The sequence below is a fragment of the Haliotis rubra genome, unplaced genomic scaffold (genome assembly GCF_003918875.1).
Source record: "Haliotis rubra isolate DU_JTF1 unplaced genomic scaffold, ASM391887v1 Scf1800, whole genome shotgun sequence".
Taxonomy (NCBI): domain Eukaryota; kingdom Metazoa; phylum Mollusca; class Gastropoda; order Lepetellida; family Haliotidae; genus Haliotis; species Haliotis rubra.
The window spans coordinates 14,443-86,531 of record NW_025765782.1 but is presented as its reverse complement, the minus strand read 5'-3'; the positions used below and the strand labels follow the sequence as shown (position 1 = coordinate 86,531).

The following is a 72,089-nucleotide window of genomic DNA, read 5'->3' as shown; positions in this document are numbered from 1 at the left end:
AACCCATGCTTGTAGTAAGAGGCGACTAATGAGATCGGGTGGTTAGGCTCGCTGACTTGGTGGACACATGTCATTGTATATCCCAATTGCATAGATCAATGCTCATGATGTTGATCACTTGATTGTCTGGTCCAGGCTCGCTTATTTACACACAGCAGACTGGCATGTTGCCGAGTGTGGCTTCAAACAACAAAGAAAAAAACCCAAAGTATTTCTGCTCCGGAATATTATATCACAACCAACTCATAGATACTTTACACGATGGTTTATTTCCGACTGTATACATGAGTTACATACAGACTGATTGGGATGAAACAACGGCGCTATCTAAGAAACTAACTATTAGAATTAAACAGCAAGACGCCTGGATGACATAATAATTTACAGAGCAATGTCTAGCACAGTCTACAAACTCGTCTAATTTTAAACATACATTGTAATGAGTGAAATGTTGTAACACCACTGTCAGCAATACATGGGTTTACTAAGATGATTTTAAACTAGCGTAATCTGGAAGAGGCACAAAGGGCATTGAAATCATCAGCACACCCAAATTCCATACGATCGTTCCCGGACTCTGCAACTCTTACTGCACTGGTTTACAGGTGGTAAATTTGAATCCGGAATCACCAGGACACATCAACAAAGATAATACATCAAACATCAGCAAAGATAATACATCACACATCAGCAAATATAATACATCACACAGCAGCAAAGATAATACATCACACATCAACAAAGATAATACATCACACAGCAGCAAAGATAATACATCACACAGCAATAATACATCACACAGCAGCAAAGATAATACATCACACAGCAGCAAAGTCTAGTGTTCCTCATAGCTAACGTAACCAAACTGCCCACTGGCTGGGCCCAAACGTCGATTATATATGAGTACAATGTGTGAAAATCACTGGCCTTTGTAATATAGCTGAGCTACTTCGAAAAGATCAAATGTTTGTCTTTGATTCGAGTCCACTTCCAACAAACAGGACAGGGGGGACTATGGGACAAGCCTACTTTATCACACACTCTTCAGTTTGGTTGCGGAGCGGGCGAGTGGTGTGCTTCTTACGTCATTAGCCATCCTCTCAATGTTCTTCATCTCTTGTTCCTGTATCGGTGAGTATTCTTTGTGTACCTCGTTCCCAGCCTTTGCGTATTTTGGAAACATATTTATCTACACACGGTAGAAGGAGTATCAGTTTCATAATGACAACGGAAATTGGAAGTATTAAACACAGGAAGCTGATGATTGTGAAGGATTCTGGAAATCCTGTCTCTATCCAACGGGGAAGACCCATGATCAGCACGTGCCCTGCTGAAACAAACAACAGTGTGAACCCCAGCGAGGACTGGACGAACCGCCACTCCCGCCAGTTCAAAGAATCGCTGACTGATGGCAACGTGGTGGTTGCTAGGAGACAGAGCAGGACGAAGGCTACGATACCGGCAAGACAAGCGGCCTCTCCCTTCCATATCATCACCGTCTTCATCGGAAGGTGAAGGTCGTTGGTATGATTCGCGGGTATTGTAATGGCGGTTGAATGAAACCACGAGCTGAAGTTTGCCGGTGTAATCAGTACCACTGACATGAGGACATGGGGTAATATCAAGATGAAACAAAGGACGCCAAGCTGTTTTCTTGACTTCAACCAAGCATCCAGCCATCTTGGAAACGGTTTGTGTTTTGTTCCATACCGTATCTGCATGAAAGCGGCGAAACATCCGGGCATGTAGGTCAAGGCCATTACTGTAATGGCCGTCGCACTAACGGGCTTGTTGAGAACTTTCAAGAACAGTTGATGATAACTGTATGTGTGTCTTATAAAACACAGATATATTGCGTAGAGAAACCAAATACCGAATATGATACACGTGAACAGCACTGGTATTTTCCATTGAGGGAATAGACGTGTGGCGTACGCCTCAATTCTCTGTGATGACGTCAACCTGCCAAGGTCAACCGGCACAAAGCCCATCTCACGTGCAAGGTTACTCACTCTGTCTCGTGCACTGACATCATTGCTGGCAACGAATATATTTCTACTTCCACCGGCAATGTCGTTTTCCATGATATAGGCTGAAGTGGTGTTGAATGCCTTGACCACGGTTGCTGTTGGTAGCAAAGACTGAAGGAACTCGGCGTTAGATGTCTTGTTTGAAGGGCTATCTCTGTTTGACACATCGATTACTATTATGTCGGTAAAGATGTCTGTCAGAGGTGCCAGTGTTTCCTGGAAGTGCTCTGCGTGAACAGCCACAAAGACCACCTCACACAGTCTCACACATTCTGTAACTGTGGTGAGCTGAATGTCACGGAGACATTCGTCATATTCTGACAATTTCCGCCTCGCTGGTTTTCTACTGCCGATGATGACGTCATAGCCAGAGAGGACCAACCGTTTAGCTAGAGATCTGCCGAAGGTGCCTGTTCCGACGATGCCAATTCTCCTGAAAGTTCGTGGTTCCATCTCAATCCTTTTGTCTTTGACGCTGTCGTTATCTGGGATGCTCTGGAAAAGGAAATTAAAGATATCAATTGTTTTACATGGCCATGTAATCCGTGTATTGTTTGTGCAGTCACAAGAAGTTTGATTACAGAGTTGTTTGGTTCATTTGTTGTCGTTTGTCAGGATAGAATAGAGGGATTGAATGTTACGGAACCTGTTACCATCGTTACTGGTTTGTTTGTTTGGTATTTATCGCCGCCCATAGCAATTATATTGTCCAGCCATTGGTGGAGGTCCGTAAATAATCTGAGTCTGAACCAGACAATGTAGTGAACAATATCATGAGCATCGGTCTGCAAATTTGGAAGTGGTTGAGAATTTAAGCGCCATTGATATATGTTGAATATTTGTTTGGAGCATTTGATTGTTGTCATAGTAGTGGTTTCATTATTCGACTGTGTGTGGTTGTTGTTGACTATTTGTTATTGAAGTTGTAGTGATGTTACAGTAATGGGGCCGTATTTATCAAACAACTTAAAAAAACTTGAGTCATTATATAAGTTTTCTCGTTTTTTTACTTAAGCTTTGTGGTTAAACTTAAGTCATATTATCAACAGACTTAGACTTAAGTTTTGTCTCATTTTTTGACTTAACTAATAAGACTCACCTTGCTAGGCTTAAATCAACCTGTTTTGACTGAAGTTATGTGAGACAAAATGGCTGCTACACGTATTCCAAGAGTATTTAATGAAAGAAGAGAAGCCCCTTTGTGAATACCAGCTACAGTTTTTGACTTGGCTAAGTCAGTCTTTTTTAGAAACTTAAGTTTTATCTTAAGTCAAAACTTAGTTGTTTGATAAATACGGCCCCTGGAGTGTGTGTTGTGATATAGTGTCGTCGTTCCATGACTAATCGTGTTTGGACAAGACATTCAGTGAATGGCACCATGAACATAGTTTTTCTTGTATTTTTGCTGTTTATATAGCAATATCCCAGCTATATGGCGGCGGTCTGTAAGTAATCGATTTTGGACCAGACAATCCAGTGATCAATAAAATCGACCAACGCAATCGGATACATAACATGTACTTTTATCAAGCAAGGAATCCAACCTAAATCAATCTCGTCGATCGCCCTTACCTAAAGCATTCTTTGCTGAAGAACGATAAGCTACATCTCCCCGGGGACTTGATTGTTCTTATTTTGGAATAGGCTCTTCCGTACTGTGTGTATGTATTTGGCTTTGGGCATTTGGCAGATTAAGTACTTAGCATGGTGTAATTTGTGCTAACTAGTCGAATATTGAATACGTGAACCGTGAATTTTCAGGTGCTGCTTCATGCCCATCACCCCCACCACCCCATCTCATCCGCCCCCTCCCTTTCACTTCCATCACCATAACTTGCTTGATAACCGTTTTAGCATGTACACCGCAGCGTGCTTGTCAAAAAAGAGTTTGGTTGATCCATAGAGAATCTCACCCAAGTGTCTTCTGATATCAATTATATCAACACGAGTTGATAAAGTTACAAAGTTGCCGAGGATATTTTTACTTTTATCAACGAGTGTTGATATATTTGATATCAGAAGACACGAGGGTGAGATTCTATTTATCATCCAAAATCACTCTTCATTAATTTTCAATTAAAAATGTACATCTCTGAACATGGTACTGCCATTAGACTTGCAGTGCAGCGATGTCATAGCATTGTGACGTCATCAAGTACATGACGTCATAGCATTGTCAGGGCATTGTACAAAATCTACTGTCAAAACGATATCTCCTAGGAGATATCGTTTGATCTCACACAAGCGATATCTCCTGTGGAACACAATTTTGGATGATAAACATATATCATCCACTGGATAAATTGCTAGTGTGAGGAGGTATCGTTTTGACAGTAGATTGTGTACAATGCCCTGACGTCATCAATTACATGACTTACAATGTTATGATAAATAGTACATAGGCAAGCCTCGGATATTTGTAACTTTATCAACTCGTGTTGATATAATTGATATCAGTACACTCTCTATATATCTTCCTCACTCCTCATGTTGTAGTGTTCAAATCGTCCTAACTCCTCATGTTGTAGTGTTCAATGCTTGGACGTAAGCTTACTTTGTTGATGTAGGGTTATCTTCAACCTGTCAAGTAAAGTTATCAGATGCTCAATTATCTTCACCAACCTTCGCAAGACCGCTTGTCATAACACATTAGCTGTTTATCAATAACAAGCTACTCTTATCAGTCTCACGCAGGATCTGAAAATCTGTTTGCTGGCAGTCTGTCCCTGATAGCAATGTTCGTTGGGGCAACATTGGCCAACGTAGGCCCAATGATGGCCAATGTTGGTCCACCATTGGCCCAACGGACATTGCTATCTGGGGTTAAGATACAGGAGGGTAGGATCTTGTTCTAGATAGTGTACTGTCACACACAGAAGTGGTTTGTTCAAACCTGAACGCTGGGTGTGCTTTACACTGAAGTAAATGTATAACATTCTCTGCAGACTATACTGAGAAATACGGTTTGGGTTGGAAGTCCATAATGTCCGTATTGACGATATGTTAATTACATAAATTGAAAATATTAAGGCCTCGCCCACTATTTGCTAAATGATGCCTGACTATTTTTTCCTGATTAACTGTCAATAAATCAGCCAGACTTTTGCATGCTACTATGTCCCAGATACCATGTTTTTAGGTTTTTTGGGTTTTTTTATTTTAAAGATTAAAAAAACATTCTAAGGTGTTGTTTCTAAGGTGTTGTCATACTTAATATATTGAAATGAATTGGCATTAATTCTTGAAAAATATGTTGCCATAGATGCATTATACAAAATAGTCTTCGCATGTGAGGAATTATGCTTATCGTGATATGTACACTGTTTCATATGCTTGTTTTCAACACATGCAAATAAAAGTCAATTCTTGATTGAGTTGTCAACGAACGCAATGATCGTTGTCCTGCTTTATAAAGTTACTTGTGGAGCCCATTTTAGGTGTTCCCCACCGAGATGTTGCTGCAATATTGCTAAAAGCAGCGTAAAGCTAAACCCAACCACCCTAAAGTTACCGTTAGCATGGCATTTGATGGAACTGAAATCCTACCTGGACACAGAAAGTCATTTCCGTTACAGCACAATCCCTCGTGGCGCGCGTGATATGAGCTGTGCAGCGCCTTTCCCTCGTGCAACACGTGTCACTTCGACTCCTCGTGCAGAATGAGGACGAATGTGTTCAAAACGATTCCCACGTGGAGCATGTGATGTCAGGTCCACCTCTGTTTTTTTCCTCGTGCACAACCTGATGTCAGTTTCAACACTAATCTCACGTGCAGTACGCTGTGAAATTCACCGCGGCCTCCTCGAACACAATAACGTGCGTGTTTCTTCGCGCTTGTCACGGTTGGAACTGCAACCAGTTGAGTCAACACGGAGAAGACCCCCGCCCCTGATTCAGATGCCTTATCTCTTATTTGCTGCTTATCTGATACAGGATGGGAAGTTTGAAATACAATACGCGACCACTATTAAGAAAGACCATCTTTGTGAGATTTGAGTGTCAGGAACTCTCATCCATCAACACAGAGGCCTCGTTTCTGATAAGCGGCATATTCTAGTCAGATAAAAATGGCAACTACTGAAATTGTCCGTTACCACACTGGTACCTTGTTTCAATCTGCAAACCTTCATGTGAAGGAGGTTACAACCACCTTCACATGTTTTTAGTTTGTTGATAAAGCATAATATTATGTTTCAAACATTTCTCAGGTCAATCAGTTCCTGCATGGTGCGGGCTTTTAAAAGCTGAAGAAGCAATGACCGTACTTCCTTCGTCCCGAAGTCTTTCTAGCAGTCCCCGAATCGCCCTAAGAGACCGTTCATAATTTATGGCTTTTGTGTGTGTGTGTGTGTGTGTGTACGTAAACATTATTAAAATATTATGCTTAAAAATTATGGGAAGGGGGGGTAATTGATTGTGTACATGCCATGCAGGGGGGTCACTTACTTACGTACATACATTTTAGGGGGGGGGGGGCGTCATTCACATTGTACATGCTTCTCCATAAAAATCATCATCAACCCCCTAGCAATAAATTATGAACGGTCCCTAAATAAGGCAAAATCTAGATTTCCTCCGTTTCAGAATCTCCAAGATCCCTGGGACCCGTGAAGAATTGGTCTTCAGCAACCCATGGTTGCCACAAAAGGAGACTATGCTTGTCGTAAGAGGCGACTAACGGGATCGGGTGGTCAGGCTCGCTGACTTGGTTATTCCACGCTTGTGTTGGCGCCTAATCATGCTTTGTCTTGGTTAGTCCACTCTTGTGTTGGCGCTTAATCATGCTTTGACTTGGTTAGTCCACTCTTGTGTTGGCGCTTAATCATGCTTTGACTTGGTTAGTCCATTCTTGTGTTGGCGCCTAATCATGCTTTGACTTGGTTAGTCCACTCTTGTGTTGGCGCCTAATCATGTTCTAACTTCTGTTGGCTTGTTGTCTACTTAACTAATCGCCTAACTGTTGGCAATGCTTTATCTTGGTTATTCCGCTCATGCTTCGGTGCCTAATCATGCTCTAACTTGTGTGGGTGTGTTGTCTAATTAACTAACCTCCTAATCATGCTTTAACTTGTGATGGTTTGTTGTCTAATTAACAAAACGCCTAATCATGCTGTAACTTGTGTTGGTTTGTTGTCTAATTAACAAAACGCCTAATCATGCTCTAACTTGTGTTGGTTTGTTGTCTAATTAACAAAACGCCTAATCATGCTCTAACTTGTGTTGGTTTGTTGTCTAATTAACAAAACGCCTAATCATGCTGTAACTTGTGTTGGTTTGTTGTCTAAGTAACAAAACGCCTAATCATACTTTAACTTTTGTTGGTTTGTTGTCTAATTAACAAAACGCCTAATCATGCTGTAACTTGTGATGGTTTGTTGTCTAATTAACTAATCGCCTAATCATGCTTTAACTTTTGTTGGTTTGTTGTCTTCAACTAAACTTTAATTAATTAAAATCAAGGGCATCGACCTGGGATACATTAACACGCTCGTAGTTACACATGTGCACACACTCATACACAGAGGGTGTATTAAATGTAACACATGTTATAGTCAACCCAACAAAAAGTACTAAATTTGTATTTTACTGAGAAAGTGTAATTCCTAATATAACGTGTTACATTTCACCAGGGCGGTGTGGTAGCCTTACCCCGAAAATTCGGGTTCGATTCCCCACATTGGTACAATGTGTGAAGCCTATTTCAGGTGTCACTCACCGTGATATTGCTGGAATATTGCCAAAAGCGGCGTACAACTGAACTCACTCACACAGTTTTCAGCTTGGCTCAGACTGTTACAACTCCTTCTCGAGTGAAGCCAAGCACAGCCAAATAAATCACAATTTAGTTCCCTGTTAAAAAAAATATCAAATTTTCTTCCACAATCTTCATGGTTTGATCTGAAATGATATAAAATATTTGAGCGTCAAATATCTGATAAACACAAGAAGCAGGCGTCACCTGACTGCATTGGAAGCAGTCATTTAGGTAAACTATACATAAGATTGGGAATTTCGTTGTATTCCCAAATGATTTAATAAGTAAGTGAGTGAGTCTGGTTTGGCGTCCCTTTTAGCAACATCACGCTTGAAAATACGCGGAAATAGGATTCAACCTTGCCTTGCTCCATGGCTGTACTAAGCCCATGGATGTATAGTAACTCTGTCCTTTAAAGAGGCAAGTCTAGATAAGCGGGCAGTACATCTGACGCCACTGTTTGGTATTGTTCATTTGAACTATTAATTATTACCTTAGAGACTTGTGGAAGTCTAGATTCACCCGTGCGGGGAGCCCAACCCGATGTGTCGAACGCTTTAATGGCAAGGCAACCTAACCTGGTTTGGATTTGGCGAGTTTTTAATAGCATGTTCGAGGCATTGTGTTGGCGGAATTTCCATAGATTTTGAACGTATTTTGCTGTTCCTGGTGACGGATGTTCGACTCATCTTGGATACATTGAGTGGCTTCTCATCTCTACAGTTTTTAAAGCACTGTGTGCTATTTGTAGATAGTGTAATGTCAGTAACTGTGTCAAGTGATTACTTCATGCTGGACTGTTAAACCACTACACGTCGTGTGATAATTTACTACCTTGATCAACCCGTGATATCCAAATGAGAATTGGCCATCAGCAACCAATCAGACCAACGGGATCAGGTGGTCAGCCAATTGGTGTGTCTGTTTGTTGTTCTATCCCATACTCAGCAAAGTTTGGGGACCTACACATACAGTTATTATAACTAGGGTTCTTTTAATATCGAGAACCAGGCAATGGAGTGAGCGATCGCGTGAGTGAGTTTACTTTACGCCACTCTCAGCAAGATTGTCTATGTATGGCGGCGGTCTTTAAATAATCGCGTCTGGCCAGACAATCCAGTGATCAATAGCATGAGCAATTAGGATACATGACGTGTGTACCAAGTCAGCGAGCCTGACCATCCGATGCCGTAAAGCATCTCTTACGACAAGCATGGGTTGTTGAAGACCAATTCTAAGCCGGATCTTCACGGGTTCAGGTGGTCAGACTCGGTTGATACATGTCATCGCATCCCAACTGCGTAGGTTGACGCTCATGATGTCAATCACTGGATGGTCTGATCCAGACTCGATTATTTACAGACCGCCGTCATATAGCTTGAGAATTGCATGCGGCGTAAAACTAAACTCAATCAATCAAGCAAGCAAGCATATAGATGAACAACAAGGGATCTATCTTGTCCAGTTACTGATCACGTGATGGACATGAGCAAGCAAACAGGCATGGAGTAGGTGAAGCCTTAAATTGTTACAACAGGAAGAAGATAACGTTATCAGGCGCGACTGAAGCGTAGTGAACAACTAGGCCTGACATGAATACTTTTAAACTATACAAAACGGCATAGCCGTTTGCTTATATTACATTATACATTTAATAACTTAAACTTGTCAGAAAAGCGACAAAACAATTGTTAATTCCATGAGACATCTCTGCCAAAAGCAGATTCTTTTGTACCATTATCATATGAGTGCTGTGAATCACTGCCAAGTACAGTCCGTTTGAGACAATATGATACCGATGAATTGTAATCTAACACAAAAACAGACATAAAAGAATCAAACCAACGCGGACTGCAATAAAAACAATTGCCTAATTTTTGTCACCAAAAAAGTTGTTTAAGAAACTGTCTTCATTTATTTGTGCGTTTTCCGAGTTTGTTACAAGGGAGCATTGGCAACTAAAGGAACAGCGCGAAAAGCGAGATGCACGTGCGTTAACGGGTTCTCAACAAAATTATATTTGAGCTGGCGAGATGACACGTACCCCAGCTGCATAGGCAGTGCGCTGTATGTACTTCGTAATTGCATACTTGTGTCATCCGCTGTCATTTTCATCCGTGAAGAAATCGTAGACTTTGTAAATTATAGACTTTCATTTTCTCTCCCTTTGTCAATCAGCAGTAATCACATGTCTCTGACGTCATCGCGGGGATTCGTGTGGTTTGGTTGTTTTGTTTAGGCTTATCGCATTTTGGTATATTTTGGAGTTCGAGTTCGGGCGCGTTTGTGACACGCGGTTGTGACTGTGAGCTTGTGCTTAGCCAGAGGTGAACTGTGATACTTTGGCTAGATATTTTGAGTGGTATTGTGTTTTGAAATGTCTGGAAGGGTTTTGTACTTATCTTTCACCGTTTTGACAGTGGTTGTTCTGTCAGCTTTGTGGTTTTGTAGAACTGAAATGTTGGTTTATGTGTGGACATCGTTGGTGTCTGGCATACGCATGGTTGTGGAGTTCAGATTGGTTTCGTTTGGGTTTTCATTCAGTTCTTGAGTGACTATTGGATGAGAGTTGTGGAACTGCTTTTATATGATTACCCGCTGACATTTTCGCCGTTTATATACTGGGCTGTGATTGGCATTTGAGAACTCCGCAGTTGCATAACAGCCATTTGACCCGGGTAACAATTGTGGTTAATAAGTGTGCTGTTTGTAGAACAGTACTGGTGTTTGTAGGTACATTAACCCTTGTACTTCATACCTGCGACATTTGAATTGACGATTATCATTACTGAATCACAATTTGTGCACTGTTTTTGTTTTGAGGAAGTGTCCTTATCGCAACCTCCATGATGCTGGTGTACATTAATGTCGCCACTTTAGAAGATTTGATTCCCCTTCAAGAGTTGACACAGAGTGCTGCAGTCAACATCCTTAAACTGAGAGATAGCAAAGGTGACCTGACGTTTGATGATGTAGCACGTAATTTGCCAGAACTTTGTGATATTGCCAAACAGTGCTTGTCATTTGAATCCAGGGATTCTTTATTGGGCAGTTTGAAATATGAACAAACTGCATACAGTGTTTCACCCCGTTCATCACTCAACCGTTTCAGCACAGCTGAACGTGAGAACATACCAGGACCTCGCTGAAAACCGCACTGTGAATCATTCCACCAGATACTTCAATGAGAGCAGAACACACTTTGACCGGACACCGTCGAAGCCTCCCACATTTGATGGATCTGGTGACTGGAGAACCTTTCTGTTAAAGTATGAATCATTTGGTGAATCATGTGGTTGGGACGATGAAAGGAAAAAGAGGGAATTTGTACACACACACCATGGTGGTGCTGCGTTGTACTACAGCTTGTTGGTTGGTGATAGACCCTTGTCAAGTATTCCTTGGAGTACTTTAGTATCAGATTTCCGGATCCGTTATGCCGCTGGTGAGAATCCTGCTGAAGAGTCAATAAAGTTTGACAATCTCATGCAAAGACGAGATGAAGATATTAGAGACTTTGCGGACCGTGTGAAATTACAAGCCAGCTACTCTTTTGCTACCTGCCCTGCGTTAGATCGTGAAACACAGGCAATTAACGAGTTTCAGAGACTTATTTTCAGGAGGACAATGAAAATGAGGATCTGCTTGCAAGGCAAACTCGTGGGTTTGACAAGTCAAGGCAAAGTTTGTCCTCAAGAGGACGTCCATATGTTCCACAGGAGCTGATGCGTGCTCCACGGGAGGCCCCACAATCTCTCTCTTTATCAGGAGGGAATGAGTATTGCATGTCTCCACAGTCTCCAAGGAGGGATCTACAGCAGTCTGACAGTACACTTTCTGCTCAGGTACAGACGCCAACACCAGTGACAACATCTACACCACGCGGTGTAACACCTCAGTCCACAGTAGCTCTTGACCAACAAGTTAAAGATCTCTCTGGTAAGGTAGATAATGTCATTGCCACATTGTCGCAAATCGCCACAAGGTTTGATCAGCTGAGTATTTCACCCGTACCGGAACAACAAGCAACTAGACAGCGCTCCTACTCGCTAACTCGTTCTGGGTGCTTTTACTGCAAAGACCCTAACCATCTCATTCAAACTTGCCCGAAAATACCAAAATCTGTGTCCTTTGATGAAAAGTCAGGGTCAGATCATTTGGCCTAAAGCCGACCCATACACAACCGGTGGGCCAACCACCGCCAATAGAATTTGCTGACTGTGACCCACATCTCGAGGGATGTAAGACGATGTCCGCTGGAGATTCTGTTTCCTCCTACACAGTTCCATACAATTGTGAAGAAGGTGTTCACTGGAAAAAATCCATCTTTCCAAGCTTGGAAATGTCTTGGAAAGATGATGTTTCAAAGACATTTCCAATTTTGGAAAGATGATGTTTCCAAGACTTTCCAATTTTGGAAAGATGATGTTTCAAAATTTCCAATCTTGGAAATATCCGCAAGGGGAGATAACTGGTGGGTGATGGTAAATTATTGTTCTGCATGGGCTAATTGCAATAGTGGCATGGGGCGGCATGAGTGTTTCATGGGGTCGTTAAGGCGACTGGCGGTAGTCTTTGATGTTTGGTGTTGTTTTAGTAATGATTGTTTAAGGGGTTAACGAAAGGATTATCGACTTGACTAGTCGAAATTGCAGTGAACACATTTTAAGTGTTCAATGTTGTGGGTGAAAGTGAATTTGTCACGTTGAGTTTAAATATGTATCATCATAAGCTTATATCTAGTCAGTGAGAGTTAATTTCGTACAAGGGCCACCGACCCGTTTTACAATTATAAAGATGAAAATACAATCCAGCGCCATATATAATATTAAGCTGTATGCTAACGTGTACAATGTCTCATTTAATCTTATACTCTATATTCAAAAACTTCGCTCTTTTTGTCAATGTTTCACATGGATTATTTATGTAGTATTGTGGGAGAAGGCTGTTTCTCAGATCACAGTAAAATGAACATTCAATAAAGAATTGGTACTCTGATTCAATGGTAAGTACAATACACAGAGGGTAGAATCACTCATGTTGTTTTATATTTACTTTTCGCCCTTATTCCAACATTAAAGGATGGTCTGAACAACGAAACTTACTCAAAGCAAAACGAATCGTTGCGTTGCCGTCCTGGGGGGTCGAGTGATGGTGTCACCATGCACTAATTTCCACCGGACCCCGCAGTTCGTGCTAAATCATTTAGTAAATGGGTTATGTTTGTGAGTGCGAAGCGAGCGTTGTGGAAGCTTGGAACGATATCTTAAATTTGTCCAGATCGCTTCGCGGAAGTTAAAGAATCAAACTACTTACTACTTGTAGTACAATATATATATGATTGATGACCAAAAATATTTTCCATGACACAACTTGAAGCATAAAGATTTCTTTCTCGGAAGCGAGGTCGTGGTGGAAGTGACAATAATATTGTAAGTAGTGTAATATTGACACCCACCTCGCTTCCTCGAGAGAAATTGTTATGATATAAGATATGTCACGCAAAATCCTATTGGACATCAATCAAATACATATTATACTACTACCAGTAGAAAGTAGTTTTGATTTTATAACTCAGTGAAAACAAACCTAAATAGCATTTATTCTCAGACTCGCGGATGTTCGCGACAGGGCGCTGCCATTTTTAATAATCGTAATATGACGGGCTAAAGTCTGTTAAAGAATTAATGAGATTATGGTTTGTTTTCATCAAGTTAGAAAAGCAAAACTACTTTCTACTCGTAGTTAAATATGTATTGGAATCATGGCCAACAGGATTTGGCATGACACAACTTATAACATAACGATTTCTTCCTCGGAAGCGAGGTGGGGTCGAAGTGACATACTGCGCAATAAATATCTTGCTACATTCCCATGGTTAATGTCCACTCACCAGTATGTAGATACTAGTCAACGTGCGTCTTTCTATTTGGTCTTATAATCCTAATTAGTTTATTATCATACTTATGTGCATTTTGAAACTAAATAAAAATCAGGCGATCTGCCTTTACTTATAACTTGAATATCTAGACATTGTAAATCATAATTCGCACACACGCCCTAGTGTATGTTGTCTGTCTCATTACTTCACGACGAAATCATGGATTCTGTGGAATGCTGCGACAAATGAATAAAAACAAAATGCAATTATTAAAACTAAAACAGGTAGTTATAATGATGTCAGGCTATTACTTTGTTCGAGGAATGTATCCATCAATATCCACAAAAACGAGCCGTATGCCATTCACCTGCAGCTGTTCCAAATGATGTGTCTTTTAACAGTCTAATACATGTTCACGAAAAGTGATATATCGTTTCAGGTATTTTACATAGGTATATAGTCTCATTGGTCACCCAAGATAGCACACCTGGCCACTAATTGCATAATGTCCGCCATTCTTTACAAAAAAAGTAATTTAGTTAGCCAATAATGAGCAATCAATCAATGTCTTGGCGGTTAATCCTTCGAAAGAAGGAAGTTGTTTTACGCAGACACAGACACGACAGAGTGTATTCAGTATTGATTAGTTAATCTACATACATAAACAATACCTTTTGACAAATCCGCTGTGTAAGATAAAAGTAATTAATCAATCAGCGTGTTATCCGTTAATCCTTTGATCGATGTATATTATATTGGGTATTTACTCCAGACACAAGAAATGCAAAATGGGAACCTTTGTCGGGTTATCTAAGTGGTGTTACCTGTTTTAAATTCATTAACTGACCATCAAGTGAATGATGACAAATAACATGTGTAGGTTTATACCACCTAACACGGGTTAAAACATGGGAGTATTAATTGCTGTATTGCATGTGTAAACCTATGGGCCGACACTATTTTGAGAATACGGACAGAACTTCATTGTTGCATAAGAAATACATATAAGCATTTGCTGTGTGCTATAACTGTATGTACCTATTTACCTAAGTAAATTTTCAGAGCCTTCTAGCAATGGCAAAGTGGGGTTGTTTAGTTTACGGATTCAAATGGATCAAATGTCATTTTTTTAATATTATACGTCATATTTTTACATGACGTGAATAAATATCGAGGTAAAAAACCCACAGAAATGGGATCAATTATGATGAGTCAATATGCCATCCACGCATTAGAAAACCCGCAAAAGCCCACACTGCTTTGATACTTTAATACAATCAGACAAGAACTACCGGGGAAATGTTCAAATAACGGCATCTGATGGGCATCCACCCTTCCTACTGTCGCACTGTTTAGGTTGAAAAAATTAACCGTAACCGAGATGAGCGAGGCTGATCATAGTTTTCACTATCACTAGCGACTGGTCTCGAACAAATAAGGCCCAGCGACACCAGGCAATTACGACAGAATCGTCTATGAAAACAAGTTGTAACTCGGAAAGGGAGCAGGACAAAAGCCACCCAGTTATTTTACCATTACAGAGAGGACAAGTACCACCCATATTGATTTTAATGTATACTTTGATGAATAATTTGGTTTCTTAAAAAATGTATTCACTTTGATAAACATACAGCTTTCATTTTCACAACAATTGTCACGATTTCTGTTCCTGCTGAGCTGTAGGCTCGTTCGATATCTCGCGATGTCATTATCGCGATAATGCACCGAGGAGATCATCAAAGGAGTGGATTGCTTAAGCGGTGCAACTTGTATTGTGTTGGATTTAGTTGATTGTGTGAATAAGGAAGTTATCATAATATAACACTGAAATCAAGTTGATGTTAGCTTGATAGTGTTCCATGGTCAACATAGCAATGTTGATGAAAATGGTATTGTATTATACGCAATTTACTTTAATACTCCCGACTTTCATGCAAATGAAAGGATCCAAAAAAACAAACGGATAGTGTCATACTTAAAATTGATGTTTATTTATATTCGGAAAAGAATTTTCAGATTGCACATATGTTGCCAAGAAGACAGAGAAAGATTAAATTTCATAAAAAACATACCATGTACAAATTTACAAAAATATGTTACACAAATTTACATTTTCTTCAAAGCATACCGAGGCGGTTGGGGTAGGGTACATGTATAATTGTCAATTACTATTTATGCTACAGACTCAATGTATTTACCAACAAAACAATTACTTGATAATTACCGGAGAAATTATCTCTAATCAAATGTCAGCAAGCTTTTATAAACATGACTGTAGTTCAAAGTTGAAACAAATGGTTTGGGTAGCCTAGTGGTTAAGGCGTTGGCTCGTTACTCCACAAATACAAATATATAAAACATAATATATACAAACTTATAAGAAGTTTATAGCACTAACACAAGCAAATTTGTTTTGAACGTTCTTGATAAATCATATTGTTAAAGGTCACATGCAACCAAAAAATCAAACATAATTAAAACACAATTATCACTTATTCATGACATAATATACATTGCTGATTATGAAAAAACATATAAACAAAATTATAAGCGTACAATCGCAAAATCAAAAGTGCAATATTTTGTACTTGGGTTTACTTCCCAAGAAACGAAGCAGCCGGGATACCGAACCCAGTCAGAGCGAGTGGGTGTGCACTCAAGTGTAACGGCTGGTTCATTTGCAGACGCCCCTCACGGTTCATTATGTGTGTATATACCGAGATGTTGGATTTTGTAAATACATCCTCATTTTTTGTGTATAACATTTTGCAATCAACAGACATCATAACATGTCATGTGTACAAGTATCACACCTGCCTGTCTGTGTAATTACATAATGTGACAGAGACCGAACGCCATTAATCAATACGTTTTGTTTATGGTGTATAGCCTGATAGGTGTTAAGTTCAAATTGCATGTGGTCAGTGATCGAAGCTGTGTATTGAACATTGTCATTAGCAGAAAGGCAGGCAGACACATAGGCGTCAATAAAACAGACACTTGTCTGCGACAACGACATATCTGTGTCACAGTTAGCTATTCTGTCAACGCTAAATAATGACATTGCTTTTAAGTATCGAACTGAGAAAGTGACTCGGTAAGAAGAACGTGGTGAAATAGACAAATGAAATTATATAAACAGTTAAATTGGTAATATACTGTCATAACATAAAAAGCTCGCGCCTGTGAAATATCAACGAAACATTTAAAAAAATAGCTCACACCAAAGCCTTCACCGAGTATTCACCGGACAACCCGCTGCGCGAACCTATCGTTTTTGTCATCGCATTATTTTTCAACTTTATAAGTTGAATTTGCATTTTTGATGATTTGTTTCGGTAAATCCATACCGAAAGGTATCAGAATCTGCAAAGTTGTGTTTTACGTTGCATGTGACCTTTAACATAACGCTAGGAACACTACTTACATTTAAAAAAAAAATTGTTATTTTTGTTACAATCTATTTGAGATTTGATTTTCCTTGACTTCGTTGTAGAGATTATGTCGTTCAATGTTGAGACTGTTGCTCTGCAGTCTTTCTGACTGCATCTCCATGAGATCCATTCTCTCCTTCCCTCTTGTTCAGAATGAACATATACCGGTAACCGTTTACACATAGATATCGTCAACCACGAAAAGTAGGAAGAAACTTCATCTAACTGTGCATTTAGCACAACTGAATTTAATGGAAATAATGGTGAAAACTGTCATTTCAAAGTTCTTATAGCAAGTTTCTGCAATAAAATGAATACCTCACAACTTGAGTGAACTAATTTATAAATCAAAGTGACTGTGTGAACTCACTAACATGGATTCAATCTCATACTGGTAGTCTGGTATACATGTCTTATTTCTTTTCTTGAGTGAACACGTTTTTTCATCTTGTAGAATCCCTTAAAACAACACCGTAGTCAAAACATCAAACGCTTTTTACCTTGACCCAAATGTCTAACGTACCATTAACCTCGATAATGATACAAGAATGAATATGGGAACCCTTACTCTATGCATCGACAAGAATACCTGTCAAACAAGCATGGAGTTGCTATTGGCATGGCGTCGTGTTCTCATTGCAGGTTTTAACATTTTCAAACGTATATAATTGTCACCACAGCGACAAACCTATTTTACAGTTGAGTAGAATGCATCCAACCTGACCTCACAATGAGCGGTGTGATAATTCAAGACATAGATAATCACAAGCATCTAGACCTGACCCTTCAAAATAACTGTAACTGGGATATTAACATAAATTCCATTGGCTGGCTTATTATGAAATTAATCTCTTGTATAAACTGGAATCTTTCAAATGTATATTTGTCTCTGGAATCATATCTGTGAGCTTGTGGGCTGATTACCTTGATCTAAAATGAATGTTTTATTAAAACATTCTGTAACGTTTTGCTTGTAAATGATCACATTAATCTATATAGACTTATGATTCAGTAAAAAGGGAATTCATTTGAGTATCTGCTTCAATCCGCACATGTTTGGACAACACAACCACTTTTCTATTGACAAGTTAATGAGATTTTCGTGAATACGCCCATTGCATAACACCGTTATTGAGCACAAACTCAAATGGCCTCTCCCTTGTGACAGGTGTTAATTGGAGAATGTATTCTACTACGATTAGTTCCCATGAAGTAGACTTGTAAATATATAGAGTGATTACCTCCAAGACCTGGTGATCTCGAACAAAGGCCAGTTAATGTTTTAACAGGCACAAGGTTGATACAAAAGTTGAAGGGGTAAAGAAATGAAATAAGCCTAAACTGAATTTGACATTTTCATGACATAATATATTTGGTGTTGCCACAATTAATCATCAGAAGATGAAACATATCATGTGAAATATATCTCAACTATCATTTGGAGGGCCTTTAGCGATCTTCTAAAATCTGCCATGCCAACACCCCAAGTAATAATAAGATACATAATTTTCAAATCATGTATGACCTATTTCAACTTATTACTGACCCTACGAAGGTCACCCAAAACTCTAGCACTTTGTTAGATATTAGTAGATTAATCAATAACTCTCGCGAGACGTAGACCGTATCATCCCCGTAGACGTTGAGTGAACACATGAATCAGTATCATTATAATCTCAGTGAGCTAAACTCAGTAAATTCGATCACATTTCAAAACAAGTTCAGATTTTTATAGCACCCAGTCTCTTATTCCCGTATAACAACACCGACGCAGCATGAACGAGATTATACTGTAATAACAAAATCCTACTTCACGGGAATACCCCATTACGCCATGGCACGGGTTCACTTTCATGGCATGTAATACACTCAGCCAGTCACTGTCATATAGTCCATATAGCTTAGGTGTATGGAATTTGTATTCATACGAACATTGAAAGGGCTGGTGTGGGAGAGTTGAAATTAAACACATTTGCGCGTTGGTGGATAACAACTAAAACATACACTTGAAACTGACTTTTGAAAATGCTCGCCATACTAGCGGTAAATAGAACAGTCATCATCAATTTTTGACACATAGAACAAGAAGAATGCAGATGAGTGAAGTTAAACTAATATATAGAATTGGTTCCTAGTTGGTTGCATAGGACGGCGAATAGTAAACACCTACTCTATATCCCAACTTTAAAAAATGTATCACTTCACGCGTGAAACACAGTTGCATTGATATCAAGCACAAAGGGATAATATGAATATATGGCGTATTCCTGCAGTTTTCATGAATAAATATGTCACATGCAAGATACATTATCAACAATAAGAACTCTAACAGATCAAAAGATTCGTCAAATAGTTCAGTCTATACACTCATGGAACATGTGTTATATTTGGGATTACACTTTCTTAGTAAAGTACAAATTCTAGTACTTTTTGAGTTGAACACCATCCGGGATACGAACTCACACCCTCAGTCAGGCACCCTATCGCCAGCACACAAAATCAGCCTCCTAACCAACTCAGCTACCGCGACTTCCACAAAAAATGGAAGTCGGACAACTGGTAATCTAGACTGCGGGCTTTGTGTACCCCTCTGATAAGTGTTAATTGGCACGGCTCCCACGGCCGAAAGCTTTGATTACACAATGCCATACACTCATGGGCTGGGGATCCTTGGAGAAATTGAAAGAAGTAGTGGTAAAATCCTTCCTAAATTTCCAAAAATTTCCAAGCCTTGGAAACATCATCTTTCCAATTTTGGAAATTTTTGGAAATACGATGTTTCCAAATTGGAAATTTTTGGAAATCACCATTTTTTTTCTTGTGTCAACCTACCTCTGTACCACTTACTACCTCCAACAATCGTAGGTGGATCTGCTTCCATTAATGGAAAACTGTCTTCCCCACATATCGAGGAAAGTGATTCACCACCAATGGCCCAGAATGTTATATCATCCAGTGAAGGCCCCAGTGTTTGCAAGCCAATTAGAGAAGTTGTCATCAATCAGGCTAAGGGATTGAATGCCAGCTATTGGTTACCAGCAACAGTGGAAGGTATCAAGGTCCCTGCTGTTATATACTGAGTCAAAAAAGAAACTTCACAAAATGTAATTTGAAAAATAATGAATAATTTTTCTCTGATGATACATCTATGTATCCGAAATGAGATCCCTATCTTTCGACTCTAGAAAAACGTTAGCAAAACCCACTCAAACCCAACCATTCGTCGTGCAAATGACGTCAGTGCCAAATCAGGTTTTGCACGTGCAGTCGATCACGTGATCTTCGCATCGAAGTTTTCTTCATATGCACGTGTATGCATTGGCCTCAAGAATTGAAAGAACACTTTTAAACCACAGTTCTAACGGTACTTGAAATGCCACGATTGTCAAATGTGCAACATGAAATACCGTTCGCATGTTGCGAGCGGGAAGATCAGTTGTTGACGTCGCAAGAGCAATGGGATGCGGCCGTCGTACTGTGTATGACTTGCAAGGTCGTCTACAACAAACTGGCACCACTTCTGATCACCCAAGGTCGGGTCGTCCACGTGTGACGTCACGAGCAGAAGACCGTCAAATCGTCCTACGTCACCTGCGTGACAGATTTCTGCTGGCTACACGAACCAGATGAGATGTTCAGAGGTCGATTGTCCTCACAGACCATTCGAAATCGGTTGCGGGCTGCCAATCTCCATTCTCGACGTCCATATTGTGGGCCAATATTGACGCTGTTTCATCAACGTCAACGTCTGCTGTGGGCCCAACGTCACCTGGAATCAACGAGACGGGAATCGAGTCGCCTTTACCGATGAATCCAAGTTTACCCTCAGATTCGCAGACGGCAGGCATAGAGTCTGGAGACGACGTCGTGAATGGTATGCACAATGTTGTGTACAGGAAGTCGACAGATTCGGGGGCGGAAGTTGCATGGTGTGGGGTGCTTTCTGTGGGAACAACCGTGTCTGGTCATCCGTGGAAACCTCACAGCTGCTGCTTACCGCGACCAGGAGCTCACCCCTGAACTCGTTCCTTTCATGGCGAATCATGGCCCAGGTCTACAGTTCCAGCATGATAATGCTCGGCCGCATACCTCGATGTTGACTCGAAATTTCCTTCAAAACGCTGGAATCAACGTCATGGACTGCCTTGCAAGAGCAATGGCGCAGAATCCCCAACCACGTGTTCACAATTATCAGGCAGTCGATGAGGAGACGGTGTTTGGCAGTGGTGAATGCGCGGGGCGGCCATACACGATACCGACTTGAGAAATTTCGCATTTTTATTCTTGTGACTTGACATTCTGTATACCCATGTTTTGGAACGGCGGTGTAGCCTAAAGGAACTGATTATGGCACTGTCAGTGTATCAAGTACATCACACAGATCTCAGCAATAAAATAATAACAATTTAACCATCTTACCATCTCTTGTTCTTTCATAGTGCCCTGAAGAAAGGATGTGAAGTTTCTTTTTTTTGACTCAGTATAGATTCTGGAGCGTCTGAGACTATTCTTGCTGAGGACATTTATCGTAAACTTGATCCAACCCCGCCTACGCTGGAAATCATCAACATTAGAAATGCCGGAAAGAATGTGGTCATGACAAGAAAAGTGGTCGGACCAGTCATGGTGAAGATTGGAAACAAAACGTTCCAGGAGTTAATACATGTTGCCCCATTAGAGGAGGATCTCCTTCTTGGACTTGATTTCATGAAGTCTCATCACTGTTGCATTGAAACTGATGGGGATTGAGGGCGATACATTTCCGCTAATATTTTCTGTAAAGGCACCCTCATTTGAATCTTTTCCAGTCCATCTCACAAAGGAAGTTTTCATTCTTGCCAGATCAGCAGTACAACTCTCGTGTGTGACACATCATATGTCTGAAGCGAGTCATTACCTACTTGAACCAGCCCCTGATTTATCCGTAGTGCTTACTCGGACGTTCCATGACAGTTCGAACAGTCCAGCTGTCTGTGTTGTAAACCTCGGTGATGAAGCCATTAAACTCTCACAAGGTCAGCTGTTGGCGAGAGTTTCTGAAGCTGATCTAGTTGATGACAAAACTGACAAGGTTGATCCGCCGCAGGAGGTACCAACTTTGAAGAGGGATTTTCCCGAATGTCACCACAATCAAGACAACTTGTCCTGTGTTCGTCAGTGAGCTGAAGCTACTTCTGTACCAGAGCACCTTCTCAATTGATCTTCAACACAGCTCACAGAAGACGATGTGAAAAGCTTGAGAAGCTGCTCATTGAATTCCAGGATGTGTTCGCTTCCCATGACATGGATTTGGGCAACTTCACAGCCATAGAGAACACTATGTGAAGCAACGGATGAGATGAACTCCACCAAGCTTTGCACACGAGGCGGAAAGTCATCTACAGAAGGTGCTGAATTTTCAGGTTATCCAACCCTCCACCTCAGAATGGGCAGCAGCACCTATGTTAGTAAGGAAAAGATGTGGCGGAGTAAGGTGGTGCTTGGGTTACCATCAGCTCAATCGTCGATGTGGTAAGACAGTATTTGCTCTGCCACTCATAGAAAAATGTCTGGAATCACTCTCCAGCAATGTGTGGTATTCAAAACTTGATGCCAATAATGCCTACTGGCAGATTCCTATCAAAGCAGGGGACCAACACAAGACCGCGTTTATCACTAAATATGGCTTGTTCGAGTTCACCAAGATGGGCTTTGGTCTGTGTAATGCCCCAGCCACCTTTGATCGTGTCATCAATTTAGTTCTAGCTGGGCTGAATTGGAAAATTGTCTTGGCTTTCCTGGATGACACACTGGTTCTGGGAAAACAATTGACTGCCACTTTGACAACTTCCGAGAAGTTTTTTTGAGGTTCAGGAACTATCAACTCAAGTTGAAGACGAAGAAATGTGAACTTTTTCAAGTGAGTGTCGAGTTCCTGGGACGAAAAATTGGTCCAGATGGCCTTGAAGCAGGAATTGATGTCAGCGCAGTGGAGCAGTGGCCAATACCAAACTCTTGCAAGAACGTTGAACAGTTCCTAGAACTGGCAAACTGTCATCGTCAGTTTATTCCAAAGTATGCTGACTTGGCTTTGCCATTGTACCAGGTGACGGGTAGGAAAACTTTCCTCTGGACTGATGAACGAGACCAGGCATTCCAAGCAATAAAGGATGCCCTGCTGTCCACTCCAGTTTTGGGAATTGCAAACATGGATGATCCGTTCATTTTAGACACTGATGCATCTGACTGTGCTCTCGGTGCAGAATTGACTCTCAAGTCCAGAATGGTGTTGAAAAGGTCATCGCTTATGGAAGCCTGTCTCTGTCAAAAGAACAACTCAAGTACTGTACTACGAGAAAGGAGCTGCTAGCTGTTGTGAAGTTCACCAGGGCCTATCGACATTACCTAATTGGCCGACCGTTTACGCTCAGAACGGACCACAGCAGTTTGCAGTGGCTCATGAATTTTAAACAACCTAACGGCCAGCTTGCAAGATGGCTTGAGGAATTGAGCCAGTATTCCATGAAAGTTGTCCATCGGCCAGGTTCCAAGCACTGTAATGCTGACTCCCTATCCCGCCGTCCACCTCTGACAGCCTGCCCAAACGTAGACACTGATGTCCTTCCATCTCAGCTCTCTTGCCATGGCTGCAAGTACTGTATGAAGGCTCACCAGAACTGGTATGAATTTCGCCAGTCTGTTGATGATGTGCTGCCTTTCTCCAAGGGTCCCAAGTCCCTCGAAGATCCCACTCACCAAGCACTCTTTTTGACCACTCAATCACCCTCCACTGGAGGCGAAACTCAATCCAAAAGAGAATCGCTATCTCCAGCTGGGAATGACAAGCCTCTCTGTGTAGACCAATCAAGTTTGAGGTGCGACCCGACAGACACCCAATCAGTGAGGAACAAAATATTCTGGAGATGCCACTTCCACCGACAGGGGTCAGCCTCAGCCTACGGAAGGGCTCTCGTGTGAGGAGTTGCACTGTTGGTGCCGGAAACCCGACGATGGGAAGTTGGTGATTCAGTGTGAAACCTGTTTTGTCTGGTTTCATGGAGATTGTGTCAATATTACACCGTCGGCAGCTGAAGCTATCGACCGGTACATGTGCAGAGCGTGTGAAGCCAAGACCTCATGGCTTCGCTTTCCATGTCCCTCGTCCCTACAATAACTGTATTTCCAGACTTTATGTTTTGCCCTGTAAGTTTAGGATTATCTTTGAACAGGAAATGTTGAGTTTGAATATCTTGATTTGAAAATTGTTTGATCAATGTTGTATGTATATCCAAAGTTTAAAATTGTGCTTTTTGCACAGTATGACTCATCCAGGAGATGTCGTCGGTTTGGATATAAATGCCCCTAGTAACAAACTTGGAAAACTCACAAATATATAATGACAGTTTCTTAAACAACTTTTTAATTTTTGTGACAAAAATTATGCAATTTTTTTCTAAAGTTAGTCTGGTGCTTTATTTCAGTCCGCGTTGGTTTGATTATTTTATGTCTATTTGTTTTTGTGTTAGATTACAATTCATCGGTATCATTTTGTCTCAAACGGACACCATGTGTCCGCGAAAAGGTGAGCGCATCCTGCCTCACTGTTGGTACACCTCATGTTCAATTGCTCTCCCAAAAAAATAAATGTAAGCAATGTAACACTTTTTGTCACAATTACTACTACTAAAGACTTCGAGTCACGCGTTGGGAATAGCCTTGTGGTTAAAGCGTTCGCTCGTCAAGCCCCACCGGTTCCGTGGTGTAGTGGTTAGAGTGTCCACCCGGAGAGCGGAAGGTCGCGGGTTCGACCCCTGACCGCGTCATACCAAAAGACGTTACAATATGGTACTTGTTGGTCCCTGCCTGGTGCTCGGCATTCATGGGTACATCAAGGACTGGTCGGCTCGGAGTCAGTATAATGTGTCTGAGTGGGGTATCCATGCTTCACTGCGGCATGGTATCTCATTGAGCTAGCACTATAAAACCAGCTTAAAGTACTGTGGGAAATGCTAGAAAAATGCTTTTTGACTTATATTTAAAATTCAGAGGTATTACAGTTACTTAAATAACAAATATCACTTTAAGAAACATCTACCTAATGTAGACCGTGGGAATAAATTTTGAGACATGCCCTAAAATGCGTTTTTACTGATGAAAATATCAAAAACTTAGATAAATAAGGGGTAGTGTGACGTTATTTGATACAAACATTAACTGCCTGTGTTACGTCATCAGCATGCACGGTATCGACAGGTAAAATTGACACCTGAGCACGCGCTCGGGCGAGGGGTCATCTCAATAGATGTTTTCATCAAAATGTTGAATATGTGTACGTATAGTATACGTATTGGTTATGTAAGGGATCATTTGTGTATGTGTGTTTGTTGTGAAATAGACATAAGAATAACTGTACATTGGAAAGAATCCTATCAGTTGTGTTATCTTATTGATTGATTGTAGATGTGTGCAACGTTTTGATAAATGTTTTACATGTCAACAGTATATTTCATTGCAAAAATATGGATGTAATACGGTCAGTTTAATCTAGTTGTGAACATTGGCCAAAGATTTAACGAAGTCACTGGTGTAGCTTCTTTAGAATATATATATATATATATATATTATTCTCCTAAAGTTTGTAGACCGCCCGTCTAAGTTCCTACCTTGTCAAAGTTGTCAAGGATGGTTTTACGTCCCGGTTTTGCTTTTGAGACGGCCACTGTCGTGTCTGATTTGTTTACAATATTGTAAACTTATTGGTAAGACATACCAACAGCTCTACAAGTTCTGTATTAAACCATTTCTATACTAAAGAAAGGTTTACCTCTGTCTTTTTCAAGCACAAAAAACTTATAACCTTTGCAACAATTGACTGCAAATAGTTTGCCTTAGTGGACTCTGTGATAAGGATGTACATGCATGACGAAAAAAACGTATTTATCAAGACTTAACATTTATATTAATATTTCTTCAATAAAGAAACGAAAATTCAGTAAAGTAACACAAACATTCAACATTCATTTGTTAAGAAACACGTTAATTTATACGTTTACACCACCTGTATTATTAGCATAAATGTAAAGACTATTTCAGATTTCAATTGTTGAACTCTGAAAAAATCTTAAGTTGTTGTTTTGGTGCCAAATTCTCTCCTGTAAACTGCCCTTTAAATGCATGGGAATAAATAAAAAAAGATTAGGTACAATATAGGTGAGTTGATATATTGACAACATAATACATTTATCACGTTTCTAAAGATATTAAGGCTAAAAAGCATTTTTCTAGCATTACCGACAGTACTTTAGTACAAGCAGCCGCACATACACATACACACGCATGCACGTCGTCATATGAGCGAAATATTCTCAAGCACGACGTAAAACCAAATTTCACCTCACCTCACCTCGTCACGCCTAACACCCGGGGCGATTCCGCACATTGATACAATGTGTGAAGCCAATTTCTGGTGCTCCCCACCGTGATATAGCTGGAATATTGCTAAAAGCGGCGTAAAACTGAACTCAAGTGAGTGAGTGAGTTTAGTTTTACGCTGCACTCAGCAATATTCCAGCTATATGGCGGTGGTCTGTAATTAATCGAGTCTGGACCAGACAATCCAGTGATCAATAGCATGAGCATCGATCTGCGCAATTCGGATATGATGACATGTGTCAACCAAGTCAGCGAGTCTGACCACCCGATCCCGTTAGTCGCCTTTTACGACAAGCATGGGTTACTGAAGATCAATATTCTAACCCGGACCTTCACTCAAGTCATGACTCGAGTCCATTGTTCAACAATATCAAAATCACAATGAGATGTTGTGGTAGATTTCGTGAATCTGGTGGTAGATGTTAAAAACGAAGTATTTATTTCCTTTATCCATTGAAATACGGGTTCACTCTCAATTGTCAGAAACCTCATTTGTCAGACGATGCAATCATCTTAAGAGCAGTCACGTGTTACCAGTGTAACTGCCCTGTCTTGCCTATTACTATGTTTGTGAATTTTGTATTTTTGTGAATTTTGTATTTTTGTTAATTTTGTATTTTTGTGAATTTTGTTTATATTCATTTTGAGGCCGTTTTTGATACAAAAAGAATTTCCTTCGGGATAATTTAGTTATATCTTATCTTAATATTATGTTTGTGTTTAATAATTACGTGTGTTCTGTATCGGTTGCATGTGATGTTTATTTTAGCAAAACTCTAGAACCAAACTCAGTTCTTTTCAAGACATATATATATATAGCAAACTCCAGGAAAGGGTTAATATAAACTTCTTTAAATAGTTGAGCATGCATTGCATTATTTTCATTAAATACAATAATAGGTCATAACATTGTGTATGTAACACCTGGAATTTGTATTACAAACGTCATGTTGAATCTGGATTGGTATTTTATGTTCGCAGATGTGGTATTGAATATTACAGGGAAGAAAGCAAGTCGACACCGGTTTTGAATGCCTCGCCACCGGTTGAAATATTACGACAGCTGACATTTCCATACCCCTTTAAAAATGAACTTTTCATACAGTACATGCTTTCTAAAGATATGGGCGCGTTCATTTTGTAGGTTTTATCTTGAAAATTAGCAGCATTGCTGTAAAATTGATTTTTGCAGCATCGGCGATCGGAATGTGGTTAAAATAAGCCAATCAAATCCCTCTTCTGGGCACGTGATCGTCGCTATAAACAAACTAGGTAATGGCGGACCGATAACACGAGATTCTTACATTCGATCAGGTACAAGATTTATCGTTGACTTTATGAAAATGTATTTTGGTACCCTCGCGAGTAGTTGATTATTAGATTATCAAACTGTGTTCTTGCAAATAAAGCGCGTCAACAACGCAAGTCGTGATAAATTGATAACTTAGTCACTACAGGTGTTCGCAAACATTATTTCAAGTGTTCAGTAAGTTGACTCACTACTAGTAGTTTTTTTCTGTTCAGACATATGTCGCCTTTTGCATCATGCACGAATCGTTACATTGTTTGATTTGAGTGATAATGCTGTTGTGTACTGTTCTGAACAAAAAATAAAGTTTAGACTTTAGTAAACATTCCAGTTAAAATATTTATTTCGTCTATTGATCAGCATGTTTTACCGGAGCCATTTTTAATATGTTTTGACTTACACAGTGCCAGGCAGTGCAGAGGTGTCAAACATGGAGGAGGATGAGGCACCTGTATCTTCCCCGAGTCCAGGATCTGGGAAAAGGAAAAGTGTGGAATTCTTGGACAATAAGGAAGAAAGGGATACCGACATTGGAGCGGGTGGGAGCCCAGAAGTTGACAACAGGGCAGAAGATGGACCCGATAATGACTTTGCTACAGACAGTGAGAGCGAAGTGGATATCGGTGTCAAGCCAATTGAAGACACTTCCTCAGAAGGTATAGTAAACAATCAAACAATATTATAGATATTAACTAATAAAATAATGGTATTAAGAACTGCATATTGATTATTACATAAGGCCCATCCATAATAACTTCTGATAGATTAATATTATCAAAAAAAATAGAAATTCTGTGTGAGTGTTAATTTTTTCTCATTTGTTTATGTGGTGTGAGGGTCATGATGGAATCTCTGATGTCATAAGCATTGTGATGTCATACCTTTGTGATGTAGTGGTGGACACCAAAGCAGGTGTTGACTGTGATGTCATACCATTGTTAGTCACATGACCCTTATTGTGATGTCACTGACAGAGAAGATGACAGAATGGGGCTTATGTGTAGCAGATACAGGACCATAATGAGTAAAATTACTGAAGAATGAAATTTCAACAACAAATACAGTATCCACCATGGTTTTACTTTGGTAAGAAATTAAGACCCTAAAGTTTATCTTTAATGTGCTAAGTATTTTAATGTTTATGCCTATTTCCAAGTATATAGGGTTTAAGTAATGCAACGTTGAAGCAGGATTTATCATTTTTTAACAGTTGTAAAAACAAATATTTTGCCCAAATTTTAGTAGAGCTTGGTTGTGAAAACATGGCAACATACTATATGAAGTAGTTTGTCAACATAATTCATATCTTCCATCAACATGGGTTCATTAAGTTCTTACTGTAGTCGAGGAAAATGTTGAGTTTTTGTGAAATTGCATTAAAAAATAAGTATTTTCTGATGTACAATGCCTTTAATATGCAATGGATATCATACATTAATGGTAATTATCATTTTCACCAAAACCTTCTATGTAATTTGTACATAATTTCAAAATATTAAACCATAATGGCAATGACATTTTCATGTTATTTCAACATTTTAAGAATTAAAGAAAAACTTTGAAGTCAAGTAAACTTTGTGCACTGTTATCTTCCCAGGTGTCAGATTCAGAAGTAGGATATCTCTCATTCCCCCCAAACCCTTTGTTTGGAATAATATTTTCGGAGTATTTTTCACTTGTCCATGTGCTCCCCCAGATGTGAAATTAACCATAGCTAATCACAAATTCTGCTAAAACTCAAGAAATATTGGTTGGGGAGGATGTGTAAAAATGTGTTTCTTCAGTTATAAATTGTGTTTCTTCAGTTCACTTTTGTGTCACCTAAAACGAAAGGTTAATATGTAAGACAATGGGTATATATGCTAATAGGGTAAGGATGTTTCATGTTAGAAACATGTTCAATATGGGTCATGTTATCATCTGTACATTCTAAACGTGGTGATGGACAAGGTCAGCCTTAGTAAAATTAGTGATGAATTTTAACTCATAATCTTTGTTTTCAGCCTCTTCTGCTGCACTGGACATGCCCGGTCATGGCCGATCTCATCCAAAGATTGCACGTGGCTTCCGACCAGAAATATTTGATGATGACGGAATAGCACTAGCAGAAAGCAGAACATCGAAACGTTCCGTGACCTTCACCCCCAAACCACCAAGTGATATGTAGGTCGCTTACATCTAAATATGCCAATTGTCTGTGTTCTATTTTTTACTATTTTTCCTGTGATCAGCCTTTCCAATTTTTTTATTTTCATCATCCGTATTTGGTTATTATATGAAGTTATTGGTCCCAAATACAAGTACAGATATAACGGAATGCAGGCTGTATTTCCTTTTACTTATCTTCATGAGTGAGTATGGTTTTATGCCGCTTTTATCATCAGGCTCATCATCATCATCATCATCATCATCACCTTTCTAGGTTTGTGCTTGTGGGTTTTATCCCAGTGGTAAGCACTAAAACATCACTAGAACATCAGGCTGGCATTGTGATTAGCGTTCAAAGCATCATCAAAGCCAATCAACTCACTCACTCTACTACTACCTGTGAAGATCCTGGTTAGAATTGGTCTTCGGCAACTTATGCTTGTCGTATAAGATGGATAACAGGACCAGGTGGTCAGACTCGCTGATTTGGTTGACACGTCATCGTATCCCAATTGTGTAGATCAATGCTCATGCTGTTGATCACTGGATTGTCTGGTCTAGACTTGATTATTTGCAGACCGCCACCATATAGCTGGAATATTGCTGAGTGCGGCATTAAACAACAAACCAGTCAACCAACTAGTGGTGGTCCGATTAATTGAAATAATCGAAGATTGGTCGCAATGACTAAACGACCAAGCAATCGATCATGTTTTCTCATAATCGAACACAAACAATTCTGGAACACTTGTTTGCATTAACAATATTTTTCACAAGGTTGGTTTTGTCTGTTATTTTTCACAAACATTACAAGCTTGTTCCAAGTCAGGATTGAATTTATCTTAAAGACTCCAGGAAATTTATGTTCCTAACATACTAGTCATCCTTTAAAGATGTTAAATTTGCACATGCATTTTGTGGAATTTGCAAAAAGACTCATAAGAACTACATGTTTTTCTTTGTTTTTGTGCAGTAACAAACATAACCAGAAAAATTTGATAAAATGATGCTGACCAATTATTTTCGATGATTGATCGGTTGTAATGAACCAATCATCAATTATGAGATTTTATGCAATTCCCAACACTACAACCAACCAACACTCACTCTACTCTTCAGGTTAAGCTCCAGATCACCAGCTGTTAAGGAAACAGCAAAACGGCAGACTTACGATGGGCGTGAGATCACCGTGGTTACGCTGGAAACACAGACTGACTGGCAGTGGTTGAAAGACGCTGTAGATACCGGACTAGGCACACACATCACTACTGGTATTTCATTGTTCCCTGTGTTGATATTCTTAATAAATCTCTTCTGTTGAAATGGGAAAGATTGTATTATGCCCTGGGTGATGGTTACTTTCATTATGTTGACGTCATCATAATAATCATGAAAACCATAATGATAAATTCATATTGAATCACAAATTGCAGGGTGATGGTTGTTAATTGCATGTTTTTACCTCATCATAATCATCATGAAAATCATAATCAATGAGTCATATCGAATCAGAAATAGCTTGGTTTAAAATGAGCTCACACTATGTGTAGACATCTTGGTTAAGCCATCCATGTTTTCTACGTGTTTCTATTATTCAATCTCTACCACAAGAAGCTGGGCATGCTAAATGAAAATAAATGAACATAATCAATGGAATGTCGGTTCATTAATGTTTAATTTATTTTAGGAAATATTAATGTTTATATCATTTGGTAATAGTCTTAAAATTATAGTAATTCGTGATCCAGTTCAAGATGCTTTTTTTGATAATGTAAATGAAAAAAGATCAAACTGATTTGTATTTTATGAGATTTTTTGTATCACATAAATTTTCACAGCAACAGATAATAATGAGACAAGAAAACATTTTTAAGAGAAAAGTATGGACAGTCATAGCATAGTTCCCCAGCATCTTTGCTCTAAGAATCTAATCTGTACAAGAAATGGTCAGGTTATGCTTCTCACAGGCAGTGGAATGGATCTAGTGGTTTGACAGGGTGTTTTGGCCAGTGTATCCTAATGGCAGAATTGTTTCCATGGTAACCAACAATCACTCGTTTGTCTGGATCATACTGGAGAATTCTTTGGCTGATATAGCGGCAGCAGTATCGATAATTGGATCCAAGCCAGAAACGATGACATAGTCTTGGACTAATGAAATTTTACATGACTTTGGCAAACCCTCATTAAACTGCTATAGGCAAACTGCAGAGGTCTGGTTATTGTTTTCGACTATTGAAATTAATTGTTAATAGGCATGTGTAACACAAATTATAGATGCCTTGCACAAGAAGTTTTGAACACACCAAATATTGAAGGTTACGGAAAAGGAACTTTCTTGGTTGAAAAATTGTGAAAAATGCAGTCACTTTAATATTCGAAGCTAATTCCGATACCATGGTAACCTCCAGTTAAGCTGTAAAAACTTTGAAGTCAATGAAGCACCAGAGAAGTTCATGAATATAAAGTATTTGGACCAAAATGGTTTCTATTTTATTTGCAGTTTATTTCAAGAAGACTCTTGAGAAGATTTGTTTTCATAATTCATTAGTATATATATATGTATTAACAGCTTTAGCAATTTCTAATCCAAGTTTGTTGCTCTGATATATGCTGGAATGGTCTCTGCTCTGAATCTATATGCACTGTATTGGAAGCTTGCATGAGCTAAATGTGCCATATTGTAACTGCATGATGAGTGTGACTGACAGGTGTTGTGTATTGCATGTGTATTTCAGGTGCAGTCGGTGGCAGTGAGACAAAGAAAGAGAAAAGTGACCTCAAATCTATACTGGGTAAATCTTGAATCGTTAAGGGGAGATAATCACAGTGTCAGGGGAGATAATCACTGTGTCAAGGGAGATAATTAAACTGGGAAAGATTAGTTGACATGACATATAGGGGGGGTTTAATTAATTAGATCACTGATGACAGAGGAATTCTCTGTCAAGGGAGGTAACCACACAGTCAAGGAATTATTGTGACTCGCGAAGGGGAGATTGTCTACTGAAAGATTATTGATGACTTGTTATCGGCACACATGTCAGTTTTAGAAATCCACACAAGTTAAAGGCACACTATCACGCTACACTTCTCTAAATATCAACATAGCATTTCTCTCATTAATACTAACTATCAGCCCCCAGTGAAGCTGCCATATAATTTATTTTAGAAAAAAATATGTATTTAGATTACAATATGAAATTAAAAAGTGTGAATGAATTAGTGCATCATTGCATTAAAATGACTTTTCCGCCCTCATCTGACCGAACTTTATTTCAAGTGAACCCCGTAGAGTTATGTCCCTTGGAACGCTCTTTACAAATATCCTGTAAGGCCACTTGTGATTGAGACCCGTTCGGCAAACACCGACAACACCGCATGAGACAGTTTTTGATGTACGGAGCAATTGTTTACATTCCTTATATGACAAGTGTTATCTGTTTGGGAGCTGTCTGCCTCAAAGTTTCAAGTCTTTTATTGCATCAATATGAAGCTAAAGTGAGTGCATATTCCCCAAAATATATATTATAGACCAAGTATTGTCGAAAAAGCGTGACATTGTGCCTTTTGAGATAACTAATAGCTGAACATTATGAGAAGGGGGTGTACATATTTAAACCATCCAGACCAAGACTATAAATACAGTCAAATCCCGATGAGTCGAATCGCTGGGGACCAAGTAATAAATTCGACTTATCGATGTATTCGAGACATAGGTATGTCTATGAGGGTAGAAAAAAAGATGATCCAGTCCTAATTCCTCCTCCTAAGCATTTGTTTATCTAATGATTTCCATATCGCTAATAGGGGCACCTTATCAGTTCCAGTCTGATTAGCACAGACAGTGATTTTTGTAAAATCACTAATCTGCCTTTTGAACTCACCCGTCAATGGCGGAAAGGTGTGAGCCGCGCTGGTTTGTTAATTGGATCAGTTTGCTACACCAATCAACTTCTCTTTGACTGACTTCGGCTTATGTATACAAGATTGCTGTTGTTTGAATCTCATGGGACCAAATTTTCTTCTCGAGTCATCGTGTGTATTTATGAGACGAATTCGTGTAACCGGTATTAAAATGATGACAACTATAACAGAGAATGGTCTGGACCGACAGGTACTTCGAGTTATGCATAATATTGGGGACACCGGCATTCGACTCATCGGGATTTGACTGTACTTAATATGAATTATAGCAAGTTAGTAAATACTGAAGGAGTCAGAACTGACGGGTGCTCAGGATGACTGTGTGTACATAGATCGGTGTACATGGGATTAGGGTACAGTGGTTTAGTGTACAGGAGAGTTTCTTCACAGTTGGAAACTGTTTCTGCATTCAAAACTTGATCGCTTTGCACAAGTTCTATAATTAGAATTTCACAAATTGGTTTGTTATGGCTTTCAAACTCATTAACACAAAAATAAGAAATGTTATTTACTAAAATATTGGTCGTGTAAGGTGAATGTAAAATGTTTTTATCTCTTCAGATCGTTAGAAATGTAAATTTTGTCAAAAGTGTATATTAATGAATTTAAATATGTTAATTTTGTGATATTGATAGTGTTATACGAAACTCTAGATTCCTTATTTCTCTTTTTTTTTGGCTGTCAATCTATAGGAAGGAGACTTATTTTGAATTGATTTTCTACCAAATCTGCTAAGAACTTAATACAGTGGGTTAGCATTCAGGAGTCAGTACACATGGGTTAATACATATGGAGTTAGTTCATTACCTTGAGCCATGCCTCACTCATATATCTGGGGCAGAGGAGTAGCCTAGTGGTTAAAGCGTTCACTCATCACACCAAGGCCTGGGTTCGATTCCCCACATGGATACAATACGTGAAGCCCATTTCTGGTGTTCCCCGCTGTGATATTGCTGGAATGTTGCTAAAAGCGGCGTAAAGCCCAACTCACTCACTCATCCATATGCATGCAGCTACTACTAACAAAGATCCCACAGTTAGATTATACAGTTATGCTGGTACAACTCCAACATACACCAGATGATACAAAAGTGGGATTTTCCGAAATGCTGAATTCCACCAATTTCACAACCAGGCAAACTTTTGTGAACACTAAAATTGCAATTTATGCACACTTACACCCAATTATTACATGATTACATGACATATCTTAAGTATAGTGTGTTACATCATTTCCAGTTGGTGCATTTCACCCCCATGTTATATAAAACATATTGCCCCAAAGACCTAGTGTTGCTGTTATAGTTAATGTCAATTCTTATCCAAGGAAACCACCTCCGTGGGTTTGATCCCTGACTGCGTCATACCAAAAGACGTTAAAATGTGGTACTTGTTGGTCCCTGCCTGGCTCTCGGCATTAATGGGTACAACAAGGACTGGTCGGCTCAGAGTCAGTATAATGTGTCTGAGTGGGGTATTCATGCTTCACTGCGGCATGGTATCTCAGTGGGCTAGCACTATTAAACCAGCTTCAGTCTGGGCTAGTACAAGCAACCGCACATGCACATACACACGCATGCACGTCGTCATATGAGCGAAATATTCTCAAGCACGACGATAAACCCAATTTCACCTCACCTCTTATCCATGAAAATATTTAGCTTATATAAAGATAAATTATCCCTTGAAACAGCTAGATTAAGCTCCTTGGAGAAGTATTCTCATCTGTGAAGAAGCTTCATATGCTCAATGACATTAGTATGTTTACATAAACAAATACATGGATAAGACATGTCTATCAGTGTTTCCGTTATCCAGTATATACCGGACTTTGACCGGTACAAAGTTATGATGTCCAGTAATTTCAAAGGCTATTGGTCATTGTGTCCGGCAAATTCTAAAATAAATTTTCTAATTACCTTTGTCAATTTTATTTCTCCTTGAAAAAAGATTATGTTTTCGCAATGACATAAAGGTGTTGTCAAAATAAATATATCAGTTTTGGAAAACCCCAGGCTAAAAATAGCGGCATTGACGCATTGCGATACCCTCAACATTTCTGATTGGTTGTAATGGTGCAAGGTCAGATGCACAATGAAAAGCGTGATCATTTGACTGGTAAAATTTACAAATGACCGCTATTTGAAAAACTAGCGGGTCACAATGTCCAGCTGTAAAAAATGCCAGCGGAAACACTGTCTATATTTGTTTGAGTGGCATTTTAGAAGTTGCTGGTATAGAGATGACACAACTTTATGGATGATCAACTTCTTTATTTTAACAATAGCGACGTGTTGCTATAGGTTCTTATACCGTTTACAAGCATATGGGGGAATGATGGGGTACACCAGTTTACATACAAGATAAGATAAGAGATAACAATAACAAGGGTGGGGAAACAAAGTATCAAAGAAAGTTACATGATGAGCTACAATGACATGATGATGAGCTGAGGATACAAAATGAGATGAGTGGGATTACCATGAGAATTAGTGAATGTAAGTTAATTAGGCAGAAGCCAAGGTGGTGGGGGGAGTAATTAGTGAGAAGCCAGTGGTCAGGAATATGAGTATGACGGTTGATGGGAAGCCAGAGTGGGTTGAGTGGTTAATTATTTGTGGATTAGGTGGTTGTAAGCTGAGGGGATGTAATAGCCTTGATCTCTGTTAATAGAGGGGTTAAAACGGCGTATCTGTAATGCCTCGGCCAATTTCCGCTGAGTGTAATCATGTTTGTTGTTTGTAAGTGTCCCAGTTGATGTTGTGTTGAGGACATTTGGTGATGTGTTCCGAAATGGCTGATTTGGTGTCTGCTTTGTTTGTGGGTGTCTTATGTTCTTTGATGCGTATGTTGAGTGGTCTGGATGTTTCACCAATGTAGTTGCTGCCACAGTCGCAGCTGATGTTGTAGACCACACCTTTAGGCTGTTGTTGTTTTGAAGTGTGTTTCCTACCGTTTGCCTTAATGATAGTTTGGAGAGGTGTGACTGTGGAGAAGTATGTGTCTATGCCTGCTATCTGTCTAAGTATGTGACTGATGTGATGTGATGTGATGTTTTGCCGATGTAGGGTAGTGAGATGCGAATGGGAGCGGAGGCGGGCTTGCTAGTGGTGGGTTTGGGTGCTGGGTTGTGGGTGGAGTTAATGACACGGTCAACAAGTTTAGAGGGGTTGTTAAGTTGGGTGAAGACATGCCGGAGGTGTTTTAGTTCAGGTTGAGGGACCGCCTCCATGGTGTAGTGGTTAGAGCGTCCGCCCGGAGAGTGGAAGATCGCGGGTTAGATCCCCGGTCGCGTCATACCAAAAGACGTTAAAATATGGTACTTGTTGGTCCCTGCCTGGCGCTCGGTATTAATGGGTACAACAAGGACTGGTCGGCTCGGAGTCAGTATAATGTGTCTGAGTGGGGTATTCATGCTTCACTGCGGCATGGTATCTCAGTGTGCTAGCACTATAAAACCAGCTTAAGTCTGGGCTAGTACAAGCAGCTGCACATACACATACACATGCATGCAAGTCGTCATATGAGCGAAATATTCTCAAGCACGACGTAAAACCCAATTTCACCTCACCTCACCTCACCTCAGGTTGAGGGGTGACAGAGGATAGGTTGAGTGCTCGACGGGTAAGAGTGGAGATAATGCTGGTTTTAGTTCTGAGAGAGTGGTTAGAGTCAAAGTGGATGTACTGGTCAGTGTGCGTGGGTTTGCGGTAGGCAGTGGTTTGGATAGTGTTGTCAGTGGTGCGAGTGACTAGGACATCCAGGAAGGGGAGTTGTGAGTTGGTTTCAGTTTCGATGGTGAATTAGATACGAGGGTGCTGTTGGTTAAGGTGCTGGAGGAGGGCAGTGGTGTCATTATTTTGAGGGAGGATAAAAAAAGGTGTCATTAACCTTCCTGAACCAGCAGGTTGGTTTGATTAGTGAGGTGCTGAGAGCATGCTGTTCAAAGGAGGTCATATAGATTTCAGAGAGGATGGGAGAGAGAGGGGAACCCATGGGTAAACCATGGATTTGCTCATAGAGGTCATCACCCCGCGGGTAAAATAGGTGGAGGTGATGGAGTTAGAAATGAGCTGAATGATAGAGTCAGTGGAGAGGTAAGTGTCAAGAGGGTATCAAGGTTGTCAATGCGGTGGCGGAGGATGTGCAGGGTTCCATTAATGGGGACGCTGGTAAACAAATCCACAACATCATAACTTAAAATTTTGCCAGGGTCCGTAACAGTCTTAAGTTTATCACAAAATTCAGCAGAGCCTGAGATATATTATTCAGCAGTTTTGCCCAGAGGGGCTAACACTTTGGTGAGATGTTGGGCAGTGTTGTAGAACACTGTGTCCCGTGAACATAATAACTGTCTTGCTATTGGAGGGTTCTTATGTATCTTCACAGTAGCCCGCGCGTACGGGGCTTGTGGATGAGGGACAGACAGTTTCTGATGGAGTTGATGGCTGATCTCAAAGGTGTCACGTAGTTCTTTCAGGTGGGCCTTGTGTTGTCTCTGCAGCTTGAGTGTTGGGTCCTTGTTGATTTTTCGGTAGGTCGTGGTGTCATTAAGGATTTTGCTGACCATGTTGTCGAAGTCGGGAGTGTTGAGTACCACGGTTGCCTTGCCCTTGTCAGCAGGGACGATGGTGATGGTGTTGTCTGCGCAGGTCGGTGATGGCTTGTTTCTCCGCTTTGGTGATGTTAGGTTGCTGGGGTTTAGACTTCTGGGCCTAGATTTTCGAAGCTCTCTTAGCGCTAAGATAGTCGTAAGTGCCATTCATTAACATTAACTTACGACTATCTTAGCTCTAAGAGAACTTCGAAAATCTAGGCCCTGGAGGATATCAGTGATCTGGTGACGGAGGAAGTCAACTTTGCCTGCCGGTGCCAGTTCCTGAAGCCCCTTCTCGATGTTGATGATGAAGTCGTCATGGTTGCAGAGTGGTGTGGCCGGGACGAACTTCAGTCCTATGGACAGGATGTTAATCTGGTCCTGGGTGAGGGCTTTGTCGCTGAGGTTGACCACAGTCTTCTTCAGGTACTCACCTTTGTTGAGGCTCTTAGTGTTGCGGTCTGCTGGTTTGGGCTTGAGCAGTTCCAGTTTCTTCAGATGGGTTGTCTTGGTTCTGGAGTCAAGTAGGTTGTTAGACTTGGTTTGAGCAACTCGGAGGGACAAGGAGGTCCCGGGTTGCAGGGTGGAGCTGAGGGTGTCGATGTGGCCGTTGATGTTGTTGAGAGTGATGGCCTTCATCTTGCGGTGGTGTCTGATCCGCTCCTTCACAAGTAGTTTGGAGGCGGTCTGCAGGATGGATTTGGCTGCTGGTGAGTCGACTGGTGATGACAGTTTGAGGCCGTTTGGGATGATATTGAGGTCTCGGTATCTCATGAGGAAGGTGAGGTGATTGCTGGATTGGATGTACTTCTTCTCCAGGCAGCTGAGGGTATTGATGGTGCGGATTGCCCTGTCTCCATGTAGACGACGAATGATTTGTTTGAGTGGCATTTTAGAAGTTGCTGGTATAGAGATGACAATAACATTGTTATCGCATTATCTTATCTTGTATATAAACTGGTGTACCCCATCATTCCCCCTTATGCTTGAAAACAACGTTGCTATTGTTAAAATAAAGCCGTTGATCATCCATAAAGTTGTGTCATCACTGTCTATATTACAACCTTCTTTGACATACTATCATGTAGTACTGTAGTGACCACTTCCGGCCCACTGATACTCTGATATATCTGGAGGCCTACATTGCTCCACTGAGTGCTGTATATTTACTGATCAAAAAAAGGCAACACATATATGAACTCCTTTGAGACCAAATAACCCTGAATTCATGGATGATATTCAATCTGATCTCCACAGTGAAGCCGGACAGTCGGGAGACGACCAGCCTGTCGAAGGCGGACGCCACAGATTCTGTGTCGGCAGATGACCGCATGGCTCCGACCACGCCCTACACCCCGTACAGTGATGAATTCGGCATCCCCATCCTTGACATCAGCTCCGACTCTGAAGATGTAAGTAGCATCTGTAGACAGTACTAAGCAGATGAGGAGGACGGATAGTCTTGTCGTTAAAGCGTTTGCTTGTCACGCTGATGTCCTGGGTTCGATTACCTACATGAGCCCATTGCTGGTGTCCTCCGCTGTGATATTGCTGGAATATTGCCAAAAGTGGCATAAACTGTAGTCACTCAATTATTCACTGGGCAGATCACAGTTCTATGTTCTGTCATTTTCAGTCTGATTTTCAGGAAGTGTTTAAAAACATATGGAACTTTTTTTATAGAGAGTCACAACCTTGTGTCTTTTACCACCAACCTTTTTCAAGTTAAGTTTGTACAAAAGCTATGAGGCTTTTTGAGCAGTTTTTAACTTTTATGAACATAAGTTGATACATGAGCTCACAATGCTGTTGGGAACCAAGAAGGTTCGACTGCTGACTTTGTAGGAATTTGATTAAACTTTTAGATTGTTTCGCTTTTCCTGACTTCATCATGATATTTATAAAATCCCCGTAATACAAGAAACTCTCCATCAATGATGTGTGATGATCATGCCAGAGAGCAGGAAAATAATGTGCCATCTGTTAGATACCTACTACCTAGTTGAGAACGGCGCCAAATGAATTTTTTGGGGGTAAACACATCAAAGCTAAATGTGACATTCCATGTATTTATTTACAAGAAGCACCTTTGTATCCCCAAGTAGCTCCCTGATGGCGACAGGTACGGTAGCACCTCACTGCAGATGTAGCATGTTGGTGTATCACAGTCTGTTGTCATGATAACGATATTATGTGATGTTTCATAAGCTACTTTCCCGGGAACTGACTACAAGCTACGTCCAAATTAATTTTGGACTTTTGGTTTTGACATTTCAGATGATTACTAGTCCTGTTAGTTTTTCACTTGTCTCATACAAGTGGACCAGAAGTCATGTTTTTGTATGCTGAACAATTCCATGATATGTTCCACCATGGTGTCCAAAAATATTCATTTGTGTTGTTCAGTGTGTAAAGGGGACATTGTTCATCAAATAATCTTGTGATATGTAGAATGTATGTATTTGGAATGTTTTCATGTGGCATGTCATGCTGATGTCATGTTAGCATGTTGTATCCACTCTTGAGGTATTGTCATACACATGCAATGCAGGCCTATATGCTATAAACAGTATTTGGTGTAGTTTCATCTGATATGTCATGTGACATGTCATTTGGTATATCATGTGGTATGTCATGTGGTATATCATGTGGCATGTCATGTGATATGTCATGTTGTATGTCATGTGGTATGTCATGTGATTGTCATGTGGTATGTCATGTGGCATATCATGTTATTGTCATGTGGCATGTCACATGGCATGTCATGTGATTATCATGTGGTATGCCATGTAGTCTGTCGTATGGTATGTCATTTGGTATGTCAAGTGGCATGCCATTTGGCATGTCATGCTAATGTCATGTTAGGATGTTGTATCTACACTTCAAGTTCTGTCATTCACATGCAATACCTATTTGGTGTAGTGTCATGTGGTATGTCATGCCAATGTCATGTTAGGATGTTGTATCCACACTTCAGGTACTGTCATGCAATGCCTGTGTGGTGTAGTGTTTTGTAGTTCACGGTTTCACAGCATGCTACTTCATTGGGTCACTGTACAGCAAATGATATACAGAATATAAAAAAACAGGATTGAATGTGGATATGTGACTGCACATGTTCAACATGAATCGTGTTAACTATGAGAGACTTTTATGGATAGTTCCAGTCAAAATTGTATATGAACATTATTAGGATTGTGAAAAACATACTAAAAATTATCCATTTCCAAAATAATTTCAAACTTTATTTAAATTGATGAATCAAATGGAATAATAATAGGCTGTTCATTCAATGATAAAGTACAAGGCTACAGACCAACTGAAAATATGTGCTAGCTCACCATCATAATATTTTTCCGTAATATGCGAACCCATATGAGTTAACAGGCTTTATATATGTGAGATCAAAGTCTGTGATTACCTACTCCATGGTGATGCCTTAAGTTGCATGATGACTACTTTCCTAAATGTAATTTATTGATAAATTAGTTGTGTGTTGGTCTAACACCTAATGTGTGTGTAGAGTGTAAATATATCAGTTTTGTATTAATAATCCACAGTTATGACAGTTCTGTTTAGGGTCACAGTAGGTGTGAGTAGCAAGCTGTAGGCTGGATGATCTCACAGATGAATGAATGTTGTGTTATATGGTCATGTTCCACGGTAATCCTTTGAGTGACCTATGACCATCCAATCAAACGCAAGATGGCTGAACAGATTTAACCAATCAGACAACGACTACTTGTTAGGGTTCTGCGGGACTTACGAAACAGTTTTGGGGTTTTCTCTTCCCTGGTCGCTGACACTGATCTATCATCAAACAAAAATCCACATAAAACACAGATTATTGCCCTGCAGTATATACACTTACGGGTTTCTAATGACATGGTTACTATTTGCTTATATTTTCACAAGATGACATCCTTGAATATTGACAAAAACGCTGTTTTCATCGACTGTTTACTCATTGTGTGTATCCCTCGGAAGCGATCGTGCGGAAAATAGCATTTGGAATCTTTCGAGTTTTTGGGTTAAAGGTTCAAACGGTATGTGCGAATGTTAACTTTCGCGATTTGGTAAGCTGTGTTCTGATTGGTCGGTCCAAAAGGTTAGCTGACAAGACCTTCTATTACGTTTTGTTAGACTCAGTATAGCAGTGTTACGAATAATACTGAGCCTTAGTTAACTTAGACTGATAAAAGTCATAAAAAATAGATAGTATCTGGCAGGTGTGGTAATCTCTGAGGTATGGTTTAATGGCACGACATCAATAAGATGTTGAAATATCGGTAGTTATTCCTGATGTCATACTTCACCATCACTTTGGACCAAAATTGTATCTTTGTCTCCTTGCATGTTCTTTTTTTGTTTGTTGTTTGTTGAAATATTTCATGTTTTTCTCCACGAAGAGTTCAGATGAGGACTCCAGCAGGAAAGACGCGGATGATCGTAACTTTCTACCAAGTATCGGTCCCCCTCAAATCCTACAGGTAACTCTGGTGATGGCTCTGACTGTCTGTGACGTCCCCTCCTCTACCACCTTCTGTAGCTCCCTCTTCTTATAACAGCTCTTCATCAGATGAAACTTCAACCCAGAGCAACAGCCCATGCATCTTTACTGCTTTTGTGTATATTAGCATTTTGCCTGTGTTGTCTGTCATGCATGCACTGACTGTGATTGACGCTATTTTCTTGTTGTTTCCACTTTCACCTGAACACCTGCATTCTAGTGTTGGGAATTGGTTACAGTCCGTTTGAGACAAAATGATACTGATGAATTGCAATCTAACACAAAAACAAAATAGACATAAAATAATCAAACCAACGCAGACTGCAATAAAAACAACAGACCAACTCTAGAAAAAAATTGCATAATTTTTGTCACAAAAATAAAAAAGTTATTTAAGAAACTGTCATATAAAATTTACTTGTGTTTTTTCCGAGTTTGTTACAAGAGCGCATTAGCAACTAAAGGCACAGCCGAAGCGAAAAGCGAGATGCGTTAACAGGTTCTCAACAAAGATGACACGTACCCCAGCTGCACAGGCAGTGCGTTGTATGTACTTAGTAATTGCATACTTGGGTCACCCCCTGTCATTTTCATCCTTGAAGAAATCATAAACTTTATAAATTATAGACTTTCATTTTCTCTCACTTTGTCAATCAGCAGTAATCACATGTCTCCTGACGTCACAAATGCACGTGCATCTCGCTTTTCGTGCTGTTCCTCTAGTTGCCAAGGGGCCCTTGTAACAAACTTGGAAAACTCACAAATAAATTATGACAGTTGATTATTGGTTCATTACAATCAATCAGTCATCGAAAATAATTGGATAGTGTCATTTATGACATTTTCCTGGTTATTTTTGTTAATGCACAAAAAAATGAAGCAAAAATATGTAGTTCTTTGAGTTTTATTTGCAAATTGCATCTTTATAGGATGACTAGTATGCTAGGAACATATATTTCTCGGAGTCTGTAAGATAAATTCAATCTTTACTTGGAACAAGCTCATAGTGCTTATGAAATGCAAATGACACAGATAAACCAACCTTGTGAATTTTTTTGTCAATGCAAACAAGTGTTCCAGAATTGTTTGTGTTCGATTATGAGAAAACATGATCGATTGCTTGGTCATTTAGTCACTGCGACCAATCTTCGATTATTGCAATTAATCGGACCACCACTACTGCATTCCACTGACTTTTCCTCAGTCCTTACTTTGTTACCGTTCTTACTCTGTTTTGCTATTCTGCAAGCTCTCTCTGACTTCAGCTGGCTGAATTTGCTGCTAATACCTGTCTTATCACTACGAGTGCCATGTCTTGTAACTTTCGCACAATGTGTGTTCGCTAATAAGAAAATTCCAGAGATGATCTTGGTTAGAATTGGTTTTATGCAACCCATGCTTGTCGTAGGATTTTGTGCTTAGTTTTGTTAGTGGTTTAATGCCACACACAGCAATGTTCCAGCTGTATGGCGGTGGCCCATAAATTATTACTATCCAGTGATCAAGATTATGAGCATTGATCTACACAATTGGGATATGATGGCATGTATCCCATGTTGTCGTAAGAGGTGACCGTTGGGAGCTGGCGATGCTCACGTCAATATACGTCATCATGATCCTAGTTGCATGGTATGTCTGAGATGTCAGTCACTGGATTGTCTGGTCCAATTTTTATTTTTTACAGAACATCGTTTTGTGGGTAGCTTGAATATTGCTGAGAGCAGCTTCAACAAACTCACAAACAAATTTTGAGGATGAGGTGTAAAACATCATTGGAAATTATCAGTGTTCATGATGGTAACGACCGCCTCCGTGGTCTAGTGGTTAGAGCGTCACCTCACATCATGATGGTAACATGATTAGCTTCAGATACTCCAGGATCAATTCTTTGTTTGACACAGTAATATATTTCTACTGAGTGGATCTATAGACATTTGATCCCAACTGATTTGTAGAAGTAGGTACCACTGGACACTATGAATGATGGAATATTGCACTTGCACCAGACAATGATGCATCCTAAAGACTGCATCTCTCACTGGGGCATCCTAATACTTGCAGCTCTTGCTGCGGCATCTCCTGTCACTGACACATGCCCATACTTTACCCCCTGCTGCATCTCCTGTCACTGACACATGCCCATACTTTACCCACTGCTGCATCTCCTGTCACTGACACATGCCCATACTTTACCCCCTGCGGCATCTTCTCTCACTGACACATGCCCATACTTTACCCACTGCTGCATCTCCTGTCACTGACACATGCCCATACTTTACCCACTGCTGCATCTTCTCTCACTGACACATGCCCATACTTTACCCACTGCTGCATCTTCTCTCACTGACACATGCCCATACTTTACCCACTGCTGCATCTTCTCTCACTGACACATGCCCATACTTTACCCACTGCTGCATCTTCTCTCACTGACACATGCTCATACTTTACCCACTGCTGCATCTCCTGTCACTGACACATGCCCATACTTTACCCACTGCTGCATCTTCTCTCACTGACACATGCCCATACTTTACCCACTGCTGCATCTCCTGTCACTGACACATACCCATACTTTACCCACAGTACATCCGAGAGTCCGAGCTTGCTGATATTGAAGTGGAGGACCCCGAGAAGCGGCGGGAGAAGGAAGGGACCGACATCACAGACTACCCCGTGGACGAGTGTGGCCGCATGTACGGCATGTTCGGGGGCAAGTGTGAGTTCTGCAGGCAGGACATAAAACCATTCCCCTCGCTGGAACGCCAGCGACAACTGCCCCCGCATGAACTGTACTGCTGCGAGGAATATCGAGACTTTGTAAACTTCGCAACCACCACGGCCATGGATCTGGAGGAGGAGACAAAGCATGCTAACAAGCTGATCAACATCAAACCTCACGCTCACTTCGGCAACAAGAATGACAGAAAGGCAGCGAAAGAGAGAGCAGTGCAGAGGTATGCTGATCATCTTCACATAACTGCCACAGGCCGTTAATTTTCTCATTCGTTGCAAATTTCAATTAGAAAATATGATTTCATCTTTAATTCCTGTGAAGAATATGCCAATCTAGTAATGAAATATTCTCAAAGACTAACTGTTCATGGGCAGGATTAAGGCTGTAAATCTTATCATTTGTTAAAAATTTAAAATTGGAAAATATGATTTTGACCTTAAAGGCACAATGTCACACCACATTTCTCTGAAAATATATAATGCATTTCTCTCAATAATACTAACTATCAGCTTTCAGGGAACCTACCATATATTAAAAAAATTACATATTTAGGTTAAAATATTAAATCAAAAAGTTTTAATGAATTAATGCAATGGTACATTAAATCGACCCTTGCGCCCTCTACCGGCCGAACATTATTTCAAGCGAACCCCATAGAGTTATGTCCCTTAGAGCGCTTAGACTTTACAAATATCCTATGCACAACTTGTGATTGAAACCAGTTCAAAACCAATATTGTCAAAAAAATGTAACATTGTGCCTGTGAAGAATATGCAACTCTGTTCACAATAATATAATATTGTAATATTGTAATATTCACAAAGACCAACTTCAAAGACGTGAATAAACAGAGAGGGCCACGATTTAGACTTACAGTATCTACTACAAACATGTCCTGTTTTTGGACTGGTATGAAGTGCATTTATATTGTGTTGCGTTTGTCTGGTCAAGCTCATCAAGCTTTCTTCTATTGACCAGAAGATTGTAACAAATTGCTAATCCTTAGGAGCTGTGAATATATCAGGAGTAGGGCTTCTACACTGTTGACGGCTTTTAGCGAAATTGCCATAGGATGCCTTGACATGTAAGGAACCACAATATGCCGGAGTTTTTACCTCGAGCATTCCAGCGACCTATGATTGTGGATATTGCTGGAATATGGCTCATATAATAAGGCGGCGTAAAACCAAACTCAATCACTCCCTGACCCTGTCATATGATTCAAACTTAGTACTCAGAAGCCCGGTCAGGACATGTCAGACTTTCCAAAAGGTTTCATGTGTTACTAATGTTGACAGTTCCATTCTCATAGTCAGCAACGCTATCAGATACATCTTGTGTCTTCATTCACCATATTAACCCCTGACGATCCAGGTTAGAATTGGTCTTCAGCAACCCATGCCTGCAAGATACTAACGGGATCGGGTGGTCAGGCTCACTGACTTAATTGACATTTGTAATCCCAATTGCGTAAATCGATGCTCCTGCCATTGATCACTGAATGGTCTGGTCCAGATTCGATTATTTAGAGCCCTCCAAAATATAGCTGGAATGTTGCTGAATGGGGACTTTAAACAACCAAGCAACCATTCACCATATTAAGCAACCCCCCACCCCCACCCTCCAATTACCATCCTTGATCAACTTCTGGCCAGTTTGTAAGCTTATGTACCGCTACTAAGATTTATAATTACATGACCTTCTATAATTTATAATTCTAGGGTTTAGTGTATATCATTTTTGTATGATATAGATTGTTTACAAAAAAACAAAACAAAGGTTATATAATCTGTCAGTAGTGATTATCAAATATAATCCACAGAACTCCACACACATAATCTACATGTCTTTATATCTGTTTCTTTTCATGATTTACTTTTTCAGCAAAAAGAAATATTCATTTACTCCTCGGAGGTAATCATCAATTTCAGGATGATGTATTTTTCATTTTTTATTTCCTTCTGCCACTAGGAATATGTAGCTGCAATCTTACTGCCTGTGACGTAAGAAAATATCTTTTGTCACTTAATAACAAATGATGCGTTACTGCCACGGGTTGTTCAGCTGTATAGAATCCGTTGTGACATCTCCCAATGCTAAGTGACCTCATGTGGGTGTGAGATACGTCTTCCTGATGCAAAGTTGGTAGCTGATTTATTAAGTACAGTTTCCACCCTTGCGAACTTGGCTCGAATTTTAAGACTCGGTCATAGTGCCACTAGTGGTAGGACACAGTGACTTGTTTGCTTGCATGTCATTGTGACCCATTTACATAGGTGCATGCTCATGACATCAGTCTCTGGTTTGTCCTGTCTGTTCCATGCTCCTGTGATATAGCTGGAAGATAGCTGCATTTAAAAACAAACAAAAAGTACTGTTGCAATTTCCCCATGTACTAGTTGGTACGTATTGTCGCACCAGTGAAGATCCAGGTTAGAATTGATCTTCATCAACTCATGCTTGTCGTAAGAGGCGACTAACGGGATCGGGTGGTCAGACTCGCTGACTTGATTGACACATGTCATTGTTACCCAATTGCGTAGATCTATGCTCATGATGTTGATCACTGGATTGTCTGGTCGAGACTCGATTATTTACAGACCGCTGCCATATAGCTGGAATATTGCTGAGTTAACAGCAAACCAACCAACCAACAAATTGAGGCTTAATTTGCATCATTATTCACATAATTGCATCGGTACGTAGTGCTAAATTAGCTAGATAGATATATGTTATGATAGCATGGTACATTTTTCTATAAATATAGTTTTTATCAACTTAAATATAAAATACATTGATGTTTACCAAGATTTATTTTGCTTTTATTAATTCTGCTTGAATGAAATATGAAGTTCAGAACTGAATTCTATCAATGATTATATGAAACATCTGTCGGTATAAATGTTTACATTCCAGTTAGGGGCAGTGGGGTGCCTAGTGGTTAAGGCGTTCGCTTGTCACGCCGAAGGCCCGGGTTTCATTCCCCACATGGGTACAATGTGTGAAACCCATTTCTGGTGTCCCCCCGCCATGATACTGCTGGGATATTGCTAAAAGCAACGTACAATCACTCACACTTTCCGGTTATCTTGTTCATGTTTGAATTTTATGACTGCACAATAAATAAAATCAAACTTAAACAAGGAATGTAAAAACAATGTCCAAGGAAGAGCTATTTATTATAAGAATGGTTTAAAAGATGGAAGCAAATATATCAGGAACTATTTCCAATTTCTTTACCCAGATTTTGTCTTCCACATAAATGAACTAAAACTCAGGTCACGTTAGTGCACTACATGTTCGTATCTGCGTCATGTCGTGACATGTCTAATAATTCACAGTATATTAACCTTGATCATTTATATAGCTCTCTGTTATTAAAGATTGAAGCTGTGTTACTTATTTTTCCAGCAAAAGGAAATATACTGTAGAGCATGGGAGGTAATCAATGGTTATAGGATATTTATATATTTTTTCATATTGTTATTTTGTTTTATCGCTGCTTAGATGATCTAGTACAGTATTATATTCTTACTGTTGATGTCGCTTCATGGTTTTCTACCTGTGAAGATCCGAGTTTGAATTGGTGTTCAGGAACCCATGCTTGTCATAAGAGGCGACTAACGGGATCGGGTGGTCAGGCTCGCTGTCCTTGTTGACACATGTCATCGTATTCCATTTGCGTAGATCGATGCTCCTGCTGTTGATGACTGGATTGTCTGGTCCAGACTCGATTATTTACAGACCGTCGCCATATAGCTGGAATACTGCCGAATGCGGCTTTAAATCACAAACCAACCAACCAAATCGTGGGTTTCTATGGCGTAAAACATCATGCACTCATGGTATTCTAGAGTAGTGTTGTTCCAGGAAAATCTATGCTTGTAGTGATGGCTGACAATGATTATCAGAGGGTCAGGTTTGGTTGATTGTGTCTCATTGTACAACTGTGGTGAGGGATGCTCATGATATCAATCATTGGATTACCTAATCCAGATTTCAACACACACACAGCCATCATATTGCTGCACGAGATGATTTCAGATGCCACGTAATGTAGTTTTGTCCTCTGGACCAAGGATTCACATATTTTGTGTCAAGATACAGTACTGCTTTGTTTTACACTCGTCAATTCTCTTAGATCTGTAGCTTTTTTCAACAAAAAGGTCTGTAGCCTGTGAAATATGTAGATATAAATTTATGTATATTACACAGGTTTTTCAGTGATTATTAACTGAGAGAGACATATGCTATTTATAAACCTGGAAATTTTGTAAGAACTCTCTCTTAACATGCTCAAAAGTATTTATTGACATTGAGTAACCTCTAGTGTTTCCTAATATACATTTTGAAGTGAAGATAACTACTAAGGTTCTTGTAAATACTAAGGTTCTTGTTGATCATATGTAGTCACCAGTTCGAAATCTTTTTTGGTAAATTTGTATTATATTTATCCAAATATGTTACCATTGTTAAAGGTGGGCACCTTAGTAGTTAGGCCAGACTTCTTTTTTGTTTTTTCAGGTCAATAGGTTAGAAAAAACAAAGAAGAAAAACATTAAATTTTAACCAGTTATTTTGTATTGCTTTGATATGTTGAGTAGGTAAGGGGGAAAGAGTTACCTCCCTTAGTTTAAAGACCTAAATCTGTTGAACATTAATATTGTGTTTTGTAATTTTTTAAATAAAATTCCAACATATTTTAATTTGTAGTATTTGAAATGATTATTATTATTACTATCATTATTATTTTACATTTTTCTGGTTGAATAAAAATCCCATGGCTTTCCTTTTTCTTTTTTCTCATGTTTCAATTTCATGGGATTTGTGGCATTTTTGAAAGAAGTCTGGCCTTCATTATATCAGTATTTTTCTCAGCAGCACTATAGTAATATTAGCAGAGATACATGGCGGTTGCGCTAAAGGTCCTGGCCTGTTGTTGCCAGCTGTGTCATAGGGTAGCTCAGTAGCTATTGCATGCACAGTTTGCTTCATGTTATATTTTAGCTGACAGTTGTTTTGGAAGATCATGCAAGATTTAATATTTGATACTTTGTCAGAGTTTAGCTGTAAAACTATTTGCGATATATTTCAGAATGCGTGAGAGAGAACTCCAACGAAGACAGCAGGAGGCTAGCGGCTTGCAACAGAACTTCTACAGCTGTAAGTGTTTATTGAGAATAATGTACTGTGTTATACAGCTGTTACCTCCCCTGTTTCAGAACCGCTAGGTAGATATAGTCTAGCTCATCTTCAGAGGCACCAAGCTCTGATACAGCTGAAAGTGTCCACTGAGTACATATCTCTTGTACAGCTCTTACCTCGCCTGTAGTACAGCACCGCTATTAGATATAGTCTAGCTCATCTTCAGAGGCACCAAGCTATGATACAGCTGAAAGTGTCCACTGAGTACATGTCTCTTGTACAGCTCTTACCTCCCCTGTAGTACAGCACCGCTAGGTAGATATAGTCTAGCTCATCTTCAGAGGCACCAAGCTCTGATACAGCTGAAAGTGTCCACTGAGTACATATCTCTTGTACAGCTAGTGTTCCCTCTAGGCACATTTAGGAGGGCGCTGCGCCCTGCCCTTTGATTTTTGCGCCCTGCCCTCTTTGTTTTGCGCCCTGCCCTTTTCACCTCAATCCAAGGGTTTTTTTCAGCTGTGCTTGATTTTACAACTACCCGTGTGTATTTTCCGGATTTTATATAGGACGGAGTTCTCTCCCTTTCTAGGGGAGATGCAAAATTGTTTTGATAATGATTAGGAAATTGGCATTTAAACCATGGCGAAGTCAAAGGTGTTTAATTCGCCTTACAAATCACAATGCCTACCAAGGAAAGAATCAAGAGGAAAAGAGGAGAAGCGGTGAAGGTTGAAGCAAGGAAGTGTCGCCGACTAATAGATTTCTATTATTTTTTCAATAATCCTCACCAAAATGCCCTTTTAGATTATGAAGTGCCCTTTTCTTTGAAGTTACCCTGCCCTTTCTGAATCCTAGGGGGAACACTAACAGCTGTTACCTCCCCTGTAGTACAGCACCGCTAGGTAGATATAGTCTAGTTCATCTTCAGAGGCACCAAGTTCTGATGTAGCTGTAAGTGTCTACTGTGTACATATCTCTTGTACAGCTCTTACCTCCCCTGTAGTACAGCACCGCTAGGTAGATATAGTCTAGTTCATCTTCAGAGGCACCAAGTTCTGATGTAGCTGTAAGTGTCTACTGTGTACATATCTCTTGTACAGCTCTTACCTCCCCTGTAGTACAGCACCGCTAGGTAGATATAGTCTAGTTCATCTTCAGAGGCACCAAGTTCTGATGTAGCTGTAAGTGTCTACTAAGTATAAGTGTCTACTAAGTATAATGTTCAGTGTTAGACAGCTCTTACCTTCATGTAGTGCAGTAGATAGTCCAGTTCCTCTTCAGAATTCCAAAACCCTGACCTAGCTGTAAGTGTCTCTTGAATGTAATGTACACCATTGTACAGCTCTTACCTCACCTGGTACAGTACTGCTAGCCAAATATAGCCTTGTTCCTCTTCAAGGGCATGAAGCTCTGGTGTTATTGTAAATGTCTAAAGAATATAATTTCAAACAGTTTACCCCTTAACTCCCTGTTCCCTGTTATAGTGAAATTGTTCTTCCATGTGTACCAAGTGCTGCTTTAGCATCTGTAGACGGTATAGTCTGCCCATGTGCTGTAGGTTAAGGTTCATTCCCTCCTCAAGGTCGATATGGACTTTATATGCTTGGAAAGGTGGAGGCTATGTAACTTTTGGCATCATCAAGGTTTCCGATATGGACTCATCCCCCTAATTTATGCTTTGAGGCACAGTGGAGAATGACAAAGTCCGATATTCCTGATTAAAAAAAAATATTTTTGTGGAGGCAATGTAACTTTTTTGATGAATATTCATGCTGGTAAAGCTATCGAACCACTTTTATTGTTTAAGCCCTTTCTCTTTCATACTTGACATTGAGAAATCAGGGCAAAAAACCTTAAAATTGGTGATTACATTAAAAATGTATATATTTCGATTATAGTCGATAATCGTTCACCACAAGTTCTCCGATAATCGATAGTGGATTTGGTTTCCGATTCCCAACACTACTGGTAATAATAATAATAATAATAATTAATTTGTATAGCGCCTATTTTCCAACTTTGAGCTGCTCAATGGCACTGAACAGGGTAGATATGGTAGGGGTGGATATGAAGAATAACAACCCACCAAAACAATGACCCTGATACACAGGGAGACACCTAAGTAGCTTAATTGTCTCAAATGCTGAAATCACCATAACAACCTGAGGAAGCTGCTAACATACAGTCATCCCTCACAATAACGCAGTTCTTGGGGATCATGGATGATCCCCTCCGTTATGAGACACCCACAATATACATAAAATGAAATAAAGGCCAGGTAATATCGTATTTTTTATATTGCATAGCATAACTGTATAATGTGCCCAGTCTAACTATGTTGTATTGTCAGAGCCAATGGAGGAGAACAAAGAAACCTTGTAAATACTTTTGTCTTTCCTTGATGGTCTCCAGAAGCAATATTTTAAGCAATACTTTGAGTCTAATATTCTCTCAGATCAAGTTATTCTTTCTACTCTGATTCCTTACCTTTCTCTCTATCCCTGTTTCCTTCACTCCAGCATCAGGGGGCGCTGGAGGGCACGTCGGGGGCGTCATGCCCTCTGCGCGGGCTACACAGGTCGCGGCTATTAAAGCCAACATTATACCTGCCCAAGGAATCTCCTATAAGGACGGTGGTAGGTCAGAGTGTGCTTGTCTGCATGCGTTTGTTCACTTGACCAGTGTTGGGGTTTATTTGGGTCACTTGACCAGTGTTGGGGTTTATTTGGGTCACTTGTCCAGTGTTGGGGTTATTTAGGTCACCTGACCAGTGTTGGGGTTAGTTTGTTTATTTGAAGATATTAGGGGTTGCTTTGTTTATTTGAAGACTTTTGGGGTTGTTTTGTTTGTTTGAAAACCTTTGGGTGTTGTTTTGTTTATTTGATGACAGGTGTCAACCGTAGGGGTGAGATTGTTTTTGTTTACCTGACCACCAAATCCCTTTAGTTGCCTCTTATGACAAGCATAGGTTGCTGATTTGAAGATGTTTGATCTTTTCATCGTTTTTTGTTTTTTAGTTTAAACTGAAAACATGAGGGGTTATTTTGTTTATTTGAAGACGTTATGGGTTAATTTGTACATATGAAAAGTGTTGTGATTTTGTTCTGCGGTTATTTTGTTCCTGTGAAATGGCTGAAGGTTTTTGATTACTATGACAAGTACGGGTTATTAAGTTTTTATAAGTTTGGGATTAAATTTTGTTGAAAAAGATACCCTCAGATAAGACTCTGAAAATTTGAAGAAGTGCAGGTTTGGGGCAAGATATCACACAGTATTTTAGAATGAGATTTTCACTCTAACAGTGTTTTTCCTCACATTGTGCAGTTGTGTGAATTAATATATAACAGTCAGTCTGAGAGTGTGGACTTTTCAAACATCAACACTGCCATAATTACTGCAGACTTGATTCAATCCAGATGCAAAGTGAATCAGATGGACATGAGTTATCTCCCCTCCACAGGGGGTGCTGCAACACCAACGGAGCAGTCTACAGCAACTGGGATACTGTCTGTCATTGTTCCGTATTCCATGAATTTTGTTTGAATTTGTTGAGATGTTTGCGTTTGTCAATAGTTTTTGTTTTGGATGTTGATTTTAGAACATTTTTGTTGAACCATATTTCTTGTTGATGCTTAACGTATTTTATGCAAGCTATAAGTGTTGAAGATCATGTGTAATTTAACATGGTCCAGTTTTTATTTCTGCACATTGAGGTGTAAATATCTTCATAATATATACGGTTGACAAAGTTTGAATATTTCTCAGATAACAGTCCTTCAAGCTGCTAGCATGATGTTCATACACCCAAGTGCATACCTTTTTCTAAATATTAAAGTAAATTCCTTTTGTGCTACTAAATACGTAAAGTATGGCTAAAGGGGTCGTTGTCGGCACATGTACTACAGATATGTACCCCAGGTACGTTTCTGTATACAGACATGTACCCTAAACAAAGACAAACTACAGTACCCGGTACCCTAAACCACGGACGAGTCCATATTCCGCAACCCAAAACCGAAACCGTATGTAGTTGTTCCCGTTCAGCTGATTGCGAGTGGGGTATGTTGTGCACCGTGACATATTCGTTACGGTGTATGCTCTTATATAACGATATCAAATGCATCTAATACAACAGTATGACCGTTCCGATGAAGAAAACTCCACAATGCAGAATGGAATCGTCCAAGGGTACGTTTCTGTATTCTGATTTTCTGTAGGGTACATTTCTGTATACATAAACGTACCTGGGGTACACATCTGTAGTACCCGTGCCGACAACGACCCCTTCAGCTAAAGTATGACTGGAAGACATTTTACAATGAGCCTGGTATTTATTGTGTTTTTGACAGCGACCTCGACCAGATCTTCAGGGCTTCTCCCAAATGAAGGTTGGCAGGTGTCCGGGACATATATCATATATATCCACCCCTTTATATACCCGTGCTGCTTGTATCATTAAACCCAGCAGATTGTATTAACAAGAGGGAATCTTTGTCTTGGGGATGTAGTCATCAGTTTTAATGTGTGAGGGGGATTATAATTGTATATTTATCATGTACTCTTTTTTTTAAAAGTTAATCATTTTGAAAGTTTGCTAATATTGATATTAATATCAATCATTTGAAAAATTTATTTATTTATTTATTTATTTATTTATTTATTTATTTATTTATTTATTTATTTATTTATTTATTTATTTATTTATTTATTTATTTATTTATTCAGTGAGTGTTTAGAATGGTGGGGTTGAAACATGTTTTAGATTGGCATTTATTTTGCTATGGGATGTACTGTAAAAGAACATAAGTCTGGTGTGTGAAGTGCATCATATCCGTGGTTTTACTAATAAATATATATTGTGACTCTACAACTGAAGTCCAGATGTGGGTTATGTACCAGTTCTTACCAGGAAAAGAGAATTACGATGAGATCTCCCCTGATCCATGCTTCCCCAAATAATCCCATCCTCGCCAGTCAAGGGTGTTTGTCTCCATTCTGTAAGCTGAACCCAATTTCTCCACTACAGCATCTTACTGGAAGTGACATCACCTCCTCCAGCTCTTGTATCATTAGAAATAGTGCAGAATTTCTTGCATTGAAGTCTTATAAATGTGAGTTTGGCAGAGGTTTACACTCAAAATTCCAGTCTGTAATGAGCAAATCTTTGATATCTGTATAATTGAATCATGAACTTGTTCTAATATTTCAGAATGTTAGAATAAAGGCATGGAAGCAACATCCCAATGTTAAAAGATGCTACCTGTGTTTAAGATCCTGTGCAACAAAGGGAGATAAGCACTGGTGGTCTGGTGGATGTTTCTATCATGAAACAGTAGGAGTTGATTGGATGGCTAAACAAGTCTTAGAATAAATATACGATGGGTTTTGGGTGTATGTGATTATCACTGATAATAATTGAGATGCAGCATCCTGGAGAATCAATGATGTCACTTCCTGTCCCATGGTGTCAAATCCCTGCCATGTCCTCCTTCAGGTTACTGTCAGACATTTTCTGGTCACAAGAACATAACTGGGAATGCTTCCTATGGTACCGCTTTTTTGAGTCCAATGCTGAATTTTCACCCACATTTACGAGCACTGTCAAAGTGCATATGATGGTCACATGACATGTCACGTGATCATCTGTATCCTCAGAGCCACCCATCCCAACACCGATCCCCTCCATATTCTCAATATATGGGAATTAATTAAAGTCTTTCATACAGAACCTGCAAAAGAAATATCTAAATGTGACTACCAAGTCCACATCAATTTTCTCAGTCTTGATCTCTTCAGTTTCGGAAAGTGAATAGATACTTTGTATTATATATTGAAAGATAGTTTTACAGACAAAAATCATAAACATGTTTATTGTTTATTGTCATGTTTGTGTTTTCTGATGCTGGGATGAGTGCAGGAAGACTAGCTGTCACTAACACGTTTGTGGTGTGTCATTGAAAGTTGTCTCACAAGTAGTATGTTGTTTGTTTGGTCAAAATTGCATGCTTGTCCATACTCCAGCCATATTACTTTGGTCTAAGACTGAACATTGCTGAGGGCGGAAAATATTAGGAGGTCTTCTGTGAAGCAAGACATGGTAGACATGTTTAGGAGCATTAAATGGTCGTAACATATTTGTCTTTAATATATTTAGACAACTAATTGTATTATACATATTTGTATTTGAAGAAAAAGAAGAAAACACAAGGATTTTTTAATGTTTGCTTGACATATTCTGTAGGGTAAGATTTGTCACAATGGTTGCAAAATATTTTTCTTCGATGTCTTATTTTCCAGTTTTAATGTCTTTAAGATTAGAGATTAGTTTTGTTTAAGGGGATCGTTTGAAGGTTCATTTTATGTTTGATGCAGTTGCTCGCCAAATGAAGACGATCAACTACCAGTTGTCGTCGCAGAGATGTCTGGAGGAGGGCTGGACATTGCGGCCGCCAAGCCCACTTAACAATGAGGATGAAGACATTGATGTCTTCATACCTGAACCGTTAAACCCGGCTATGATGGGCACAGGGAGGGTAGGTGGTGTCCTGACCTAGTTAAACCCGGCTATGATGTGCACAGGGAGCTTGGTGGTGTCCTGACCTAGTTAAACCCAGCCATGATGGGCACAGGGAGGGTAGGTGGTGTCCTGACCTAGTTAAACCCAGCCATGATGGGCACAGGGAGGGTAGGTGGTGTCCTGATCTAGTTAAACCCGGCTATGATGGGCACAGGGAGGGAAGGTGGTGTCCTGACCTAGTTAAACCCAGCCATGATGGGCACAGGGAGGGTAGGTGGTGTCCTGACCTAGTTAAACTCAGCCATGATGGGCACAGGGAGGGTAGGTGGTGTCCTGACCTAGTTAAACCCGGCCTTGATAGAGACAGGAAGGGTAGGTGGTGTCCTGATCTAGTTAAACACAGCCATGATGGGCACAGGGAGGGTAGGTGGTGTCCTGATCTAGTTTAACCCAGCCATGATGGGCACAGGGAGGGTAGGCTGATGGGCACAGGGAGGGAAGGTGGTGTCCTGACCTAGTTAAACACAGCCATGATGGGCACAGGAGGTAGGTGGTGTCCTGACCTAGGTAGGTGGTGGTGTCCTGATCTAGTTAAACCCAGCCATGATGGGCACAGGGAGGGTAGGTGGTGTCCTGATCTAGTTAAACACAGCCATGATGGGCACAGGGAGGGTAGGTGGTGTCCTGATCTAGTTAAACCCAGCCATGATGGGCACAGGGAGGGTAGGTGGAGCCCTGACCTAGTTAAACCCGGCTATGATGGACACAGGGAGGGTAGGTGGTGTCCTGATCTAGTTAAACCCAGCCATGATGGGCACAGGGAGGGTAGGTGGTGTGCTGATCTAGTTAAACCCAGCCATGATGGGCACAGGGAGGGTAGGTGGTGTCCTGACCTAGTTAAACCCGGCCATGATGGGCACAGGGAGGGTAGGTGGTGTCCTGATCTAGTTAAACCCAGCCATGATGGGCACAGGGAGCTTGGTAGTGTCCTGACCTAGTTAGACCCAGCCTTGATAGAGACAGGAAGGGGAGGTGGTGTCCTAGTTAAACCCGGCCATGATATGTACAAGGAGGGTGGCGGCATGGAGTGTAGGTGCAGGTGCAGATCCAAGATTTTGCAGAAGGGGAGTTCACATAAATCATAAAGTCCAAAGGATAGGGAGACATTTTTTCGGGGAAGGTAGGCGTGTGTGCATGTGTGCACGCTTGCACATGCCCCCATCTTTCTCCTGGATCCGCCTCTGTAGGTGATGTACTGACCGAGTTAAAACCAGGTGTTGGTTAAGCACAGGGTGGGAAGGTTGTGTACTGAATTAGTTTTAGTTTAAGCCATGATGGTCCAATATATTTATTGTCCCCAAATATTTGTGTACAGTATAGTCGACATGCAATCTGGATAAGATTTGTGTAATATTTACTGCTGTCATAATTTTTCTCAATTTTGAGACAGGAATGACAAATATAAAATATTACTGTAGTCCATGCCTATTAGTACAGTTCTTTAAAACAGATAATTTTTTGAGCAGCTGTTTTTTCAGCAGTGAAAGGGTACCAGGTAGGATCAGGTGTAGCTTCTAGCAATGGCACTGTGGGTTGTATTTACAACTGACTTATTGGATGGGTATTCACAATATAAGATATATTTATCATGATTATAATTAAAAATTAATGTGATTTTTGTTTCAGTTGCATGAACGACCATTGATACAAAAGTTTTATGAGGATGGGAAGAAATTCCTGACAGTATTCCCTGATGGATCTGGCAATGTGTTGTATCCTTCTGTACTACTACAGTGTAGCTACATCACCTAACACATAAGACCCGTGAAGTACATTTTGGTTTTGGTATATATGTCCCAGGGTAATGATTCCCTATCAACCTGTGAAGATCGGGGTTAGAATTGGTCTTCAGCAACCCATGCTGGTCCCCCCATGAAGATTCGGGTTAGAATTGGTCTTCAGCAATCTATGCTGGTCCCTTGTGAAAATCCGAGTTAGAATTGGTCTTCAGAACCCATGCTTCCCCAATCCATGCTTCAGCAACACATCTTGTCCCCCGTGAAGATCTGGGTTAGAATTGGTCTTCAGCAACCCATGCTGGTCCCCCGTGAAGATCTGGGTTAGAATTGGTCTTCAGCAACCCATGCTTGTCCCCCGTGAAGATCTGGGTTAGAATTGGTCTTCAGCAATCCTTGTCTCCCTATGCTTAGAATTGGTCTTCCAACCCATGCTCCGTGAAGATCCGCAACCCATTAGAATTGTTCTTCAGCAACCCATGCTTGTCTCCCCATGAAGATCCGGGTTAGAATTGGTCTTCAGCAACCCATGCTTGTCCCCCATGAAGATCCACGTTAGAATTGGTCTTCAGCAACCCATGCTTGTCCCCCATGAAGATCCACGTTAGAATTGGTCTTCAGCAACCCATGCTTGTCTTCCAACCCATGCTTGTCCCCCGTGAAGATCCACGTTAGAATTGGTCTTCAGCAACCCATGCTTGTCTCCCCATGAAGATCCACGTTAGAATTGGTCTTCAGCAACCCATGCTTGTCTTGAGAGGCGACTGCTGTGATCAGGTGTCAGGCTCGCTGACTTGGATGATGCATGTCATCATATCCCAATACATATATCGATGCCCTTGATATCAATCGTGGAATTTTGATATTTACAAACCTCCATATTTGCAGAGAGTGGTTACAAAATAAGCAGCACACAAGCTAACACATTAGTTTGAAACATGGCTTTGATTCCAAGACTCACCCTGTCTGTTTCATGGTTTGGCAACACGATACCCTCACTTCATCGATGTGATAGACCAGGGGCCTAAGTTTAAATAGTCCTGTGTGGATCTAAGTCATGACTTAAAATTAGGCTTATATTTCTGTAAAGCGAGATTAACAATTGTATTTTTTAGCAGCACATGTTTCTACAGGACACCTTGTCTGGCCAAAAATATATGTTTTGGGGAAAGGGGGTAACTTTCGGGAACCAGTTTATATTTCTGTGACCTTATGATATTTTATTACTTCAAGCTCATCAAACCAAAACTCGGGTTTGATTCCCCACCTGGGTACAATGTGTGAAGGCCATTTCTGGTGTCCCCTGCTGTGATATTGCTGGAATATTGCTAAAAACTCACTCACTCACTCACTTTTCCAGTTGTTCATGTTTGAATTTTATGACTGCACAATAAATAAAATCAAACTTAAACACGGAATGTATGAAGAAGACATATTATTATGACAATGATTTACAAGACTGTGTAATCACTGCAAATTTCCAGCTGACAAATGTCTGAAATACTGTCAAAATAACTGAACCCATAGTCCCTGTATGGAGTCTTCGTGACTTGGTTATCTCCTTGACCGATATCCAGCTACCCTAATGGTCAGATCGCCATCCTCATCAGCTATGTTAGCCTTGGTCAGTACATCTACGTAGTGCATGACGAAAATCCGAGCCGCACAGTCAAGGCCGTGTTTGAACCCAGTGGATATGGGTCCTGTTACCATAACAATGGAATAGTGAGGTAAGTGGAAGAAGGGTGAATGTTTTGATCTTAGGACTTGAGAACTGTTGAGGCTATCTCATAGGGATTTCTACAGTGTTAAGTCTCCAATGACAAGTCAGAGTTGTCTGGAGTTAGGAACTCTATCCCACACTGTCTTGGTACAATTACATGTAGTCAACATACCCATGATGATCCTGTTTAGAATTGGTCTTCAGCAACCCATGCTTGTTGTAAGAGGTGACTAAAGGGATCTGATGGTTAGGCTTTCTGACTTTGTTGACAAGTGTTATCATATCCCATTTGTGTAGATCGATGCTCATGATGTTGATCACATGATTGTCTGGTCCAGACTCGATTATTTACCGACTTTTGCTGTATAGCTAGAATATTGCTGTGTGTGGTGTTAAACAAAAAACAAGTCACCAAGCCTGAAGACCTGATCCAAAGGGTGGTAGGTCAAATGTATCAAATCAGCTTATATTCTCCATCAAATAGCAGTACCTGATCACCTGACTGATCTGTTCCTAGGTTATACTTTGACCAGCTGGGTGGTATCGAACTGGACGTTCATGGGGGCCGGAGAAGGAAGTGGACGTGGAAGGACCAAGAGACTCACGTCCATGCTCCGCCCTTCCAGCCAATTTGCTTCGGCCTGAACCGCTACATCGGCGTCCGCGTGATGAATCAGGACAGCATCGCTCTCACCCTCACAGCCAGGAAGAGGAGCTGCAGGTTTAATGTGGGCTCACGTCTCAAGGTAGGACTGATACAAAGTCCTCCATAGTATTGCAGCTCTTGAAATGACTTGTTCTCCACAGTATTGCAGCTCCAGAAATGAGTTGTTGCCTGTAGTGATACTCACACAAAGTCTTCCAGTATTGCAGCTCTAGAAATGAGTTGTTGCCTGTAGTAATACTGCCAAACATAGTTGCAGAGAAAGAGAGAAACAACATACACCCGTTAGCTCAGCTCCATCATAAAAGACTCTAATGACAATGTGGAAGACAGTTGTCGAGAGGGTGTGTAAGATTGCTGTTATGAAAGGGTTTTTTTTACCCTTTAGAGTTTTTGTCATCAAGTTATGTTTTACTGTTGTAGCTGGTGGCTCCAGAAAATATCCCACCCAAGGAGATTGATGAGGCAACCCTGTTCTTGGATGAGCGAAAGGCTTATGTCGAGTAAGTAGCAAACCCATACCATAAACAATTGGACTGACCTCTTTTCTGTCACACTTCACACTGACCCTTTGACTCAATGGCCCACATTTTACTTCACACATAATGACCTGTTGACTATGATGACCTTTTGGCAGCACTCGTGATGACCTTTTCACCTTGATAACCTTTTGACCTTGATAACCTTTCGACCTTGATGACCTTTTCACCTTGATAACCTTTTGACTTTTCATTGTAGATCAATACTTGACAAGGTGTCTAACCTGCTGAAGTTCCCCAAGTCACCCAAACTTGACAAGATCCTCCCACCAATCCACCTGACATCCAAACTACAACGCACAGAGAAACTACGGCAGGAGAAGTCTGCTACCAGGCTGGCCAGGAGCAAGTCTGCACAAGGGAAGGGGTCACTTCCTGTCGTTACTGTCAACTAACTGACTCCCCTTTCCTGTCATGTGCTTGTGCTTTAAGGGACCTTGTTTGTTAAGTACATATTACTCTTGTCACTGTGATAAACATTAAAAAGGTTTTTGGAGATTTTGTTTTTTAAATATTGTTGAAATAGTTGGGTTTTTTCCCTTTCTTAAAAATATTCATGTGTATGCAAAAGTACATGTATTTCTAATACTGCCTTTTATTGTGTTGAGGAATATGACATTTTAAAAAATTACCTGTATTTAACGGAAGGTTTATTCTAATATCCCTGAATCTGTCTCATATTTAACATTTATTCTTTTATACCTAATGAACATTTGATAATCTCAGTGGTCTCAACATATATAAATCTGCCATCCTGACAGTATTGTTCAGGCTGATATCATGGACCACTGTACCACTGGTACTTAGGACTGGGGTCCCCTGCAAGATTTATTCAGTTTCACTTATTTACTAAATATATTCTGGAACATTTACCCAGATGTTATACTTACTCTTTACTGAACGTTATGCTAATAACATATGACCTATAGTAACTCCATGGCATGTACTCCCCAGTGTCTTATTAACACCCTATAGTGCCTACATTGACCTGGGTTTGTGGGGATTCTTATTCTACCTCCCTAATTCCCTTGTCTTCTTATTCCCTTTGCTCAGAAATCCCTTTTTATTTTACTTAAATTCTGCTGCCAAAATTCACAGAAGTTTTGTACCTTTATCTTTCCTTTATCAAGTTTCTGTAAATATACCTGCAAATGATACTATTCCAGTGGTCAGTTCTCCTTGCCATGGCAGGTGACAGTGATCTGTTCATTAGAATGCAATAGCTTGTGTTGTACAGTGTAAATAACATTGCTTTGTATACAATGTAGAGAGTCTGGTTACTTGGATGACTGAATGTAGTGCTTGTAAAAACAGATGTACAGTTGCAGTATGTTGAATATTCTTACAGTAACATTTTCAAAGATTGATGAGGGTTAAAAAAATGAACATTGCTTGACGAAGTTGAAATCCATAATTAAATGTTTCATATTCTAATATGACTTCAGTAAATACTGGAGTGTGATTGGTTAATTTGTTAAGTGATTCAGAGGTATATAATCGTGTTATATACTTCCAATTTTCCAGCACTGTAAGTATTTTTTTTAAATCTTAGTAACGCAGTTATGGTAGAATGGAGATAAACATACTGTGTTGGAAATTCAGAGGTATATAACGAAATTTATAACAGCTCTAAATTTCGTATGTAAAACCTGATTCTCTGCGTTCCATTTTAAATCAAATTTATTATATACAGTCGAGCACCGTTGTCTCGATATTCATGGGACCAAGAAAAAATATCGAGTTATCCGAACTTCGAGACATCCGACCAGGGCATATCAGTATGTTTTGATTCAAAACTATAATCCGTTATCAGTAGTGTTTAATCGTAACAGTGAGTACTTCCTAATTAATTCCTTCTTAATTAATCCTAATTAGATAACAAACAAGCGACACCTTCAACTCACTTAGCCCTAATTAGTTTATATTACCGCATCCCTTTGATTCATGCCGCACCGTGTGTAAACGTTTAGAAACAACCTCAGTTCAGAGGGATACTTGCCCATGAAAGGTAGGTGAATATCGAGTTTCTTTGTAAATATCGAGTTAAAAGGGTAATTTTGCTTGTTGGGACCATGAAGTTATATCGAGACATCCGAAATATCGACATCTGTAAAGTTGAAAGAGCTTGAATAATGATAAATTATGAAGTATTTTGCCTGGACCGAGATGTTATATAGAGACAACCGAAATATCGAGTTATCAGAGTTCGACACAACGGTGCTCGACTGTATTATAAATTCGTTATATAGACATATCTGCAAGTCATTTAACACTGCACGATAAATTGGCACTTCACTCAAGATATTGGCTTGCATTTACATAAGCTACTTCATTGAGTAAGATTACATTTTGAAAATCCACCATTTTCCTAATTCATAATTTATCATATTTACAACATGGAATCTCACTAAATTAACAGTCTGAATCTACTGAAGCATTTATATATATTTCAAATAAATATAACTTAGTGTTTTCACTGAGCGATGATATTATGTTTTAATAACACTAGATAATTCCTTGGGCTGATGTTATCAGTATTATACAAGTATTGTGACTACTTGCATAGTATTCTACAGTATTATGGAGCATTCATGGATTTTTGAATTACACATGATCATGCGATTATCAAATTTACACGAGTCAGCATGATTAGTATGAACCATGCAGTGAATATCGAAAAGATTTTGAAAAAAACTGAACACATAATCAGCTGACCTGTATCATACTGTACCTTGTATTTTGTGAATATTTGGTGATCTATTGATGTTGGGGTGTGGTCAATACCGTATTTTTGTAAATAAACCAGCTGATATCTCTTCCCTGTATATTGTTTTCTATGTTTTGACATTCTGTTATTCGCACTCCAGCATTCACTGACACAGGCAAATTTGCATATCACGTGACCTGACTTTTTACTTGTTTGTAGACAAACACGATTCTGTGATCAGAACAAACTGGCCTAACACAATATTGTTTGCACAATCATGTAGAAATGTTACTAACACTACAACATTTAGGTACAGGACAATTCCTTGTTATATATCAAAATGAATATATCGCAAGCTCTCGAGTTTTGATGATGGCACAAAAATAACAACACAGATATAAATAGGTTTTGACATGTTAGGATATTTTCTGCGCGAAAGTTAACCATTCTGTCAGGACTTATTTATCTTTTTAAAAAAACCCTGAAAATTATAAATGTTTGTTTCAGCTTATCTTATATCACGTCTTGTACTATCTCTCTTAGGTTCCACAGATGTGTGGAAACGAACTGTAAAGTTTTTGGTCTTTCTTGCACCATTCCCTTGAACAAATCCCTGCTGCTCCCGTATCTGAACAGTAGCACAGGGGTGTGTCACGCTTAGAAACAGCGTTAGAAAGACATATAGGTACATAGACCCAACCCTAGTACTATATAAAAGGAAAGGGATGTAACGACGGAACCACCCCCTCCTCAATCAAAGTCAGATTTCACCACGTAAACTATTTTTAAGGCCCCGTCGAGGCCTACGGATCGAAAGCGAGATGATTTCCCCACAAAATGAGCTATAAATGGTCACAATCGGATCATTATTTCAAAAGTTATACGCCACGACTCACCGAAAACAGCTACCTCCGCAATTCCAAGCCAAAATCATGGATCACCCAAGACAGCGAAAACTCACCTTTTAAATTCGTTTATTAATTCCAGCCACGCTGACAGCACCTATGTAGGGCTAGATTCGACCGGCAGCGGTATTCCACGGGTCTAAAAACTTATTGCAACATCTACAAATCATTTCCTCGACAGTAAGCAGGTACTTTCTCCAAAACCATCGGCAATCATACTCACATGTCGGCCATAGATGGCCTTGACATTTAATTGACCTGAGCAGTAAATTGGTAAAAATAATTTTAGAGGTTAAATATTTATAAATAAAATTTCCTAAAAATGAATCAATATCGAATACATTTTTACAACCTCTAAAATTATTCTTAACAATTTACTGTTCCGTACATGATCCAAAATAGAAGGAATATTGCAAAGTTCATATTTCGCGCCAGTCAAAATCTTACAGTATATTACATTTTCCACCAATCGGATTGCCTAATTCAGTTTCTGCGGATCTGCTCAGTAACCAATCTTAGCGAAATAGTAGAACCGAACACGCCCTATCGTCACGTGACATTCATGCGACTGAAAAAAGTCGTCTGCTATTTTCGTCGACATGGGAAAATCTCAAGACTTGCCTTCGGCCGTTAAAACTATTATTGTAGAACGATATCAGGATGGCCAAAATTGTTCAGCTATTGCAAGACATTTCGGCTTGCCCAGAAGTACTGTTTATTCTTGTGTAAACCGTTTTCAATGAAGAGGCTCGATTGAGAATCGCCATCGAACAGGTCGTGCTGCCAAGGTGTCACGGAGAGGTAAGAGACAGTTGTTTCGGATCGTGAAAGACAATCGCATCGTGTCGGAACTTTGACTGTTGTTAACGGCAATATAAATGCCCAGAAATATATAGACATAATTGATTCTTACCTCTGGCCTGTTGTAGCACGTCATTTTCCTGGAAATAATTATATCTTCCAAGACGACAATGCCCCTGTGCATCGGGCCCGAATTGTACAGAACTATAGACAAAACAATGGCATAAATGGCATGGTATGGCCTGCACAATCACCGGATGCACATATAATTGAAAATTGTTGGTTGATGTTGAAAAACAAGTTGGCCGCACGCCGACAACATATATTCAGTCGGCAGCTGATCTCGAGAGAGAAATCAGGGATATCTGGCAAAACACGCCGGTTAACTACATACAGAACTTGAACAGATCAATTCCACGGAGAATATGAAAATTCTGAGGAACAAGGGTCATATGACCAAGGGAAAGGTAAGTCACCCTTTATTTCATGCTCTATCACCATTTGAATAAACCGCGCTGACAGGAGGCGTCGCACTCGGCCGCCATCAATGTACGTAATATTGTGGCCACCCGATGTACGTGAAATCATGATCGACACTCGCCGGTCATAAAAATCAACAGTCTTTGATGAGTTACAGGTCATAGGTCAATCAGAAAAGGATCTATTCTTCGATTCTGCAGGGTTCAGGTTCGACAGTCAGTCAAGTATTTTCCACTGTCACTTCGAATTTCAACCTTTCGCAAAATGTAAACACTGGCGCGTCCGCCATTTCAAACTATTGCGTAACTGTCTACTTCCAAAAAAATAAGTAGGTCAGACGATTCCATTATAGTGTTGCCAGGGGTACAGTAACACGGCGAACAAAACAATAGGCTGGTTTCGGTCTTGTGGAGTTATGATTATAAAAACCAAGCTCTTAGGTGTAACAAGAATTGCATTGAATAAAATACTAGTTTGTTTTCTTTGGACAGAATATTCTTTATGTTGCAATGTTGAAAAAACAAACGAACGGAACCTACCACTCCTTTATCAGACGAGTTCAATTCGACTCTCGTCCCATGCAGGATTACGCATTACGCATCGTCTTCCAAAGGACGAGAGAAGTCAATCGATGTTAAATTCATGTAATTTCGGTTTTATCCCCTAAGTAACTCAGTAAGGGGGCGTCTAGCGGGATCGGGTGGTCAGGCTCGCTGATTTGGTTGACGTCATCGGTTCCCAGGATCGATGCTCGTGCTGATCACAGGATTGTCTGGTCCAGACTCGATTATTTACAGACCGTCGCCATATAACAGGGATATTGCTGAGTGCGGCGTAAAACTTGACTCACTCACTCACTTACTGATTGATCATGTGATCCATTATTGTATACATTTCTCTTTCTTGTCACAGTAGGATGTGGGCTTGCTGTAAACTGTGGCAAATAAACATTTCTCTTTCTTGTCACAGTAGGATGTGGGCTTGCTGTAAACTGTGGCAAATAAACATTTCTCTTTCTTGTCACAGTAGGATGTGGGCTTGCTGTAAACTGTGGCAAATAAACATTTCTCTTTTGTCGTGGCACAGAAGGATGTGGGCTTGCTGTAAACTGTGGCAAATAAACATTTCTCTTTCTTGTCACAGTAGGATGTGGGCTTGCTGTAAACTGTGGCAAATAAACATTTCTCTTTCTTGTCACAGTAGGATGTGGGCTTGCTGTAAACTGTGGCAAATAAACATTTCTCTTTCTTGTCACAGTAGGATGTGGGCTTGCTGTAAACTGTGGCAAATAAACATTTCTCTTTCTTGTCACAGTAGGATGTGGGCTTGCTGTAAACTGTGGCAAATATACATTTCTCTTTCTTGTCACACTAGAATGTGGGCTTGCTGTAAACTGTGGCAAATAAACATTTCTCTTTCTTGTCACAGTAGGACGTGGGCTTGCTGTAAACTGTGGCAAATAAACATTTCTCTTACTTGTCACACTAGGATGTGGGCTTGCTGTAAACTGTGGCAAATAAACTGACTTTATAACTTTAGCACCCCCCTCTTGGGGAAAGAAGATTCATCTTCAAGAAAAAGGAAAGTTTGCCTACAGTGTTAGAAATCCTCTATAACGGATCCTAATGCATCATGCATAGATTGCTTTTGGCTTTGCGAGTGGAAGTCCAGTGTAATTTATGCGAGTAGCCGGATGACCACAAGTTTGCTAACTATACAGGAAGGTGGGATCCTGCCGCCTCGCAGACCGGGACTCCAGGCACAAGTCAGGTGATTCTGGCCTTACATCAGCGAAGGGGTCTAATAAGGATGCACCTTCCGATTCCTTTTGGGCGAGAATTTGAGACGATTATCCCCTCCACCGGACGCCACTCATTCACCGTCGCCAGACCATCGCTCTCATTTCGAGTGGTGGTGGTTCACCAGTTAGATTCGGCAATCCCTCGTGCTTCCAGATCCCTCTGGACATGACCAGACAGCTGTTTTCCGCCCATTTGACGATCCCATATACTTCGGCGAACCCTCCGTAAAGCACTTGTCACCTTTAGTGGTTACGTGACAATCTTCGGCTGCATCTTCGTACAGATCTTACACCCAACATTCGGCGAACTTACCTTTCTGGTACCAAAGAAGGATTCAAACAAGCATCGACTGATTTTCAGGTTGAATATTTTCAATTACCTCCAGTAGCTCTGCTTAGAACGATACTCAGACCAGGGGAGCTCTGCTTAGAACGATACTCAGACCAGGGGAGCTCTGCTTAGAACGATACTCAGACCAGGGGAGCTCTGCTTAGGACGATACTCAGACCAGGGGAGCTCTGCTTAGAACGATACTCAGACCAGGGGACTTCATGATCAGTTTCTATCTTCAAGACGTGTCCCTGCATGTCCCGATTTTACCAGACCATCGCAAATACCTGTGGTTCATCGAAGGCATCCACTGCCAATGGAGGGTTCTCCTGTTTGGCATTTCTACGGCCCTGTGTCACTCAGTTTCTACATCGCTGAGGCATTGTGTTCGAGGCTTACATGGACGATTGTATACAAGCGGAAGCTGACCACCAGATGGTCCTGTAACATCAACAGTTTACGATCAAGCTACTTCACCAGCCAAGTTGGATCATCAACACCAAGAAATCGGAGCTGATTCCAACTCAACGACTGCAGTTCATCGGGGCAGTATTTGACAGTCGTCGGGGAAAATGTTCCCCACGGCAGATGGGTCAAGATTAAACGCATGATATCACTAGCGCTGTCTCAAGAGAGAACTTTTCGACAGTGGCAGGAGTTACACGTCTGGCTAACAGCAGCTCAATTCAACACCAGAGAACAACCAGTCTCCGCTATCCGTCGTTATCCGGCTGTCTTATGCATGTAATTCTGCCTTTTAATAGCCAAGTCTAGATAAACTGAAATACATTTAAGGATGTATGTCTGTCTGTCTGAGTGACTATAGCTGGTGCCCATACACTGATGAAGAGACAGTCCTCAGTGAAGGTGAGTGGTGTTCCTCTCTCTGAGGCACTCGACGCGTGAAAATCCAGGTTAGAATCGATCTTCAGTATCCCATGCTTGTCATAATAGGCGACTGACGGGATCGATTGGTCAGGCTCGCTGACTTGGTTGACACATGCCATCGGTTCCCAATTGCTCAGAACATTTTCCATCATGATAACTCCTGGGCCCATACTGCCAGAGCTACATGGGACTTCCTACAGCAGAACGGTGTCAATATTATGCAGTGGCCAGCCCTTAGTCCTGATTTAAACCCAATTGAACATCTTTGGGATGAAATTCAGAGGAGACTGAAAATGTCATATCAAGGCCGAGCACAGCCGATTTATTGCGCCAGGCCTTTCTCAGAGTGTGGTTCCAGGTGCCAATGGCCTTCATCAATCGATTGGTGCACTCCAAGCATAGACGCTAATGCTGAAGTTAATGCCACTCGTGGTGGTCACACTAGATACTGAAGTCAAGGGTCTGAATGAACTGCAAACGTTCACGTAATGTCTTGAAGTTCTGCTGGGTTATTCATTGATGTGTCAAGATATTGTACACAAAAATGTTTTGATCCGCCTATTATGTCCATTTCTGTAATGATTTGATTCCAAAGTGCCTATCTAATTTTGAATTCGTACTGACGTTTGTTTTTTACTGCTGAGTATATTTAGACAACTTTTAAGAAGTCATACTGTTAAGCGTTTTCTTAAATTTCAGAAAGAATTAAATGTTCTATGTCGCTGTGTTCATGTATTTTACGTTATGGACTAAACTTCAGCTGAAATTCAATTCTAACTTGCAGTGAACATCTGTATTATCGCGTAGTTAGTTTATTTAATTGTGGTTTAAACGAAAAACAAAACAATTCATGTCCTATTGTGTCTGTTCATACTTGAGTTGAAGAACTTTCTGTTAAGATAAAACCGTACGGTTAAGGATGTTTTTTTACGGCAAAATGGAGAAAATAAACACGCGTCAGCAAGTCGTACTATGGGTTGGTTAGGTGAGGTGAGGTGAAAGTGGGTTTAACGTCGTGCTTGAGAATATTTCGCTCATATGACGACATGCATGTGTGTATGTGTACGTGCGGCTGCTTGTACTAGCCCAGACTTAAGCTGGTTTTATAGTGCTAGCCCACTGAGATACCATGCCGCAGTGGAGCATGAATACACCACTCAGACACATTATACTGCCTCCGAGCAGACCAGTCCTTGTACCCATTAATGCCGAGCGCCAGGCAGGGACCAATAAGTACCATATTTTAACGTCTTTTGGTATGACGCGGTCGGGGATCGAACCCGCGACCTTCCGCTCTCCGGGCGGACGCTCTAACCACTACACCACGGAGGCGGTCGTTGGTTATTTGCTCATGATGCCAGCAAATGGAGAATTCTGCAAAGTCATGCCAAATGTATCAGTTGGCTACCAGCGAACATCGTCATTGTATTTTACGTTATATATTTTAAGTTATGTTTATTACGTTACATATTAATTGGTTCACTATACACGATAAGCTATATACATTATATCCAGGGGATATTATATTATCGACTATAGGTTGTAACATACATATGTGAGTTAGCGCACTTGTCAATAAGATACTACGATACTATGCGCATGTGATGAACGATGGTATAACGTAAAATGAACCAGTAAATTTGAGGAAATCTTAAAAAGCTGTGTAAAACGTTACATTTGCAGTTTGCCGTTATCGACAATGAGCGTTATCGGTTGGAAGTTACTTAGGTGTAGTTCATGCTAAAAGATAGTCGCGCATAAGGTCAAGTGTTTCTTCACCAACATAAATGTTTTTCATAACGTAAAATATAAGATTCATAACGTGATATACAATAAACCCTACTTCCATCCTTATTAGATATTATACTATATGGACGATGTTTTGGGACATTTCTAAGAGTCTATGAATATATATTCTTGATTATAAATGTATACAGTCTGAAACGTTTACACATTTAATTGTTTAAACTACAATAATCAATTATATTTAAAAGGTCATAAATTACAATTTTCGGACAATGATAGCAAGACATTAGGTTTGAATTTGATCTTA

General features: G+C 40.2%; 2 protein-coding genes across 6 annotated transcripts; one reads left to right on the top strand and one right to left on the bottom strand.

Annotated features, from left to right (window-relative positions):
- Positions 1–640: 640 nt before the first annotated feature.
- Positions 641–5,740, bottom strand: LOC124273444 (metalloreductase STEAP4-like). The gene is made up of 2 exons (XM_046708710.1): positions 5,577–5,740; positions 641–2,525 (listed from the first exon to the last, which is right to left on the bottom strand). The coding sequence occupies exons 1-2, from the start codon at positions 5,592–5,594 to the stop codon at positions 1,101–1,103; spliced, it is 1,443 nt and encodes a 480-aa protein (XP_046564666.1). The 5' UTR covers positions 5,595–5,740; the 3' UTR covers positions 641–1,100.
- A 22,013-nt stretch (positions 5,741–27,753) lies between these two features.
- On the top strand, positions 27,754–63,916 carry LOC124273445 (glutamate-rich protein 6-like). Of its 5 annotated transcripts, none has more exons than XM_046708713.1 (16): positions 27,754–27,825; positions 28,225–28,476; positions 29,824–29,983; positions 31,088–31,239; positions 32,707–32,763; positions 39,750–39,904; positions 42,902–42,982; positions 45,589–45,959; positions 50,835–50,902; positions 55,234–55,272; positions 57,257–57,417; positions 59,088–59,173; positions 60,775–60,927; positions 61,438–61,666; positions 62,008–62,087; positions 62,323–63,916. In XM_046708713.1, exons 2-16 carry the CDS (start codon positions 28,251–28,253, stop codon positions 62,516–62,518), a joined length of 2,214 nt encoding a protein of 737 aa, XP_046564669.1. In that variant the 5' UTR covers positions 27,754–27,825; positions 28,225–28,250; the 3' UTR covers positions 62,519–63,916. The 5 variants fall into 5 exon arrangements, with proteins under 5 accessions (XP_046564669.1, XP_046564667.1, XP_046564668.1 ...); XM_046708711.1 differs by lacking the exon at positions 55,234–55,272 and adding an exon at positions 53,404–53,520; XM_046708712.1 differs by lacking the exons at positions 32,707–32,763; positions 55,234–55,272 and adding an exon at positions 53,404–53,520.
- The last annotated feature ends 8,173 nt before the right edge of the window (positions 63,917–72,089 follow it).

What these genes read in the sequence shown, in the direction of transcription:
- LOC124273445 (XM_046708711.1), top strand. Translation starts at nt 28,251, where the DNA reads ATGGAGGAGGATGAGGCACCTGTATCTTCCCCGAGTCCAGGATCTGGG. An exon ending in AAAGAGAGAGCAGTGCAGAG is followed by an intron (nt 45,960 to 50,834) that starts GTATGCTGATCA and finishes GATATATTTCAG; the next exon opens with AATGCGTGAGAGAGAACTCC. An exon ending in AATCTCCTATAAGGACGGTG is followed by an intron (nt 53,521 to 57,256) that starts GTAGGTCAGAGT and finishes TGTTTGATGCAG; the next exon opens with TTGCTCGCCAAATGAAGACG.